We start from the raw sequence: 72,089 nt of genomic DNA on the forward strand, positions 1-72,089 counted from the left end.
GCCTTTGAAAACATTCTAATTTGATGCATAATTAATATAACAACGACTGGAGGCATAGAGGCTTCTGGGACTAATTAGTGACCTGAATCTCCATGGTAGCCTGCGTTCCATTCTTATCAGCGCTGCAGTCTTCGAAATCATCGGTCTCCCACTTATTACTGTGACACAGCCAAGAGGCAAAGATCATCTTTCTATCCCATGTGCAAAAATTCCACGAGTGTGTAATCACTTCCCTCGGGGTCTGCACTTCCCCTGATGGGTCTCATTGAATTAGTCCCTTATGAACTTTTACATTTCCATATGGGCCCACGGAGATCTTAATGCAGGTGAAGAAATAAAGACAGCCAGCAAGAGCTCATGGGGAGCCGGCAGAATAGACAACATTGTCCCGAGGGTTTAGAGCTGAGTTGAGGGAAAATAAGAGCCCCAGCTTTCTTTTCAAATAACTTGCAATGTAATGATGAAATGTATGGAAATAAGCATGAATGGCTGGTGCACAGTCACTCCGTATGTGGCTTCTCTATGTCTCTGCTAATACAAAACTTCCCGTGGCTTTGCCATCTAACAGAGAACTTGTCAGAGATGAGTTCACCCCAGTAACACACAACATGACATTTTAGAAGGACTATCTCATTGTCTTTCTTTCAGCTTCCTTAACATTTGTCAACAACCACCTTATTTCCAGGCTTCTTGCTCAGGCCCAACATAATCCAGACAAAGGTCAGTGAGCTATGGATTATGGTCCCAGTCCTGCCCAGACAGCTCATTTAATTCAGAACCTGTTCTGTCTGTTGGAGTTTCCAATAGCTGAGCTGAATAATTCTCAGAAAGAACAGCCCATAAGTTCTAAAGTACCATTTATCTCGTTGCAGAAAGACTTTCTCAGCCCTAGCCTAGACCACTAAAGCCAACGCAACCTGAGCATTCTCTGGAGGAGTGGTCCATTGCCCACCCCGTGAGGCATCCTTTCAGCAGGATTTGCCACTCCCAGTCACTGCTCCTAGGTCCCCGTGGCTGAGTGTCTTATTATCAGTTTTCATGGAGGCACCTTCATAGTTCTCAACTTTTGTTTATTTGATAAACCCGTGGTACCTTCTATATACCAGGTACTATTTTAAATAGTATTATGCTCAGTCATAACACTGCAAATTGAAAATACTATAAGCCAAAAAGTCCAAAATGTGCTTAAAGAGGTGGGATATAACTCAGTAGCAAAATGTTTGCCTACTATTTCAATCCTCATTAATACAAAGAAAATGATATTTGTAGTGGCATTTCATTTGTATTTTAATAAATAAGGCTTGCCTGAGATCAGAAAAGTAAAACAGTCACACTGGCCGCCTTACAGACCAGACAACAATGACACACACCTTTAGTCCCAGTAGCAACACTATCTTGTCACAGAAACCAGGCGGTAGTGGTGCATTCCCTTAATCCCAGAACGAGAGAGGATTAGAGCTCAGTCTCGGTCTCATTCTGAGATTCCTGGAGGCAGGATGGCCATTTCTGATTGAGGTCGAGGTAAGAGCCAGTGGCCGGCTGCTTTGCTTTTCTGGTCTTCAGGTTGAATCCCAACGTCTGTCACTGAGCTTTTAGTAATCATGCTTCAGATATTCTCTCTCCTTCCCTCTCTCTCTCTCTCTCTCCACCTGCCACCCACATGCAGTGTGTGTGCATGCGTGTGTGTGTGTGTGTGTGTGAACACTTGTGTATATTCATGTAAAGGCTGAAGTAGATTGTCAGAGATGCCTTGGTTTATCATCTCAGTCTTATTCTGTTAAGACACATCTGTTACTGAATCTGGAGCTAGGCTGGCAGCCAGCAAGCCCCAGAAATCTTCTGTCTCTGTTCCCATTCCCACAGCCCTCCAGTTCCAGGAATGCAAGGTCACACCTGACTTTTCACATGGGTGTTAGGGATTTAAACCCAGGTCTGCATGCTTTCATAGCTAGTACGCTATGACCTAGTTAGGCTTTTCAAACTTGCACAGCTAGTACACTTACCCACTGTCCTACTTAGGGTTTCTATGGTTGTGATAAAACACCACAGCTAAAAGAGACTTGGAAGAAGGGGGTTTATTTCCTCTTACAGTTTGTAAACCATCATCCAGGGAAGGAACCTGGATATCGGAACTGAAGTAGAGGTCATGAAGGAATGCTGCTTAATAGCTTGCTCCTCCTGACTTGTTCAGCCTGTTTCCTTATACAGTCTGGGACTCCTTGTCCAGAGATGGCACCACCCATAGTGAGCTGGACCCTCCCACATCAGTCGTCAACCATCAATCAAGAAAATGCCCCACAGCACAGTCTGGTAGGGCAATTTTCTTGGTTGAGGTTTCCTCTTTCCACAAGACTCTAGTTCGTGTCAGGCAGCAAAAGTGACCCCTTGTCAACTTGACTGACACATAAAAATATCACTATTCAACTACCTCCTTCCTTATTTGCCCCCAAGATTACATGTTAATATTAATATCACAATATGAAACATATTCTAAACTTTAAAAGTCCTACAACATTTAAAAATTCAAATGCTTTCAAAGTTCAGTCTTTTTAAAACATTCAAATTCCCTCTAAACCTTTAAAGTTTCTCTAAAATATCTAAGATCTCATAACTGTTGGTTCCGGTAAAATCAAAAAGCAAATTAAATAATTTCTTACTCCAAGGCAGAAGAATAAAGTACAGTCACAATTAAACCAAAGCAAAATCAAACTTCATCATTATAGAAAGCTCAGTGTTTAACATCTGGAACTCACTCGTTATCCTCTGGGCTCCGAAGAGCCGGGCAGCAAGCACCACTTCTCGGGCTCTGCCACCCACAGCACACACAGCTTGTCTCACAGGCTTGGGCCAGCTCCACTCCCTGTCTGTAGCTGTCTTTGGCAGTCATCCCACAGTACTGACAATGCCAAAATGTTGGGGTCTCTTGCTTCAACTGGGCTACGCTTACACCAGTAACTTCTGGGCTCTCTTCAGGAACTCTGACCATGCCATATTGTACAAAGCTTTAACTTCTGTCCATGGTCTCTTCAGTCCTGGAGTTTTTACTGAAACTGAGGCTGCACCTTCACCAGTGGTCTCGCTCAGCGTCAAGACTCAGCTGCTTCCTATGACCCCTTGATGCCAGCATCACCCAGAAAACCCTCACAATTTACCGAGTCTGGGTGCCAGCCTGAGAGACAGCCTCGGGTCCTCTGGACCACAACTTCTGTGTACTGACCCTGAGTAAATTCTCCCAGATTTAGTCCTCAATAAAGCTTGTCTCTTCTTACTCATCACTAATGTCTCAACTCCATCTATCCAGTATTAATTATCCCAGTGATGCAAAGGTCTCTCTCCAGCAGAGCTGGTCTCTTGTTAACCACAATTGACCAGAACCACAGATTCTTAATTCAAAATATCACATAAATCACTCTGCTGGAGTTTTTAAGAGGCTCTGATCTTCACAAACCAGGTCCCCACTGCCTTCTCTGCTCCCAGGTTTATCTTCTTAGTTCCTCCAAGAACTCTGAGCTCTTTAAGCTCTGAGAACTCAGCAATTTTTCCAGACCTGTATTTAAAATCACCCAAATCCTCCCCAAAACACACAGTTGGGTCTAATACAACAATACTCTAGGAACTGGTACCAATTTCTGTCTTAATTAGGCTTTCTACTGCTATGATAAATTATCATGACTAAAAGAAACCTGGAGGGTAAAGGGTTTATTTCATCTTGTTATCCATCATCCAGGGAAGTCAAGTCAGGAACTCAAGTCAGGAACCTGAAAGCAGGAACTGAAGCAGAGGTCATGAAAGCGTGCTACTTATTGGCTTGCTCCTCCTGGCTTGCGCAGCCTTGTTTTCTTGTATAACCCAGGACCATCTGCCCAGGGATGGCACTGCCTACAGTGTGCTGGGTACTGCCTTATCAGTCATCAGTCAAGAAAGCACCCAGAGGCCAATATGCTCAGGCTTTTTTTTCACTCAAGTTCCCATCTTCCCAAGGACTCTAGTTTAGGTCATGTTGACATGAAACTAGCCAATGTAACCACTGAATCTTCTCCCCAGACTTATTATTAAATACTTCTAACTACTGAACCTCACAACTTAGCCTAGATTCCATTAAAAGTGCTCAGAATATGCAAATTAGCCTACAGTTGGGTAAAATCACCTAACACAACCATACTTTGTGATAAAGTACTAGAAATATTACTCACATACAAAGAGGGACATTCCATAGCCATGATGGCATGTAAAAACACAAAACATAGTATCTGAAAAGGTTAGCAACACCACACACTCTATTGTCTTTGCAATTTTACCTCATAATCCTCTGACTAACTTGGATCTATATAGCTGACTTCAGCACTGTAAATGAGGGCCACACTCCAAATTGCTATGCTAGGAAAAAAAATCAAAATTCAAAATTGTGTGCTTCATTGGCAACGTGCCTTCTGTACAAGCACAAGGGCCTGAATTTGGATTCCCCGGTAGCCATATGAAGGCTAGGTGAGGTGATGTGTGTGTAATATCAGTTCTAGAGGTGTAGTATGGAGACAGAAAGATCTAGAACTTGCTGGACAGTTGTCCTAGATGAAATGCCAAGCCTGAAGTTTGATAAGAGAGACCTTGTTTCAAAAATAAGGTGAAGAGTGCCATCAATCTCTGCCCTTCACACAAATGTTCACACGCACAAGGCATAAACATGACTCTCTCCTCCTCTGTCTCTGTCTCTCTGTCTCTGTCTCTCTCTCTCTCATACACACACACACATACAAACCCACACACACACACACTTTTTAACTCAAAATTTGAAGTGTTTTCTGGAGTAGATATTGCTTTCACACCATCATAAAGTTAAAAAACATCTTAAGTCATGCCACTGTAAATTGGGGAGTGTTTAATTACACATCTTTGTCCTTACTGTCACTCTATGTGGTATTGTTATTATCTTTGTTTTACAGATGAGAAAATCATGATACAGAAGATTAAATAAGTGACCAGGATTCCATAACCGGTAAGTGATGGAGTATGATTTGAGCTCAGGCACCATGGCTCTTCAGTCTTTGTTCTTTCTTCAATGTGTCAACCCAAACTTCTCTGTACTGTATCCCTCAGTTGTATAGTGGTATCAGCTATCATCATCTGGAAATTCTCTCAGAGATTCTGAGTTAAAACACATACAAATGGGGCTGAAGAGATGGTTCAACAGTTAAAGCATTTACTCTGCATGATAGATGACCAGAGCTCCTATCCTAGAGCCCACATAACTTCCCGGTGTTCACAGCAGCCCACATATATAATTCCAGCCTCGGGGATAGAAGCAGAGGATCCCTAGGGCAAGCTAGCTAGGGAGAGAAGCCCTATAGATGAGCTTGAGGTTTGAGACCTTTTCTCAAAGAATAAGGTGGAAAAGCAATAAGGAAGATTCCCAATCTCAACTTCAGACCTGCATACATGTATACACACATGTGGAAACATATACCCAATGCACACCATACACATACAAATGAAAAGAAAAATGTAAATATTATATACAGATGCTTAAAAAATACTATTTTATTGCAAACATTACAAATTTGTTATTGTAAACAATGTACTATATCTTACATCTTCTCGTAACCCTAGGGACACTCCTACTTAAAGAATCATAGGTCTATTTTTTTTTGCAATAGAAAAAAAATGTTACTTCATTGAAATGTGACACATTCATTTATCTGAATAAGCATAATGGTATGTTTCAAAGATGGTAAGTAGTGGATTTGTGTGTGTCTGCATAAATATACATGCATATGTATCTATGTTCAACTATGTGTATAAATGATAATTTGGAGGCCAAGTGACAACTTCAGGTGTTATTCCTCAGGCACCATTCACATTTTTTGAAACAGAACCCCTTATTGGTCTGAGGCTAAACCTCATTAAATAGAATAGACTGGATGGTCAGCAATCTCTAGGGGTCTTCCTGTCTCTGCCTTCCAGACATAAGGATTACAAATGAATGCACTCCACCATGCCTGGTATTTTAAAAAATATATATTTCTTTTACTTTTTGAACTGATATTATAATTGTACCATTTCCCCTTTCTCTTTCCTCCCTCTGAACTCTAAAATAGAACCCTCCTCTGCTCTTTCAAATTCATAGCCTCTTTTTCATTAATTGTTGCTACATATATAATAAAACATATAATATGTTCCTAAATACATAACTACAAACTTCTCAGTATTTATAATGTTTGTCTGTGTATATTTTCAGGGCTGACTGATGTGGGATTCCCTGCTGCATGCTATGAATATGTTTATTAGCATGGGTTATTATAGAAGCTGTTTCAGCCAATGGTTTAAAAGAGTAAAGTCAGGCAGGAAATCCAAACAGAGATCTAGAGAGAAAGTAGGCAGAGTCAGAGAAATGCTTACAGCTGACCATTTGGCATTGGTTAACAAATTGGTGTGTTCTTCCCTGGGTAAGATTATTTCTCATGCTCTCAGCATTCTTTAGTTGCCTCTAGTTCTTTGTGTAGGCTTGAGGCCGCTTGGGCTCTTCCCACCCTCTATATGTTATAATGTCTACTGTTGTCTTTGTTTGGCTCATGTTTAAGCAGTCATGTTGATGAGATTTTATGAGCGTAGCTTTAGACGTCATTAGGAGACTCAATTTCACAGCAAACTCCCCGATTCTCTGACTCTCACAATCTTCCCATCACCACTTCCAAAATGATCTCTGAGCCTTAGGTATAGGAGTTGTGTTTTAAATGTAGCAGTTGGGACTGAGCCCCAGAACTCTGCAGTTTGATTGGCTGTGGTTTTCTGTTAATAGTCTCCCTTCATTGCAAAGAGAAATTTCCTTGGTGAGGGATGAGGACTACACTTTCCTGTGGGGACAAGGACAAATATGTAGAACGTAGTTAGGTGTTATACTGGTTTAGTAAAATGACAGCTGTAGTTTCTCCTCCGAGACCCACGGCTTCACTAGCCCTGGGCAGTTGCCTAGGTTTCTAGCACCAGGCATGGTTTCCCTCTTCTTAAGTAGGTCTTCAGTCCAATTAGATAGTTGTTGGTTACCAACATGCAGAGCCAAGAAACCACAGACGTATAAGAATGGGATCTTCTTTGCAAAATACTATACATTTGGAAATTTGCTAAAAGATTGAGTGTCAAGTTTTTTCATCACACACACACACATGCAGTAAAAATTACGTTAATTAGGTAGAATGTAGCTAACATTTTATAATTCATACATATATCAAACTACCCCCAAGGGTACCATGAATGTATAAAGCTTCATTTGTGTTTATTTTCCAATAACAATGAAAGGCAGGGGCAAAGTTGTCTGCCAAGGAAGCTGTGTTTCGGGTTGAAACACTTGACGCCCTTGAAACCTCTGTGGAACAGCTAAGGACAAAACATTTTTTCCTACATGATAGTCCTTCAAATGTGCTGGGACAGCAACCAAGTCTTCTCTTACATCTCTTCTCCAGGAAAAATGAAACAAGCTTCTATGATCAATGCCCTTGGATGAACTTTCACATCCTCCTCCATAGCTTGACTTCCAGGGGTGCCCAGACTGTACTGCATCTCAGGTTTGGGGCTGTCCACAGGGACTTCGGTGGGCAGCATTCCCTTCTTGATATGGGTCCTCAAAGAGGGGAAGTGTAGCAGATTGTGTCTTCCAAAGACACATGAAATGGATATCATCCATCTGCCTTTTGAGGTTCCTGTCGTGTGCCCATGAAATGACAGAGTTCAATTCTCCCTCCCTTGGGACTAGCAGGGCTTGTGCCTCTCTTGTAGTTGATAGAATACGAGGAGTACGTATTATTTTAGAAGGCTAGGTACTAGAAGGGATATGCTTGATTGCAGGAGTGCTAAGCCATCACACAAAGTGTCTGCTACCTCGGGGCCACTGTGCAGAAAGTAGGAAGCTCTGAGGCCACATGCAAAGACAAAGATGTGCTTGGCCAGTTCCACTCCATTCTGAGACTCCTCTGTTCCATTGTCAACACTGTCCAGTTTGACAAAAGATCACCTAGCCAGCCACTCCTCAACCTCCAAGTCCCAGAAACAATGACAGGTAATATTCTGATTGTTGCTAATGAAGTGATTGTTGTTTGCAGTCACTAATGATTGGCAGTTTGTGAGTCATCCGTCAACCAAGTGGGTCTTAGCATTAATACTTAGTCTAAAGGGGATAAGGTCTGCTAGATCTCTGGCAGAGAATTCTAGCATTGCTTTTCTCTATCTACTTGGAGAGTAGAGTTAGCATCCATCTTATCCAGAGTTCTTGAGAGAAACGGGACTAGCGGTCAAAGAGAGACAAACCAAAGCAAGAAACTGAAAACCAACCCAATGTTTTAAACTTAAATCTTTTAGTGTTATTCCGTATGCTTTCCATAAAACAGCATAGCAGAAAGAGAGATTTGCATGGATTGAACTGCGTTTCCCTCATCCCTCACAATTCATGGGGAAGCCTTGACGAAGAATGAGACTATAGTGATGAGACCTTTAGGAGGTAACTGGGGTTAATGGGGTCATAAGGATGAAGTAACGTCTAGCAGTATTGTAGCCTTGTGAAAAGAGAAAGACTCTTTCCCCATCCGCTCTCTGTGTGTTTTGTTACGACACAGTGGAGTCACCATGTCAGGACACAAGAGAGCAGAGCCTTCCCCAACCAGGGGGGACACCCTGATAATGGATGATCAGCCTCCAAAATGTACAAAATGCATTTATGGAGTTATAGTGTACAAAATGTACTTATGTAGTTAAAGATCATTTAAGTGGTTATTATATATATATTATGCGTGTGTAGAAATAAAATATATACATGTATAATAATGTGCATCTTAAGATGAATGAACTTTAAGCAGGACCATGTTAGAGTCTAAAATCTTTAATGACAAAAAATTAAATTAGCATCTCTTATGTGAACTTATCAATACTGTTTTTAAGAAGTAATTGTTTTATCATACAATCAATCAGGATAGAACTGGCTGTATAATTAAAATTAATTATAAATATAATCGCAGAAGCTTAGGCAAGGCTTTAAAGTTCATCCAGCTAAGATTAACATATCGAGGCCTGTTTTATAACCTTGTCCAAGTTGGTATGGCAACATGGCCAGCCTGACTCCCCACAGATGACCCCAATTTGAAACGCTCGATATATTATGTCACTGGAGACTGGTAAGGGTGCAGTGAAGTAGACGTGGGTGCATTTTTTCACAGGCTTGTAAGCTGATACAACCTTTGTAGAAGGAGATTTTATTTCATTGCCCAGGGTACCACCAAGGTTTATGTCCCTCAATCTACGCACAACAACTCAACATAATAACTCAACTGTGCTCTGATGCTGCTTGCAACAATATTCACCATATGGGAAAATGTGCAATGGTGGGTTAGAGTAATGGGATATGTGTTATTCACACATTGCTAGTCTATAAGGCATCACTGTGTAGATTATAACATAGGGATAGAAAGAGAATATATACGTCTCTTCAAAGATCCAAACAGCAATAACAGACTGTGGCATGTTCTTTTATCCACAGGTACCATACTTCTACTTGACAAAAGAATAACCCCAAATCAGTTGGGAAAATATGGCCACTGGAGGAGAGTCAGATGGTCGTGAAGTCATGAAACACCACTACACAGCTCCAGTTGCTACAGAAACCTGCCTGCTGGTAACCTCCATCTACTCTGCACCAGGTCTGGAAAGTGAGGTAATCAGAACAAAAACTCCCGAAACTATGTTACATGTGCAAAATATTATGATCTTAGTAGTTCTCAAATAATAAAGTGCAGCCATCATGGCCCCTCACCGCCATGCTTAATATCCCACATATATCAAATGATTCTGAAATGGTCCCCATTCCAGCCCTCCGGGTGGAAGGTTCTCATTTGCTCTTCTTCATCTGGAATACAGCTTTGTGGTTTAGCCCTGGAAACACTGTCCAGTGCTTCTCACTACTTGAGTCTAAAATTGCCCCATAATTGAAGGCAAATGATTCTTTTTCTCTCTTTTCTTGCCATTTTTTTTCTGGATTTTGTTTTTCACTGTGGACTGATATTTTTCCTTGAGTTATAACAGGTGGAAGCCAAATGCACATATTGCCAAGTCAAATGCGGTCAGAACCAGCCAGGGTGGGAGGTGGGAAAAGCTTGATCTTTGGGATGACAACTATGTCATAGGATATTATCAGAATGATTCACATATATTTTGTATGGAAGCTGGAGCTGGAGGCAGTCAGTGGGGAGCAGAGCGAGGCTGCTTGTTCAGCCCTCCGCTTCTTGGGGACTGTGGGCTTAGTTCATGTTTGAAGGTCTTGATGCTTTGGACCATGACTCAACATGGGTGTATACTTTGGGTCCTTGAGCTCTCAGTTCTGGCCCTGCATCTATTTCAAAGCTATCTGTTAACAGATTTCTGATCATTTACTACGGAGAGTCTAAACTGTTAGTGTAACAGCACACATTTAAGATAGCATATGCCATCAAATATGAGCCTTGTCAGTGGGACCAGGGTTTATCCCTAGTGCTTGAACTAGCTTTTTGGAGCCTATTCCCTATGAAGGGATATCGTACTTAGCCTAGATATGGGGGAGGGGAGGACTTCGGTCCTGCCTCAAAGAGATGTGCCAGACTTTGTTGATTCCCCAAGGGAAGGTAGGGGGAGCAGGAGCAGGGTAGGGAGAGGGAACTTGGATTGGTATGCAAATAAAAAAAGATTATTTTAAAAAATAAATAAAAAGGGAAAAAAACATATGAGCCTTGCTTTAGCAATTGCTTGTATCTAGAAACCCTAAAGGTATCCATTAGCTAAACTCTAAGAGAGATTTCTGGGGTGAAGCTATTCTTTCACATCTCATTAAATTACACAAATGTAAAAAAAAATTTACACAAATGTATGGATTTGTCAAAATTTAGCACATATACAATTGACTGAAATTTCATTTTTCCAACAAAAAATATGCTCCAAACAGTGAATTCTAGTTAACATGCATGCTGAATCTCTCAAAGAGAATTGTGCATACACTTTAAATTTATATTGAAATATATAAAAAAATAAGATGGACTAGTCACAGGTAGAATACTGAATAACACATGACCCAACATTTACAGTAAAATCTAAGTTGTAGTTGAATGAGGTGTGTTTCTGAGCCTGCTCACATAGGCTCCCAGGAGCTGATTTGGCATGGATCTTTCCTAAGTCATTTTGGAAGTTTGTAATTATTGACGGTGGGAACACGCATACCAAAGGAATCAGTGAACACAGTGAGAGTTATGTTTTTGTCCACGCTGCTGAACACAGCTGGGTGGGTGGGCAATTCGCCATAAACCTCTTTCCACTTCCCTGTATGTTTGCAAATTTTTATAATAAAATATTAGCAAAAATATTATTCTGGGTTTTTCCTTGTTGCTGATAAAAAAAAATAGAGTTCCCTTCAGATTATAGAGTTTGACTCTAACTGAGATTTAGTATGCCCACCCCCCCACACACAGCAGCAGCTGGAGGGAAAATATTTGTCACAATATTATGTTTTCAAAGAATCATAGAGGCAAAGAGGCTAGCAGAATGGGCAGTCCACTGGGGCAAAAACAGACAGTGGGTGAGTTACCAGAAGTCCCCCTCCAAGGGGGAACTGAGGCTGTGCCTGAGAAGTAGCCTACTGTATGTGGAAGATAAGGAAACTCCAAGGAGCGTTGCCCAACTCTGCAGGCTAGCTTCAGAACGATGTCTAGATGGGTCCCTGGTGTGTTGCTGGTTTTCTCCTGAGGTCGGTTTTGACTTGGCATCCTGAAAGCGTAAGCATTAATGACTTACACCTTCTGTAGCCTCAAAGTTCACAGGAGCCAATCACAGTAGAAGATGGGACTTAAAAATCACAGCAGCAGAGTGATAGGATTGGCTTCTACCCTAGGGACTATATAGCCTATGTAGTCACAAGTTCTTGGACTCTATAATAGAGCCAAGTATGGTCCCATCTCATAGGAACCCATGTAAACCGCAGTCAGCCAAAGACTCAGTGCAGGGGAGAAGGCACACACAAAATCCTACCACTAACCTAGGAGCTACTGGCATTCAATTGCTGCTGCTGAGGAAGAGTAAATTTTCTTCGGTGATATTTATTGGTTACGCATGACCCGGGAAAATCTTTTATCTTCTCTAGTATTCATTTATCCTCTTCTGTAAAAGAAAAGTAGTAAGGCTCATACTTTGGAATTTTCATAAACATCTGTATATGATAAAATCATATAGAATGCACCTTGAAATTACTATAATTATCCTCATCACTATTGTTTGACTGTGTTGCTCCAGTCTACTACAGTAGGGCAGTATGAAATCTCCATATCTAGCATGCACCAGAATAAATTATTAATAGGCAAAAATAAAAACTAGATTTCACTTGGGTTGCATGTTTGCTTCTTTCTCAAAGTTTTCTATTTGTATTGTGTTGTTCTTTCAGTTTCTGCAATGTACCATATCTATTCCAGAAATTACCAAAAGAACTGAACTAAAAACATGAATGTTTTCCCTTCTGAGATGATTTCCTGGGACTTGATTTTCCAGGGTAGAAGAAGGATACAAGAGACAATAGTGGGAAATGATCCCCTAAATTGAGTGAGGAAAAGCTGAATGCATTTAAACTCTTTCATCCTTTGACTAGGTGAAAGTCCAGAGCTAGATAGGGAAGGGTGATTGTGGGCACATTTGTGTATTTAGAGGTGTTGACCGAAGTTTCTGTCCTGCCCAGTCTCTCAATCATTCAGTCCCAAAGAAATACACAGAGGTCTACATTAATAATAAACTGGTTGGCCTAGGAGCTCAGGCTTCTTATTAATTAATTCTTACATCTTACATTAACCCATTATTCTTGTCTATGTTAGCCATGTGGCTTGGTACCTTCTTCATTGAGACAGTCACATCTTGCTTGCTCTGTGTCTGGCTCTCTCTGTGTCTGGGTGATGACTGCAGACTGAAACTTCCCTCTTCCCAGAATTCTCGTTGCCCTACCTATACTTCCTGCCTGGCTACTGGCCAATCAGTGCTTATTTAAAATACAAGTGACAGGGTACAGACCATTGTCCCACAGCATACAGGCATGTGTATTTTAGGACCTTTAATGGAACACAAGTCAAGGAACCATGATTTCTAAGGGAAGACCTGTTACCATGGAAATCAAATCTGCCAAGTTGCTGGTTCTGTACTATCCAATAAGATATTACACCTCTGTGTTTACTCTGTTGTTATTTTTATTTTTTCCAGTTAGTGGAAAATGAAGATTGTATAAATGGGAATGAGAATGGGAGGATGGGTAAAGGGACCTGTCTTTCCTTGCTTTGGAAGTTCGGGGTGCCAGTCTCTGCTTTGTCAGTTTCAGCAGATGGAACAAGAAAGTTGTTGAGTTTTTCTTCTCATTGCTTTTCTGATGATATGTTTTCTGTTCTTCCTTAACATTCTACCTTAGAAAGAAGTTGAGAGTTCTTGTTACTCTTAGTTTGTCTCCAAAGTCAAGCTCCCTGATGTTGTATGACCCAGTTGCTGAGGGGAGCTATATACAGTCCACCTTCTATAGGACATCTGACCCCCTCTAAAACATACCCCTCCATTTTCTGTTAATTCATCGAAAATAACCCTTCACTCAAGTCAGTTCAGCAAATACTTTTTCTGTGTGAAGCCATGGATATTGGGAATGAAAACTCTGAGTCCCAGGGAACTCACAGTCTGGTGAGAAAGACACAAAAACACTCAACAAGGCAGACAGAAGAAACACAAGGAGGTTTGCTAGGGAAAGCTTAAAGGTGAGATCAAGTCTTTCTGGTTAGAAGAATTGTGGTTGCCATGGAGAGCTGATGTGGGATTTTCCTCTATATACTGTGGATATGTTTAATTGCCATTGTTTAATAAAGAAGCTGTTTTGGCCTATGGCAGGGCAAAATATAGCAAGCTGGGAAATCCAAGCAGAGATAGAGGAGGAAAGAAGGTGGACTCAGAGAGACACCATGTAGCTGCCAACGGAGAAAGATGCAGAAAGGGGTTAATTGAAGATATACAAGCTAGGTAGGAATATGCCTAAGCTGTTGGCCAAGCAATTCTGTGTGATTATTTTGGTCTGGGCAGCTGGGAAACCAAAATGCAGTCTCCCTTTACAGAGACCTAATTTCTGCATAGGATCCTGAGTAAAGAATAAAAACTTGAGGAGTGAAGTGTGGAAAGAAGACAGAAAATGGAAGCAAGTGGTTCCCCTCAGATGAAAAGCATGAGCCAAGTCTTTGAAGCATAGATAAATTGTACTTTTCAAATGCACCTGCCATCACTGGCTCTGGGAATTCTCAGGCTCTTAGCTAGAGCATGTCACCTGGTGCACCATTAGCATAGAGACAGCTGGCCCCACACCGCAGCTCCTGATTCAGGAAGCCAAGGTTAAGACCCAAGAATCTGTATTTCTTACATATTCTATGGACCATATTTTCAAGACAAATGAGCTTAAAATTGTACATGGAACTCAAACAATGGAGGCTGCTATTATATATCCTTAGAAATCTGAAGAGTAAATTGTAACTTGGAGGGACCGGTGGTGGGCAGGAGGGGGGTTGGTCTGAATTTGTTTCAACTATGGAACTGAGAATTGCACATCTCTCTGGGATCTTCTCCTTGGTCTACAGAAGAAATTAAAGACAGAGGTGACCTCACAGAAGTACAATTAATTTCCCTTTGTGACAAGTTGAGAATAAAAGGATACTTTAGTTTCTTCTTAAGAAACTGTGGAATTTGAGCAAGAAAAGTTAGAAGGGTGCAGTAACACATACCTACAATCCTAGTACTGGTAAGCATGAGACAAAAAGACCACAGCCTAGGCTACTGAGATCCTAGGAGGGAGCGTGGGAGAAAGAGAGAGTGAGAGACCCACTGATGTCATATGATACGGTAATGGGTTCTATGCTGAGGTTGTGTATTAGGAAATTGACTTAGAGACTATACTCATTGCTGTATGAGAGATGATAGATAGATAGATAGATAGATAGATAGATAGATAGATAGATAGATAGATAGATGATAGAGAGAGATAGAGATAGATAATAGATAGAGAGATAGATGATAGATAATAGAGAGATAGAGATAGAAAGTAGATAGAGAGATAGATGATAGATAGATAGATAGATAATAGAGAGAGATAGAGATAGATAATAGAGAGATAGAGATAGAAAATAGAGAGATAGATGATAGATAGAAAGATAGATAGATAGATAGATAGATAGATAGATAGATAGATAGATGAGACGAGGTCATGCCATATAATATTCAGAATAAATTTTAAGGTTTTTATTACCCACAATGTATTTATTGCCTATATCAACAGTCTTAAAAAAGAAACTGTGGAATTTGAGACTCTGCAGAAGAAAAAATAGGTTTAAGAAGAATGGAGGGAAGCATGACTCTGGCAATTGAGATGAACTTCAGGTACCCAGGGAACAAATGTATAGAAATCACCAATTGGTCCCTAGACACACTGGCTCAAACTCTGCGCAGGGGCTGAAGGTAAAATTTGGTGTGCAAAGAAAGTACAGCTAAGAACAGAACCTAAGGGGAAGCAAGAAGGTAAAGTAGACTGTTGACGTGGACCACAGGAAGGCAGAGGTGAGGTAGAGTTCCGTCCGAGTGAAGTCTGGGAAGCCAGACTTCAGAGAGAAGTGTGATCCTCCAGAGGATGCAGACTGATAACTTAGACAAATGGAGCACCTACTATCTTTAGCAAATCACTGTCGCTACAATAAAGCACCCGAGAAGAAATAGTTCATCATGTTTATTTTACTCACAGTTCTATAAGTGCAAGAACATAGCATGGACCTCAGGTGATGATGACCTTTGACCTCCCTCATGACATAAGTAGGGTACCATACGGTGAGACGCCCAGTGTCCCAGCTCAGTGCTCTCTTCCTCTTCTTACGAAGCCACAAAGGCCATGTGGAAGCCCTAGTCTCCCAACCTGATTTCATCCTAATTATCGTCCAAAGACCCCGACTCCAAACACCATTAACACGTGAATTTATGGAATGAGTTTCTAACACAGGGTTTTTGGAGAACGTATTCACACTGTAGTATCCATTTTTCTCTATGTTGAAGGAAGAGCCGTAATTAAAAGAGAAATGGAGCCATGGAGCTGGCAGGTGGCCTAGAGCTCAGTGTGGCTTAGGGAAATGCCTAGTATATGTTATTACGTCTATAAAGAAAAAGACAAGGGTACTATGGAGGGAATGCTAGGCAAGATGCCCAGTCTCTATGGAAGTGGCACTTGACTGGGACCTGAATGACAAGGTAGACCGAAGAAAGCAGAGACAGGTATCTGCACCATGGTTCCACCAAGAGACATGATGGGGAGAGAGCTTGGAAAGCGTGAGTTGAGACTGGTAAGGCTGGCCAGTGCTCTTACTCAAAACCTTGTTAAAAATCCCTCTAGCTAGGCCTAGTGGTACAGACGTGTAATCCTAGCTATTCAGGAAATTGAGACAAAAATATTACAAGTTCAAGGCCAACTTGGGTAACTTAGCAAGACCCTGTCCTCAAATAAAAAGTTGAAAAAAGAGGAGAAGGTGCTGGGAATATATATCTGAACAGCAGAGAATTTGCACAACTGCTTAAGGCCCTAGGTTCACTTGCTATTATAGCCAAAACATAAAAAACTAAAATCCTCATAGAATGGTCTGTTTTGTGGAGTCACAAACTATGCAAATCGCTCAGCCGTTTTGCTCCACATCAGTGCCAACTTGTTATCGTGCAAAACCAAAGAGTTGGAGCTGGCAATTTACCTCCTCTACCAAATGCTGTGGTTGGAATTCGATGTCATCCCAGCATACCCTGGAAGGACTGAGGCCTGCCATGATCGAGGATAGACATTGTATGTATATGCTTCTGTGCCTGGGGTTCAGAAAGCAATTTCCAGGGAGGATTTCTAAAGCTGTTTTAAGCATTATTTATTATTGGATTCATTCCAAACACATAACAGAATTTCCTAAGGAAAGCTCACAGCCGCAATACCTTCATTGTCCCCCATATCTGTCACTTCTGGGGTCTTCGGGGCACATAAAGGTACGTAAGGCCTGAGATTCTGCTCTCATTAAGTCCACTGCAAAATTGATCCTGCTGGAGGGAAATACTTGGCAGTCTCTTTTTTTGTGTTATTAAAGCATTTTCATACAGCCAGGCTCACAGCTTTACTTGGTGGCATAGGTTTAATAAATCAATAAAGTGTTCGGGAGTCAAACAGACCAAAATCCAAGTCTTACCCCTTTCACTTGCCATCTATGTGACCTTAGGCTAATAGTTTAACCTCTCTGGGGCTCTTTTCTGTGGTGACAATGACAATATCTACATAGCTATGGAGACGACATGAGTTATATATACGAAGCACTTTCATCGCCCTCCCAACTGTTCAAACTGGGGTCCCTACAAAACACAACAGAAAGTCAGCAAATCTTGAGGAACTAGTTAGACCCTCCTGGTTCAGCTCCTGAATGTGGCTGCTACACCTTCCAAACTGCCAGCCTCCTCGACTGCTTACAGAACCCTGTCATGTGTGGGGTTACTCCCATCTCCGCTGTGATCACCGCCCTTGCAGACGCTGACATGCAGTGCTATTTTATAAGCCGTCTGTGCAGCTGCAGGCTGCCCAAGGCCAGAAAATCACCCAAGGCTCGCCCCTTTTCTGAGTGGCAGATTGCTACACCTTCACCTCAGCTCGGCTATCGCTTCAGACCTTTTCACACTCCAGGGGTGTCAGGGTTTAAGGTCAGATCTCAGTGCTTCAAGAACCACCTTTGTTTGCCTTCCATCCCACCTGGCAGCTCCGCAAGGCTCCAAGGGCTAATGTTTCAGGAAAGCCCTGAGGATACAGCTCTAGATTCCCAGGGCTGCATTAAAGACTTGAACATAGGTGCCAAGCTGGGTGGATGACTGCAGCCCAGTCAGGGGTGGAAAGAAGCGGAGTTGCGCTCGCTGTACAAGTGTTTCCATTCAGCCTGGGTCTCTGGCTCAGAAGCTGACAACTCTGGCCTCTGGAACAACCTGGCAAATGGAAAACTGAAGGGATTTTTCAGGTTCCATGCTTGTATCCATACTTTAAATACCAACTGCTTGCCCATGCACAGAGGGGACTCCCAGTTGTTTCAGAACCCAACTGCAGGGCAAGAGGGAACCCTTTCTCTGCAGAGCTGGGAAGTCGGCTGGAGCTGACTTACTGAATCCCAGGAAAGAGGCGACTGGTAAGGGAAAGAGATGGTACAGTCTCAGAAAGAGGGAGGCCCAAGGTCATTTTCAAAGTGGCCAAATCTTGTACACATGATACAGCTAGGAGTCTGGGAACAGTGGGACCATTTGCTCAGAGACACCTCATCAGTGACTTCACTATTGTACAAACATTAGAGAGTATACCGGATCTAAATGGTAGCGCCTGGTACATGCCTCGGCTTTCTGGTATGTTCCACTGTATAGTTAATCCATTATTGATTGAAAAGTCCTTATTGCAAAATACAATTTTTAGAAGTGAACCCATGTCATTGATTTTATCTGATGCATGAATGAGAGAAACAGTAAAATGTTAGAGCTGCTTCTGAAGAAAATTCGAAAGTTTGATTATCATCAGCTCAATCAAGAAAAGTTAGGACAAGATCACAGATCAAAATCTAAACTGACTAATGTTGTCCAGGGTCATATACCATTAACTTTGAGGCTTCTTTTCCCACAGGACAGAAATTATTCATATCTCTACAGGACAAGGAAATCTACAAGCTGTCCCCTATCCCTTGCATAACTGTAAACTAGGCAAGGCAGCAGAAAGCCCACCAAAGGAGCAAGCAGGCACCGACTAAAGGAACACCCAGGTCTCACATGCTTAGGGCCAACACTGAGTAATTTTTCTCCAGCCTGCTCCAACCCCTGGTTGGCTGGTTCAGGTCCTTCCTTGTCCCTTTGCCCAGCTGCGACAATTCAAGGACCTCTTTAGCCTGTTTCTCTCTAGTAATCTGTAATCCAGATCACATTAATAGCTAACTTGGGAACCCTGCATGGCAACCTTGCCTTCATCCCATGGGATGCAAGTGTGGGAATCTGAGGATACTCTGTTGGCTTGTGAATCACAATGCTGCACTGGTGCTAAGCAGCAGAAACTTCAAAGGCTCCACGATGGGCTGGTCCTCTTCTGCAGATTGTCTAGTCTGGGATTTGGGCTGAGGGGGAAACAGTTTGAACTGTAAAGCCAGAGCTGGACAAAACTGGCCACTGAAAGCCACAGCGAAACGCACGCCGCAGAACACTTATGTGTCTTTGCTTTTGAAAACTTGGTCTTAATATGGAAACAACGGCACTGACTGGCAGTCTCATTAACTTGTGTGTCACGGTTCCCTGTGTGTCTGTTCTGAACCTCTGCTCCCAAATGGCATACAGGCACATACAATGTGCGCACGGGCACATACAGTGTGTGTAACTCCCATCCTTCTGAAGCTTGTCTAGAAAATGGCTGACTCTCCCTTCCATATTTCATACTTTTCGAAGTTCTCATGGAAGACACTCTCAGTTCTTAAACCTTTAGGTGCTCTCCAAGACCCCATGCAGCCTTGGGGCTCTAGCACCCGCCATTCCAGCCTGCGTGACTCTGTAACCTCCTAAGTGCTATCCCCCCAACCCCGTATCTATTCTCTTCTATACACCAGAAGGCATTTTAAACTCGTAAGTCAGATCATCTCCCCACGGTGTAAGCACCCCCCCACACACACTGCACTTTTTCCCTCCTGTAACTCAATCTCTTCTTCTCCACTGTCAGTTTCCTTGGATTCCTGAGCCTGAACCAAATTTCTTCCTGACTTAGGGCCTTTGACTGTGCTATTTCATGCCCCGTTTCTCTCAAGATGCTCCTTTATCCTTCAACTGTCATTTCAAATGTGTCATCTACCACTTCCAAATCACAATGTTTCTCTCACGGCCCCAATTGGGAAATTAAACATACAGAATCATTTTGTAGGACCCCTAATAGTGGGAGTGGAGGTATCTCTAGGTTTTTTGCCTGCTCTTGGGTCCCTTTTCCTCCTACTGGGTTGTCTTGCCCAGCCTTGATTGATTCGAGGTTTTATGCCCAGTCTTGTTGCATCTTGTTATGCTGTGTTTGGTTGATATCCCTGGGAGGCCTGCTCTTTTCTGAAAGGAAGTGGAGGAGGAGTAGATCTGGTGTGTGACTAGGAGGGGTGGAGGGAAGGAGGCTGTGGTCAGGATATAGTGTATGAGAGACCAATTTTAAAAAGTGCAGACGTAAACTTACTAAGTTTAGAAGTTTTGAGTAATCTTTGGGGCAGCCACTCCCATCTCTCTCGCTAGTGACGTCTCCCAGAGCCTAGCATGGTACTGGCCCTAAAGACTTATGGGCTAAATCCCACCACATGCAAATTAGGGGCCAGGATGTTTCTGAGTGGAGAGGCTAGAAGCTTCCTGCTGAGATGTGGCAGCTGAGATGAAGCAAACTCTCCTTGAAGGTGGTTGGGGTGGTGGTGGTGGGGCAGACGTGCAAATCTTGCGTGGCAGATTCCCTGTCTCTGGAAAGATACTCAGGAAACCTGAGCTTACTTCTGCCTGCTCTACCCCGGTTTAGGAGAAAGTGACTTTGTTCCTCCTCCACAAAGATCCTTCCAGGTGAACTCAAGAATTTATCATCCTTGCATTTTTCTGTCTGTTTCTACCCTTTAATTCCATATATATAATGAGAGTTCTGGAATAGATCTCTGAATTCCCTTCAGGGCCCGTATTTGATGGTTTTAAGTGGAAATGGGTTCCACCTGGAATCAAGGCATGCTCGGGTCAAGCCTTTAAAAACAACCTACTCAAGCTTAGCTGGGCCATCACCAGGAGGCTGCAGGGGCTCCTTCCCAGTGGGCGGCCCAGGTAATGAGGCTCTCACTCACCTGCCTGATGAGTAAGAAACAGCAAGAGGATTATGAAGCCCTTATCCAGTCTCCTCCAGGCCAAGCCCTGGAGGGTCCCTGGTGTGGAGTTCTCTCTGGAATGTCTCCGCTATGATCAATGATACTATTAAAGGGCATTTTAAAACTGGGCAAAGAGAAATGTTCTCCGCACGAGTTTTAAAGCGCATGCTTGAGACGATGGGTTGTTAAGCACACTCACCTGGGGAACCTGTTCAAAGTGTCACCTCTGGCTCTCTTCCAGACCTCTGCCTTGGGAATCTGGGCAGCCCCTGAGAATCCATCTTGACAGGCTCCCAGTGATCCTGGTGCAGATCGGAGGTGAGAAGCAACACGTGCTGGCACGAAGGAGCCTGCACTCTGCAGGGACAGGGCTTAGCCGGATGCCAGAGCCTTCCCTTCACTAGCTCCTTGAGGCCGCGAGAGACATCGGAGAATCTGCACAGGCTCTTCACCTGTCGGCCTCCAGCCTCTGAGATCAACATGCAGCCAGGCATTGGATGGGCCCGACGACAACATGCCAAACAGCTGTATACAACTCAGATGGGATACACAGACACAACTTCCAGAAGGAAACCTTGGACTTTAAATCAGTGAGCATTTGAATGCATTGGCTCAGGCTGTCCATCTTCCAGAAAGTGAAAGGTAAGTTTGACTGTCCCCTGCTCCCCTATTGGGTTGTGCAAAGAATTTAAGGAACAGCAAGTTTAATTCCGCATAGAAGCATGCATTCTTCTGATCTGCTGAGAATTCCCTGCCATGCCACTCCCATAGCCTAGGGGGCATGGCAGGAATCTCAAAGTTTTTAAGTCACAAACCATCAAAACCAAAACTTTGCAGTGCATTTCTCTTTAACGTTGGCCAGTTTGACACACACATAGAGATTCTTCAAAGTCACTTGTTCCAAGAGTATCCCACTTCTTCTCACTGTCCATAGGACCATCAATCTCCTGAGAAACTTACCCTAAGAGGAAGAGGATAGATAAATGGGACAGAATTCACACACAGCAATATGGATCCAAGAGACTGATCTACCTGAGTACAACTCTCTCACCACACAGGGATCCCATGCTCTAGGGCTCACTCACCTGTGGAGACCCATCTATGGCAGATAGGGCGTGTCCACAGAACACCTGTAGGGTCACGTGTCCACCGAGGACCTGTGAAGCAGAGATCGGGGCTTTGGGATTCTGTCCTCATGCTATGCCTCCTCTCTGTATTGCAGTTGTGAGTCCTGTGAACTAAAGCATGAAAGGTGGAGATGAAAGAGAGTAACGAGAAGAGGGGAAGGAAGCAGCTCATCCTTCCCATCGTGGCCCTTTGCACACAGCAAGACCTTGGGAAACAGCCAGCTGCGTGTGTCCAGCATCTTTATTAACTCACAAAGCAAAGTTTTTGGGCACTAGGCCCAGGCAGCTCTGGAGACTCAAAACTGCAAGAGTCCAATAGAAAGGTACCAATGGTCTTAAATCACATGGATGTCAGCACCCCGGGTCATAGGATACACCTACCCAAGCTTCAAGAACAAGTTAGTGAGTATCTTTCACTTCAGGGAGGTAGCAAGAAAGACAGCTACTGAGATGACTTATGGCCATTGAGGAAGGAAGGACTCTTCTAGAGTCAGCACGTTCTAGTCCCCAAGGAAACTGTTGAGAGCAATAAAGACAATGGTTGAAGTCAAGAAGAGGTGAGCAGATTCTCTTCACTTGGGCTGTAGATGTGTTGTTGAAAAGGCAATCTTGAAATCCACTCAATGAGTCCCAGAAACCCTTGCTACACATACGTGAGCCAAAATAACTAGAATTCTAGAGTCAGAAGAAACCTAAATGTGGAAACCCAAGAGTATGGTGCCCAAAGGAAGAGGACTTGGTTATACTAGACTGGGGAGGCAGAGCCCATAAATGCCACCAGCTCTGGTTAGTCCCACTGCTGTTAACCATGCATGGACTCCAGGCCAAGTTTGCCCAAGATAATGACTTTTCAATATAAGTCTGAAATTGGGAGTTTTATGAGAAATTTAACTATTCTTAGAGGTTGGCAACTATCTCAGTATTATTTAAACACTGTTTAGGCAGAGAAAACCCTTCTAGGGGAGAGAAAGATCACACCTATGAGCATGCACCTCGTGGATTCTGATAGCTCAGCTTTTTCATAACCAATCACACCATAATTAATATTAACTAATTGCTGCCCTCATTTACCTGCACAGCTGATGAAGTCATGTTTAGAGGTAACTCCTCCAATCCTGCATAGCTCTACAACTGAGCAAGCAAAGATCCAATACAAGGTCTCCCTGCTGTCAGAGGCTTTGAGACCTTCAGTTGCAGAAACACACGACTGACGACCTCAAACATGTCCTTTGCAGGGGGTGACCCGATGACAGTGACAACTGTGTTTCAATGGCTTAGTGTTTGTAGGAAGACGAACCCTGGAACAAGAGCAGAAATTACCGTCTTGCCCAAGGACCATAGCAGGAGATTAATAATAGAAATATTCTTCCATTCTGTATGGTGTAAAGAAAAATCCCTTAGTACTCAAAAATGGTTTGTGAATCCATAGCATTAGCAACATCTAGGGGCACACTAGAAAGGCAGGGGCTTGGAGCTGGGAAAGTCGCTCATAGGATAAGAGTTCTTGCACAAGCATGAGGACCTGAGTTCAATACCCGGTACCTACATAAAAAGCTAAGAATGCCCACAAATAACCCGTGGTGGGGCAGAGGCATGAGAATGACTAGGATTTGCCAGTCACCCTTGTAATTGAAACAGCATGGTCAATCTCCTGGTAGGGCCTCTTCCCCTTTACTCTTTAATCCCTTACTGGGCATGGCATACAGTTATCTGAGCCCTGTCAACCCAATTTACAAGAACAAACAAGACCCTCCCCTAAAACCTTTATGTTATACGGTAGCCTGGGGCCTCCAGGCCTGTGGCACACCCTTGGGACTGTGTGAAAAGTCAGAACAGCCACAGCAAGCTTCCCAGACATGCTTATGATGTGAGGATAAAAGCGATGCTTCCACTTGCAAAGTATATTCATCAGACGGGCAGAAAACGGTGGGTGTGGGCGCGTTGATTCTAAACCTTATTTGCCTTCAATGAGAGGACTAGGTTCTCAGCTGAGTGGGAGCCTCAGGGCAGAAACCCTCAGCAAACACTGTGGCGGCTATCTGAGCCTAGGGGCTGGCCTCGTTCTCCTGCTCTTACTGTGGCTGGACTATCAGGCAGGACTTCTAGACTTCTGCATTGCAGCTCTTCCACCCTGTGACTCTCACGCTTATTAATTTCTTGTCAGTCACCCTTGTAATTGAAACAGCATGGTCAATCTCCTGGTAGGACCTCTTCCCCTTTACTCTTTAATCCCTTACTGGGCATGGCATACAGTTATCCGAGCCCTGTCAACCCAATTTACAATTTACAATTTGGTTCTGCGTCTGTCAGGATCTATCTCCTTTGTTGCTTTTGACTCTTCTTCGTTGTAGAAGCACAGGAAAGATCATCACTATTTCTGCCATTTTACCCCAGAAGCCCTTCCTGAGACTGTTTCATGGTGCATAAGTCTTGCAGAAAATGAGACACACTCATCTTCTGCCATCTCTGGGTACCAGGAGGAGAAAGACAACAGTATTGCCCTATCAATATATGCACATGATTGCCACCCAACATCCCTTCCCATCTATCTTGCTTATAGGGTGGCTCTGCCTGCCCCAAAGACAGCCACATTCCTTAAGCACATAGGTCACCTTCAAGTCCCTCCCCCAGCGTCACCTGCTTCTTGGAGACCCTAATCAGTTAAGGAAAAATTAAGTCAAACTTCCCAGTGCCTTCTCCTCCCAAAGCCCCTCACCGCACACACGTGCAGCCAGAAAGCCCATTCTGGCTCTAACCCATCACAGACCTTTCCATTCCAGGGAAACTGTGATGTTGCCATGGAAACAACCAGTGAGGTGTTTCTCTGGCTCAGTCCCAGACAGAGGACCCACAGCCCACACTGCAAAGTATTCACTGCTTGGTATGCAAGGAGCCCCCTAACATCCCTCTTCAACCCGGGGCTGCCTTCCTGCCTCAGTGGGACTGTTAGAGACGGAGTGTATGTTTGTGTATACATACATATATGCATGTTTGTGTGTGAGAGACAGGTCTGAATTTTTTCTCTTTAGCCCAACCCCTCCCGGCACACAAAAGACACATTCTTGAAAAGGAAAAAAAAAATGTATTTTCCCCCCTGCATTCCAGCTGCCTGAGCTAAGCGGAGGAATGAATGGTTTGGGGAAAGTCTCACACAGGAATAAATTTACAAGGGACAGCTGAGTGGATAAATTCGGTCTCCTGAGAGTGGCATTACGAGGCCTTTGGCAGGAGGCTGGCTCCTTATGCGGAACAGTCTAAAAAGGAAAGCAGAGTAAGGGGGGAGCTCTCAAAAGCACCCAAAATACCACTTTTGGGGTTCCTTGGAGTTCTCTTTGGCTGCTAGTGTGTAAAGACAGGAGGAGGCCCATTAACAAAAGCAAATAAACCTTTTCTAGATGACTGCCCGCACCCCACCCGGGTTTGCCTAGGTGCCTTGGTCATTACGATGAGTACTTTAAGATACCCTTGTTTCCTAATGTCACCTGATGCCCACATACTCCAGAACAAAAGCGGTTTCAACCCAGTGGTGAGTTGGCAAACTGCTCGTGCAGTCTTTATTGGTGTCTCCTTCAGATGAAGAGTAAAGTGGTCAAGACAGATCGGACAGCCTAAGGTTGGGCACAGAACCAAGCGCCACTGCTTGGGAACACACTGCAGAAAGAGGAGACAGCGCTGCCCAGGAAGTGCTACCAGGGCTGGAAGAGAAGATTCTAGCTCAGGACATGCGGGATCGGTTTCTCTTGGTTCCCATGTTTTTTTCTTGCAGTGACTGACAGCACAGTTAAGACAGAGTACTTTGGGGCCACTGTCCCACCCCACCCCAGTGTTCAACTCTCGTTTCTTCCTCCTGCCTCTTCCTCACTCACGGCAGAGCCACCAGTAGCTGGAATTAGAAGAATCCTTTTGCTTATTTGAAGTTCTGAAACTCATTAACCCGTATCCTCGTTATTTCTCTAGAAACCAAATTTTAGTACTTCTGCAGCTGGTAAAGACCCTGTTGGTCTTCATGACAGCTTTTCCCAGGCTCTTTAACCCCAGCCTGGGACTTGAAGTCCAGCCAGACAGCTCCTCTGGGAGAAGTGAGCTGTCGTTTGTGGGCCACCAAACATGTCCACATCTCAGGCTATGTGCTGTGCTGAGTTAGTTACACTGACCCTTTGCCACCAATGTTCATACTTCTGAAGTCATCATGGATAACTGAGTAGCAAGGCTTTCCAATTTCATCCCATGTGGAGACGAAGACACCGGTGAGGAGACAGCTTCCTGCTGCTGAGAGGTTCAAGTCCTGTTAACTTGCTAGTTACCAGGTACTCACTGCATTGCCGGCCTACTATTTTTACCAAGTAATTCCCTGTGCTGGGCACTTACTCATATTTTATATGGTAATCAAACACAGGGGAAGAACTAAATAATTTGCCCAAAGGAAAATATTCGATCTACTAATACTCAACCATGCTTTGGGGACATTGGCCTCTCAGAGCCTCGGTTTCCTCATTTTAAAAGCAGATAATATGTGGTCTTCAAATTGCTGTGAAGATTCAGTGAAATGGGATTTGCAAAGTTCTCAACTCAAAACCTGCCAATCACGAGCTGTGGGACTGTCCTACTTGAAGGGGCGGAAAAGAGCCTCTCTCTGTAGCCCATCCTCATCAGCAAGTCTCAAGAGCAGCTTCCCACCCTTCCGCCTTACTCAGAACATGGTTTGCAAGAAAGCAAGTGACTAAGATGGTTGCTCGTGTCCTCCAGACCCTACCCCGAGGATGTCCCTCCAGGAACCACTCAGCCCTCTAGACACTGAGACTGTCCCTCCAGGAGCCACTCAGCCCTCTAGACACTGAGACTGTCCCTGAGACTGTCCCTCCGGGAACCACTCAGCCCTCTAGACACTGAGACTGTCCCTCCGGGAACCACTCAGCCCTCTAGACACTGAGACTGTCCCTCCGGGAGCCACTCAGCCATCTAGACACTGAGACTGTCCCTCCAGGAGCCACTCAGCCCTCTAGACACTGAGACTGTCCCTCCAGGAACCATTCAGCCCTCTAGACACTGAGACTGTCCCTCCAGGAACCACTCAGCCCTCTAGACACTGAGACTGTCCCTCCAGGAACCACTCAGCCCTCTAGACACTGAGACTGTCCCTCCAGGAGCCACTCAGCCCTCTAGACACTGAGACTGTCCCTCCAGGAACCACTCAGCTGTAATCCTGACACATTTTCTTCCAGGTGACAGGATGTTCCAGCTCTCTGTTCCTCATCTCTCATCTAGTTAGCATCCTTAAAAGCCAAAAAGTTACAATGGATTCAAGAAAGAAAGAAAAAAAAGGACATGAAATCCAAGTTTGCCTGTTTAAAATTTACCTCTTTGAGCTTCTGTCCTTGAAAGGCCACTTTCTCGGCCTCCGTTTATTCTCCTATAAAACAGACAGATAATAGTTTCAGCAATGCTGGGTGAGAAACTGAAAAAAAAACTAGGATGTATGTAATTCCTAAAATACTCACTGTTGCTGATATTATCTCCCTATGGATATAAGCAGGTGTGTCATGATTACCTAACTGCATAAGTGTAAAGTGTGACAAGGTGTGTAGGGGAGACCCAGCCAATCACCTTGCTTGTAGGGCGGGGTCCCCCAAGGATATTTTTTACTTATAAAGATTGCAGGTGTGCTTCCCCCTTTCCCCTTCTGCTTTCCTGTTCTCCGCTGGAACTTCAGTTCTGTGAGTCTTTCCCTAATTAAAGCTAAATATTTTATAATAATTTCCGTCTGCCGTTCATTTACGCCGCTACAAAGGTGGCCTCCCATTTTATCAGACATCACACGCACTACTTCTGCCACTGTGCAAAAAATGTACAGAGTTTGGCCCCACTTAAACTTGGCAATATTTACAACCCATGACCAGATTCCACAACCTGCAGGAGAATGTGATCCGAATTGCCTGCAATACTTCAGTTTTAGAGTAACAGGCTGGGGTACCTGATAGATGGACTAGCGTTAGGCATCCTCCCTCCCTCAGGCAAATAGCAATCCTGACAGTCCTTTTGGAGAGGGACCAGCATGAGTCATTAGGTGGAAGAGAAAGTGAGTGGGGGCTAGCTGCTCTTGGCATTCCCTGGCTGTACCATGCCCTACCAACATGCGTTTTATAAGCACTTATTGGTGAATGGAGAATAACTACTTCAGTGAGCCTAAATTAAATGTGTATTCGAGAGAATTAAGCAATCCTGCAAAGAGAATTCAGTAATATTTTCTATTGTGTGTGTTATTTCTTTAGAAACATCAGGGCTCCTTTCCATCCAGGAAATTTTGGCTTTCAGAAGTACTCGAAATTGAAGCAAGAGATTAATCCAAGGAGAAAATGATGACCTTTCTGAAGGGCGTGGGTAATGCCCACAGAATAATGATGGCTAGAAATCCCATTTCAAAGTGAGCCAAAGGAAAAGGACGTCACTGGGAGGCTCTGATCCAGCTAGCAGAGTGATCACTGGCATGTCTAGGAGCCCACAACTGTGCAAGGGGACCTCTCTTTTGCTTCTATGGACAATTGTCTGGGGCAGTTATTGTTTTTATTACTTACAGAAGGGGAAACTGGTGTGCGTTCAGAAAGACTAAACAATGTGCCCCGCGTTGCAAAGCTGGCCTCTGGCGAGATTAAGATGCCAAGCAGATTGGAGTGGCTCGCTCAAGCCTCAAGACAAAACTGACCCGAGCTACTCTAGTAACATCAGTCTATAGCGGCTATCCTTGTTTTCAGGGTGTGGTAGGAAGTGGTGTGTGCCCTTCCATACCCCCCCCCCCTTATTTCTCCTTTCATTACACACAAAAGTTAGCTGGACATGTTTCACTCGGAATAAGGACACACTTTCCAGTTCCTCTGCGGCTGCTTGTAGCCAGATACCCAAATATTGGTCCATGGGATAGGCACTGAAGCAAAGTGTTCAGTTTCTAGGAAATGTTCTAAAAGAGAAAACTTGTTTCTTCCTTCCTCTCCTTTTCTAGTTGGCTGGAATGCATATGTGACCACACACACACATACACAATGAGTCACCTTTATGAACTACAAGAAGGAGATATTGAGGATGACAGAGGTGTCCTATAGGAATGTACTCACTGATGAGTTGTGATGCCTTCATCACAACCTTGGTCTCCTTCTCCAACACTTTACACGAGAGACAAACCTTTACTTAAACACTGTGATCTGAGAGTTTCTGTTGCTCCTTTGGATAGAATTCTGTCTACTGCCCAAGGCACCTCTACTCTTTGTCCTCACCTCTCCTACTTTCATGCATCTTCAACTTTCTCTCACACCCAAATGGATTCAGTTTGCACATGTATCAGATTAATGACAGATCCCCAAACATCAGGAGGACCATCCACAACCTCAGAGAAGGCAAGTGCGGGCTGAAGTTGGAACCACCACTCTAGAATCAATGTTCTCAGACCCAACTTCCAGAGAGGGTGCAGCTCAACCCCAGTTCCCCCTGCCCAGTCCTCCTCCCTGTCCATCTATGAAGCAAGACCTACGTCTTGCCAACAATATCGCCTTTCCAAGAAAGAAAGTCCAAGTCACCCTGCTCCCCTGGCTCCTCTCCTGCCATCCTTCTCATAAGGTCCGATGTACGTGATGTGGCGCTCAGGGAACATGCAGTCCCACCCAAAAGTGTGAGATTCCAGGAAGGGCCAAGCCAGACTGCCCTGGACTCTCCCCTCCTGTGTGTCATCTTTGCTTATCTTCCAGGACAAGTCTGACTGAGCCTGGCTGCAAAGAGAAGTGACTCTTGCTCTTCCCATGGAAATGTTTTAGTGAATCCCACAGTAGATGGAACCTAAGAGTCCCTTGATCATTGCATCCTGGAGCTGGGGAAAGCAGAGGTTAGAATGTCAAAAAAAAAAAAAAAATGATGATGATCTTAAAACTGAAGAAAGCCAGGCAACCAAGGCCAGGCAGATTGCTATTAAATGACAAAGACAACTGGAAACCACAACAGGAGTTAGGCAGCTCTTCTAACATGCCCAGCACTGGCAAAGTCACGTGCATTAGGTTATTGCATTCCCCAGCACCTGTGAGATAGTCTCAAAGACACAATTCTGCTCGCTTTGTAAGCTGCTGTGTGCTGAGTCAGGATTCAAGTCCAAGGTTGTTTGTTGCTTGAACCCGGACTGTGCTCATTTACAGGACTGTGTTACCAACTCACTACTTGCCAAAGCAAGACAGTGTCAGTGTCTCTCACACAACTAAGCCAATCTAGCCCCTTTGGAACCCCAGACAGGTCATTGGTCTCATTCACATGGTGCTGCCTTGGGAGCTCCCAGGGGGCCTTGATGCTTGCAGGATGGGAATCTAACATCTGAATCTCGAAAGTTTTCAGAAGAAAACTGAGCATCACTTTTATCCACGGGCACCAAACTGAGCAACCACTTCCAAGGTTCACACTAAGGCTCAGTGTAGTCCCTCTCTGGTTTACTCAGTCACTCAAGTATTTATTGAATCAAATAAAAGTATACCTAGTTCAGAGATAAAATATTAAGAAGAATTTCAAACTGGACTTCATGGAGGACGTGTGTAATCCCAGCTAAGCCCGAAGAACTTGTTATTGAGAGGTTGAGACAGGAGAATTACCATAAATATAAAGCCAGTCTAGGCTAAACAATAAGCATCTGTTGAGAGAGAGAGAGAAAGAGAGAAAGAGAGAGAGAGAGAGAGAGAGAGAGAGAGAGAGAGAGAGAGAGAGAGAGAAAGGGAAAGGGAGAATAGAAGGAGGATTTTAATAGGAGAGAAACAATATGCAAATTATTTCACAAATATTTTTTGGTAAAAAGTGTGTTAAGTGCCACAAAGGTAAAGTACCCAGTACCATAGTAGGGGATCAAGGAGGCTTGTCCAGAGAGGACATGAAATGAGAGGGGTTTCCAAGATGCTAGGAAGCTTTGGAAATTCAAGAAACTGAAAAAAGAAATCAGAAGACTGAAGACATGACTATGAATTGGACTGTTCAAACCTGGTAGATTGGACTTGATCCTAAGAATAATGAGACATCACTGAGAAATTTTACATAATGTGATTTGTGCTGATAAGTAGACACTTTCGATGCTAAAGGCAGATTCCATCACACTGCAGGCAGAGGCCCCAAGGAGGCTTTCCCAGTTGCCCCATGAAGAGACACCAGGAGGCTGAGAAGAAAGAAACGTGAGTAGAATTCAGGGGGTGGGTAGAAGAGACATGAACTGCATGTGTGAACACAGAGCTCAAAGTGCTCTTTTGTGGAAAATTACCAAAAGTTTGGCTTATCTAGACTCATCTGGAGACATGAGTTTGACCACTGGCACGCCCTTTGCTCGGCTTCCTAATTAGCTACAGATGTCAACAAGAACCCACCACCACAGTGGTGAATATTGTGTTGCCATGGATCCCCAGCCAGGACACTGTGAACAACAACAAACCCTCGCTCCCCAAGCTTGCTTCTTGTTAGGTGTTTAGTCACAAGAAAAGAAACTAGGGCAAGTTTCGTGATCAAAGAATATGTCAAGGGGTGCAAGGCGGAGGCGCAGTCTGCACCGTGGCATAGCTAGGGCATCACTGCGCTGGCAGCAGGTACTACCCAGGCAGGCATGGTGGGCTCCTGGAGGGCCTGTGTTCCCTGGACAAACTCAGGATCCACTGTAAAGTTACATAGCTGCCGTGACTGGACAGGATGGACAAATTGATGCTGACAGGTTGCAGAAGTCTAACACAGTCTGGCATTGCGGGAAGATATAAACTTTTTCATCTGGAGACTTGTCACCTTACGGTTTCAATGTTGGACAAAGATATGTCTGTCACAATGGGAGTCAGCAAACTTAAAGAGCTCTGGGCTGTGCTGAGCAGTTGGTGACAACACTTCATGAGTTTCCATGGTGATAGGAGGGAAACAGTGGGTCCTCAGAAACTGCAGAAGAGCTTTCGACAATGGGATTCAGGTTGAGCCTCTAAACTGTGAATTCCATTGCAAAGCAACACAGCCAGTGGGAAGATCACCTTTGAGGACCTCATGGCCTTCTGTTCAAACCAAGGACTCTCACAGATAGCACTGAAAGTTGGGATCCTGGTCAACAAGGAAGGTTGCATTTCTCATATGATGATTTCATTCAGTGTTTCATAACCATCTAAGTCAAAGCAAGCTGTCTGAATAAACTCAACATTCCAACTGGAGCCGGCCCTTGCTTCCTCCCAGCCTTCGGTGCTGTGTGTAGAGTTCCACCAACACTCCACAACAACTATTGAACATGACTTTATATACAACCGAAGCTTCATTTTTAATTTTTGATAATAAATTCTTGAAGCTTAATAATGTAAGAAGAAATCTGTTGTACCACTCAGAATCTCCTTGAGCCATTGTCAACCAGGCCTTATTTTCCTGCCAACTCTCTTATATATAAACTTAAGTATGCATAATTTTTAAAGAATATTAGATATTTGCTCATGACATATGGAATCTTTTCATCAGACTTAGCTGTTATCCTTTCTTTCCTTAAGGAATGTGCCTAAAAGTTTTGTGTAGGGTGTTCTTATATAAGCGACACCGATCCACAAGGGTACAAAACAAACCAATGCACACTGTAATCCACTTACTAGAAAGAAAGTATAAGCTTTAGAACTGGGAACAGAGATATTGAATGGCTGTTGTCTGACTCTTTAAAAACTCATGGATAATTTGAGTGGCAAAAATACTGTCACCATGCCTGTCTTTGTTACCTATCCAAACTTTTGTTAATTATGCTTTAAAGTCTTGTATATTATAATCTCTAAATTATCAGGAAAATACTAAAGGTAGATAAAAATAAATAAACTATTTTGACTAGTGGAGTTCTAGATGTCTTTAATTATCTTTATATATTTCCATATCTCACAAATTTTTGTAATATGCATGCTTCCATTTTAAAACCAGATGCCAGGGGTGGAGAGACAGCCTAGCAATAAGAGCACGAACTGCTCTTACAGAGGATCCAAGTTCCCAGTAGGATAGCTTAACTGCTACCTCTGACATGCACAGTCACACGCACGCAGATGCACATATCCCAACACAAGTGTTTATGCACACATATAATTAAAAAGTAATAAAAAGAAGTAAAACAACAAAAAAGAGGATGTCAAGTATAATGTGGCTACATTTAGCCAAAATGGGAAGTATTGCTCAAAGAACTTCACCTGTCAGCGTGGAAGACAAGCTCTAGGTGTGTGGTACAACATTGGTTTATGGTTGCCAATACTGAATGGTACAAGTAAAACTTTGTCAGGAGAGGAAATCTCATGTCAAGTGGCCTTCAATAAGTATGTTAACCATGGTATGGCAAGTCTATGATCCCAACTTAGCAAGTAATGGCAGGAAGCCTGGGGTTCCAGGCCAACTTGAGATACATAGGGATGCCATGTTTCAAAAGTTAAATTGTATCTAACTTCTTTTCATTTTAATGCTTTCTAGAGATTCTAGTCTTCCTGAAGATGAGCTAATGGGTGAGACCACTTCCCTTTTGATTTCAGTCTATTTTTCCCTCCGGGCATTGACTGCAGAAGATTAGAAGAACTTGATGTTCTCTGCTTCGTCTAAATAGATATGTTTGCATTATAATAATGTCTTAGTTAGGGTTTCTATTGCTGTGCTGAAACATTATCACCAAAAATAACTTGCAGGAGAAATGGTCTTTTTCACTCACACTTGCAGGTAGCAGTTCATTACCCAGGGAAGTCAGGGCAGAAACTCATGCAGGGCTGGAACCTGGAGGCAGGAACTGGCACAAAGGCCATGGACTAGTGCTGTTTACTGACTTAGGCTCCTGGCTTACTCAGCATGCTTTGTTATCGCAGCTAGAGCTGCCTGCCCAGGATTAAGACCACCCCCAGTGAGCTGAGCCCTCCATATCATTCATCAATGGGGAAAATGTACCACAGGATTGCCCACTGGCCAATTTGGTGAGGGTGTTTTCTCAATTGAGGTGCCAGCTCCCCAAATGACTCCAGCTTGTGTCACCTTGACATGAAATGACCCAGAACAAATATAATGACTCAGGTTGTGCAGCGTCCATGGATAGAACAACGTACGACGGGGTTCGGTAAAAGCCAATTCAATAAGTTAGTGAGAATGGGAGTCAGACGAGAGGAAAACGGCACACACCGGGTCTAGAGTCAGCATCTCTACTTCCCCTTTCAATTTTATGCTTATCTATCTCAGTATACATTTATCTCACAATCCACTCACCTTAATTCCCATCTCAGTTCCACCAGAAAAAGTGTCAGAAACTTGAAACCAAAATGCCTAGCTTCAATCCAGTCCCAAGACCAAAATAATGCGCAAAGAAGTAGCGCCACTAGGGTAAAGCTACTAGGAATTGGGTCAATATTTAAGAAAAAAACCCTTGTGGTATTATTTTTGTTGTATGTAACCTTGGAGAATGATACTCTTCCAATAAGCTAGAAGTTGACTTCAGGGTCATAAAAATAGATGTTTTGATGCCAAGAGAGCTGGGCAAGGCAAGGGGAAGCAAGATAGCCAATTTAAAAAGTGGTGGAACAAAAATTAAACAGTCAAGACAAGAGACCGATGAGCAGGAGGACCAGTGACATGTGACTCAAGGCAAGCTTGTTTGGAGTCCAGAGCATGAGAAACCCACAGGAATTCTCATGCTGCATAAGAGAAGTCTCTGTGGCTCCAGAGCCTGGGTTTTAACAGTTGGACATCAGCCTTGGTATTTTTTTACATTCCATCGATGAAACATCATACTTTATCATAGTTTATCCTAGATTAGAGTGTGATTCTGTAATATATGTGCCCAACCAACTTCATACCTCATGAGGTGTGACAAATTATAACTTTGGGATAGAGATGTGTTCTTCAGGCAAGAAGGCACATTGTACCTCATTCGATTGCCTATATCAGTGAGGTTGGGAAATCCACATCCAGTCATTGAGTCACACAGCTTTACCCAGCCCCTGATCTAACAGAAAATGCTTCTTCTGAGCTCCCTAGCTGCAAATTCTCTTCTTGTTTCTTTGATTCCATCCTTCACAGGAGTCCAGAGCCACAGCCACTCCCAGAAGCAGTTCTTTAATGCCTAATTCTTCCTAACTGTTTTGTCTGACTGATGTCCCCATTTAAACCTTCCCACTTATGACAAAGTGTGTCAATGCAGAAGGACCAAGAATGAGGGTGGGCACTCATTGTATTAGCTGCATAACATCTCTGAACCAAGCTCTGTCCTCATTCACTGATCTAATCACCAAGAATGGCTAATGGGCTCTGACATGCCGCCTCCAACCCTGATTTAACATAGAATAGGACATCAAACCAAACTGCCTCTGCATCTAGATCCAGTCCACATATCACTGTGCATTCATGTGGATCTTTGTGCAGTAAAAAAAAAAGAATTATAGATTTTATGACTATTTTTATCCCATCATATCTGACCATTCTAGGTACATGTTGGCGCTTGAGAAAGCGGATAGGCGGGATACAAACAAAACAATCCCCTAGAGTGTCAGGCAACAAGAAACGTGATGTTTGGGGACCAGTTCAGTCTGTTTGTGTCTTCATCTCAACTAAAACTCTTCCGTTCCCACATGCCCCGAGGATGAGGCTGTCCAGCCCCCTGTGGGGCCGGCTTAGCTATTTTCATGGTTGCTAAGTAACGTCAATCGTGCTTCACGCCTGGTGAGCTCATGGTTGTGCTGTGGGTGATCTGGATTAGGTTTATAATAACCAGAACGGAGAGAGGAGGGGGAAAGGTGTGTGCGCAAATAGTGCACATGAGAAGTGACAGTGTGATGAAGGATGACGCTAACAGGGGACCTGGAGCCATGAGAAGCAGCAATCACACCATTTTCAGCATCCTGCCTATGCCAGGTAATAAGGCAGACACTCTGGCATCTGTGTGCTCATTTAACTCGGAATGGCACACGCTAAGGAGAGGCAGCCACGTGACAACGGATGCCTGTCATCTTGCGCACTGTTGAGTTCACCTCACGCAGGGCCTAGTGCAATGTGAGGTCTGAGAAGCTGTTACTGAAGGCATGAGTCACCATGTTGAAGAGCAAGAAAGAACCACAGTTCTCTCATCTGCACACAAGGCCCACTGGAGAAATTCTTACAGAAAAACCCTCCCACCTATCCCTCATACACATCACTCGTGTTTTAGAAGGGACAGGATCATCAGGCCCACGCAGAAGAGCTGAACATGGAGGAAGGTGGGGCTGTTTCAACTCTCCTCTCCCCACTCTGCAGGACACCAATCAAAAAAGAGGTGAGAACCATGTCTGACTGTAGAGATCCACCATTCAAATGTTTCCAAACTTCTATGTGCTAAGACCTCAACAGTGGTCTCAGTAGGATCCTAGGGTTTGCCCTGTGTATTTCTCCTCTGGTTTTCATCCCAGATGACTCTGAGAACACAGTAGCATTCCTCATGAAGGAACATCCTTCCCAGCTGCCTCCCAGCTACTAGCTCCTCCCACAGGCTCACCACCACCACCACACATGTTCACCCAGTCTTGGTCTCCAAGTCCTTTCTTTGCCTACTGCTCCTACCAGGCCTTTACACATTCCTCACACAGTCAAGCAGACTCAACCTTGTCAAGAAAGCATAGAATCTAGAGTCAGGAATGGCAGCACTCACCTATAATCTCAGCACTCAGGAGGATGAGAAAGAAAAACGTTCACTTCTAGGTCATGCTAGGGTACATGAGTTCCAGATTAGCTTGGGCTATCCACCAAGGCCCCGTCTCAAACAAACAAAACAAACCTAGAAATCACAGTGGGAAATGCACCAGTCAACAGTGCTCACTCAAGGAACTCTCTGACCCTATGAATTTTAAGAAAACTGTCTTCTTGAAAGAACTATACTCAACTTCATATGGAAAAAACAAAAATCCCAGGATAGCCAAAACAATCCTGTATAATAAAGGAACTTCCAGAGGCATCACCATCCCTGACATCAAGCTCTATTATAGAGCTACAGTAATGAAAACAGCTTGGTATTGGCATAAAAACAGACAGGTTGACCAATAGAATTGAATTGAAGACCCAGATATTAATACACATACCTATGAACACCTGATTTTTGACAAAGAACCTAAAATGATACAATGGAAAAATGAAAGCATCTTCAACAAATGGTGCTGGCATAACTGAATGCTGACATGTAGAAGAATGCAAATAGATCCACATCTATCCCCATGCACAAAACTCAAGTCCAGATAAATTAAAAAGCTCAATATAAATCCGACCACACTGAACCTGATAGAAGATAAAGTGGGAAGTGGCCTTCAATGCATGGGCACAGAAGACCACTTCCTAAATATAACACCAGTAGCCGGGCGGTGGTGGCGCACGCCTTTAATCCTAGCACTCGGGAGGCAGAGGCAGGCAGATCTCTGGGAGTTCGAGGCCAGTCTGGTCTACAAGAGCTAGTTCCGGGACAGGCACCAAAAGCTACAGAGAAACCCTGTCTCAAAAAAACAAATATATGCCGGGCGGTGGTGGCGCACGCCTTTAATCCCAGCACTTGGGAGGCAGAGGCAGGCGGATCTCTGTGAGTTCGAGACCAGCCTGGTCTACAAGAGCTAGTTCCAAGACAGGCTCCAAAACCACAGAGAAACCCTGTCTCGGAAAAAAAAAAAAAAAAAAAAAAACAAATATATATATATATATATATATATATATATATATATATATATATATATAACACCAGCAGCAAAATACTGAGAGCAACAATAAATAAATGGGACCTGAAACTGCAAAGCTTCTGTAAGCAAAGGACACGGTCAATAAGACAAAAAGGCAACCTACTGATTGGGAAAAGATCTTCACCAACCCCACATCAGACAGAGGGCTAATCTCCAAAATATATAAAGAACTCAAGAAATTAGACATCAAAATTCAATTTAAAAATGAGATACAGATCTAAACAGAGAATTCTCAACAGAAGAATCTCAAATGGGCAAAGGACACTTAAGGAAATGTCAATATCCTTAGTCATCAGGGAAATGCAAATCAAAACAACTCTGAGATTCCATCTCATACCAGTCAGAATGGCTAAGATAAAAACCACCAATGACAGCTTATGCTGGAGAGGATGCAGAGTAAGGGGAACACTCCTCCATTGCTGGTAGGAATGCAAACTTGTACAACCACTCTGGAAATCAGTATGGTGGTTTCTCAGAAAACTGGGAATCAACCTACCTCAGAACCCAGCAATACCAACCTTGGGCATATACCCAAAAGATGCTCAATCATACCACAAGGACATTTGTTCAACTATGTTCATAGCAGCATTATTTGTAATAGTCAGAACCTGGAAACAACTGAAATGCCCCTCAGCTGAAGAATGGATAAATAAAATGTGGCAATTTACACAATGGAGTACTACTCTATAGTAAAAAAAAAATGACATCTTGAAATTTGCATGCAAATGGATGGAACTAGAAAAAAAAGACCATCCTGAGTGAGGTAACCCAGGCCCAGAAAGACTAACATGGTATGTACTATGTACTCACTCATAAGTGGATTCTAACTGTAAAGCAAAAGAAAACGAGCCTATAGTCTATAACCCTAGAGAAGCTAAGTAACAAGGTGAACCCTAAGAGGAAGGGAATAAGATCTCCTGACAAAATTGGGAGCATAGGGTTAGGGGGAGGGAAGGCAAAGGGGGAAAAGGGGGTTGGAGGAAAACTTGAGGTAATGGAATAGTCGAGATGGGGGAAGGACAGAGACGGAGAGCAAGGAAAGAGATATCTTGATTGGGGGAGCCATTATGGGGTTAGCAAGAAACCTAGCACTAGAGAAATTCACAGGAATTCACAGGAATGACCCCAGCGAAGACCCTAAGTTAGTGGAAAGGGTGTCCGAACTGGCCTTGCCCCATAGTCAGATAGATGACTATCTTAAATTTTATCATAGCACCTTCATCCAGCAATGGATGGAAACAGGCAGAGACCCACAGTGGAGCACTGGGTTGAGCTCCCAAAGTTCAAAGAATGGGAGAAGTGAGGATGTGATCAAAGAGGTTAAGATCATTACGGGAACACCCACTGAAACAGCTTACCTGAGCTAATGGGAGCTCACCAACTCTGGCCAGACAGGGAAGGAACCATCATATGACCAAACTAGTCCATACGAATGAGACACCAGGATTTATCCCTACTGCTTGTACTGGCTTTTTGGAACCCATTCTCTTTGTATGGATACCTTGCTCAACCTAGATGTAGTAGGGAGGGCCTTGGTCTTTCCTCAAAGGGATGGAATGGGGAGGAGGAGGAGGGAATGGGAGGAGGGGAGGGAGTGGGAACTGGGATTGATATGTAAAATGAAAAAAAAGATAGTTTCTTTTTTAAAAAGAATAAAATAAGAAAGAAAGAAAACTGTCTTAACTAAGCATAATCCAAGGAAACTGACCACTCATGAAGAGGAGCCACACTGAGAAGCTGCCACTGATTGCCAGCCATGCAGAGCAAGTGCCGTCTTACACTTTCTCTAAAAAGAGCCCGCATAGGCTTCCTCTTCCCCAGACCTTGCAAGTCCTCTTTGTGCTTCAGAAATACCAGGGTGGTGGTCCCGGGCTCACCCTGTGCCTCCCATCATTATCTTAAGTTTTGTTTATCTCCCACCTGAGATCTTTTGGCTTAGAGAAGTATCTCCACCTTTACTGACTGAGACAGTAACCATGACCTTCATGAAAACTGCTCCAGGAAAGTTGAGTTACAAGAGTACTCTGTAGACCATGTACATACTATTTATATTCTTCACATGTCCTGAGTTTACCTCCATTTTCAGATATATGACTTGATGGCATTCTCTCTCACTGCAAGACATGCATTTTCTGTGTTAATGATATCCTTGGATGAACAAATTTTTGTTTGGTTCGTTGCAAGTGCTATAGCTTTTATCTACAACACCATACCCATGGACAAATGCCTTAAATCTTGATTGCATTCTATTTATTTGCTTTCTTGTTGCCTGTGCTTTTGGTATCATACTTCCAAGCATCAAAGCCAAGTGTGAAGTCATGAAGTTCTTGACTTTTATGTCCTTCTAAGAGTTTATAGTTTTAGCTGGCACATGAAAGTCTTCGATGCATTTTAAGTTATACTTTGTATGTAGTGTGAGGTAAGGGTCTAGTTGCATTCTTTTTATATACATATCTAGTCTTCCCAGCCACACTTGTTGACATGACTGTCCTTTTCCCACTGAGTGGTCTTGGCACCCTTGCTTAAAGTCATTGACCACATCAAATAGTTTCTTTCTGGTCTCTCTCTTCTGTTTCCTTATAGGCGGTGCCTATGCCAGTTGCACACTGTTTTCATTAATGTAGCTTTGTAGTGAGTTTTGGACTAAAGATGCATGAGTCTTCCAACTCATTCCTTTCCAAGATTATTTTAGTTATTCCAGAATGCTTTACAATTCCATATGAATTTTAAGATGGCTCCTTCAATTTCGCCTAAATAATCATAGGCCTTTTTCTAGCAATTGTATTGGATAAGTAGGTCATTTTGAGTAATTCCCAGGAGCTTTGAGAACATTTCCCTAAAACTGTATGTGCTATTCAGCTTCCTATAGCTGTGAATAAAATGTACATGTAAAAGGATGGAAGACTGACTGACCGCCTTATAGCTTCAGCTGTCTTGGTCCATGGCTATGTGGTCCCGCCACTGTGGTTCTATGTCAACTCTGTGCATCCCAGCAAGGAGGGTATGGCAAAGCAAAGCTGTTCATCTGTGGCAGTCAAGAAGCAGAGAGGGTGAAACAGAGAGAGGTTAGGGACAAGATATAGTTCCCAAAGTCACACTGCCAAAGATCTACTCTCTTAAACTGGGACTTCCTGTGTGTCTATCACGTCCCAATAATCCACTGATGAAGGCAGAACCTTTATGATCCAAACACTCCCAAAAGCCCACCCAGTAGCAACCAAGACTCTAGCACATGACCTTTGAGTATCATTTTAGATACAAGATTCTTTATTTAACTAAATGACACAGTTCTGATCATGAGAACTATGACTCCAAACTTTTCTATCTCACTAAACCATTGGAAGGTACTAAAGCAAAAACAAAAAGTGGAATATTTGTTTTTCTAACTGTATATGTTAATGGGGGGAAATGAGGAATCACTATCTAAAAATCTCCCTCCCAGCACTAAAAGTCTCTAGTGCATTGCTGAGAATTGACAGGGAAAACAGAAGAGGTCACTGATTCATGTTGTGTTGGGAAGGCACAGATACTCTTTTTGGAGAACAGTTTTATCCTGACCATACCCTGACTGCTGGCCTCATCAGAGCAGGTATTACCTTTCCTTCCCTGATAATTCCAGCCATTGCTGTGATTTATACATGAGTGCTCAGAAGTCAACATAAGGTAGATTGACAGTCCTTGGCATGGTTTTTTTTTTTTGTTATGCTTGGTTTTGTGGTTTTGTTTGTTTTTAATTTTTGTTTATTTGTTGTCTTTTGTGAGATAGGATCTCTCACAATCCTGGATGGCCTGGCCTGGAACTCACTCTGTAGACTAGGCTCGCCTGGAACTTAGAGAGATCCACCTGCCTCTCCCTCCCAAGTGCAGGGATTAAAGGCGTGCACCACTATGCCCAGCTCATTACTTGACATATAAGAGAGAGATTATAATTATTTGTATCCACCATTTATCAAGTGCTTTCTACATGTCCAGTGCCAAGTTGTGCACTCATTTTTTTCAATGTTGGGGACAGGTCAGGGCATTCCAGAAAAGAAATGGGTATCTTCTTCAGTTCTGAAGTGAATAGAAGACCTTAGAGAAGCAGCCCCAGTGGGGACCAGTGTCCTTCAGATTACAGTAAATAGCACTCTAAGTGCACACAATATGAACACACTTCTGTATTAGAAGGGTGTTGCCAATTTACATTTGCTTTGAGTTTAGCTTCTCCATAGTAACAATCTCCAAACCATAACAATGGAGCCTTTCTCATCTGAAGTTGGCAGAACTAAAATCACCCAAGCAGAGGGCATGGGTATCTCAGCAAACTCCCCCACCAGAAAAGTCATTGCTGGATCCTGGAGTCAGGACTAGAAACCTTTCTTTGCAGTGGCTCAGACCTTGATCTAAGCCATCCAAGAAGAGTGGAAATTGCTGGGGGACGGGGGTATTGATGAGTCAATTATCACCCTACATAGTCTGTGGTGACGGTGGGGTTGCCCACATGAGCTGTGTGATGCCAGGTGTTGCTGCTGCACTGAGTGACATGCCAGAGTGACAGACACTGGGACTGTGCTGAGTTGCTGCCACAGCAACCAACCACTAAGGTTAAACAGTGGTTTCCTTTGAAATGAGTTGGCATCGCACTGACCGAATAATTGACTGGCTGACTAAGTTTTTACTTCTCCATGAAGTTTTGGTTCCCGTGTGACCTTCCTACTAGGAAGAGGATGACTACTCTGGACAGTGTGCTCTGGCAAGCCATGAAACCCGAGCTTCTTGAGATTGCTATTAGCTTTTTTTTTTTTTTTTTTTTTTTTTTTTAATCAGGTCTCTATTCCATGGGCCACCTGCTCCTGTCTGACTTCCCTATTCCTAGTCAGCAATTTGGGACACAGTCTGCCAGGCCTCTGTTGTGACCCCTTCAGTCCTGAGAACACTGTGTGTTCCATTCATTTGGTCTGATCCCCATACAAATCAGATCGCTTGGCTCACATCTGATCACAGACTATTCACAGCCAAGGCCAAAAGGCCAAATATGTGCAAAGAGCACCAGAGTGGCTATCCAGTTCACCACCGCAAAAGACGTTAAAGTGGGTGTGCCAGTCACACAGGTCCCCAGTGTCATTCTCAATAACTGAACAAATATTTACATACTACGGGTCTAATTTGAACTGCTTATTTGTCCCAGTGGTGTGCGTCATAATTCTTCAGTGGCTTCTTCCTGCCAAGAGTATGAAGTGTAAACTCCTTCCTTCAGCCATAAAGGACCTCCAGTGTGTTCTGTGCCTGTCCTCACAAGTCCAGCTGGCTGTGTTCCTCACTATCCTTCATGTGTCTTTATATCTCCCCTTGTTCCACTGACTTAGTACCTTACCCCAGCTTCATGCCTTACTCCTACCACCTTCCCACTATTGCCGTGTTCTAGGGTAGTTCTCTATGGAATCTAAAAAGATTTTTGCCAACCATGCCAACCACCCCAAGTATGAGTTATCAATGCCATGTTTTGTGTTGTTTCTAAGATTCTTTTTTCTAAATGATAATTACAGATAGCATGCCCCAAATCTATATGTATACATTTCAATCCTTATTATCTCTAAATATAACTTTACTTGGAAATATATCATTGATGACTTAGTTAATGAGGTCACACTGGGTTGAGTGGGCCCCTAATCCAACAAGCTGGAATAACACCATGGCCCCAGCGGCAAGCAAGCCACCTACCTTAGCAGGCTCCTCTCTGCCTTTACCTCTTCAGGTCTGCCTCTCTGCACAGGACATGAACCATTCTCTCTCTCTCTCTCTCTCTCTCTCTCTCTCTCTCTCTCTCTCTCTCTCTCTCTCTTTCCTGTACCCTACCATATGTATGCTCACCATAATCGTGCCCAACTGCCAGTGTTTTCTCTTCAAGGCCCAGGGCAGGCCATCCAGGGAGACATGTGGGCCTCCTTCTCTTGCTCAATCTTAATGGCGCTGAACAGGGTCACAGTTTTGGTTTTTGAGGGGGGTATTTTTTGGGTTTTTTTGTTTGTTTGTTTGTTGTCCTTGCCACCTGGGACAAGTTATGATCTTTTGAAGAAGTCATGTCATCGTGTTTTCTCATATTTCTTATGATTCTGTGATATGATTTACATATCTATTGGTTTGTTTATCTCTTATTTATTTATGGATCTTCCTATTGAGCCTACTCATTTTATTGGCTTCTTTTAGATAGGTTTTCATGCAATATGTTTTGATCATATTCTTTCCCTTCCTCCAATTCCTCCAAGATCTTCTCTACTTTCCTACCTGCCCAACTTCATGCTCTTTATCTCTTTACAATAAATCCACAAAATCAAAAAGAGTAGAGGGAGGAGGAGGAGAAAGAAAGAAAGAAAGAGAAATAACAGTCTCCCCCACAGAATAATCATAAAGCACACAGAAAGCATGGGATCTTATGTGAGTCATCAGCTTCTCAGCTGGCCCTTCTGCCATTTGCACTGTGGGGCTACCAAGCACAACTGCTTCCCAGGGCTGTCTCTTGCCCCAGGGTTGTGGCAGATTAAATTCAGGGTCTCTGTCATGTGTTTGTTGAACATCCCTAGTTTCTCAGAGTATCTCAGCTTCAAATAATAGGTTGTTTTCAAGATGATGTCCTGTCCCTTCTCTCTAAGCCATAAAGAGTGACACAATTGGATTCCTGTCCACTGCTGGTCAATCCCTCCACCAAACCAATTCACAAAAACCCACAACTTGTTTCCAGGGTTACTGAGGCTGTGGGTGTCTCATGTCTCCCAGTGGCTTCCCCCAGGACCATCAGGCTGACTTTTGGGAGAGTGTTCTACTCCGCCTCCTATTTTAAGGAGTCATGACTTCCATGAGAGGTTTGATTTTTTTCTTCTTAGTTTTCACTTATCCTTTATTGTCTTTCTGAATTTCTAACACTCTTCTCCTCTTCTGCTCTTTGGAGTAGAGTCCATATCTTAAGATTGTTTTCTTTTACTGGGTCAAATAGAGGCAGCTTCCCAACTGGCAGTTTACTCTTGCATCCATTTTTATGTTTCTGATGTGGGACCATGGTCTATATTCTGTCAATTATATTTTAAATAAATACTGATTGATCAGTAGCCAGGCAGAAAGTATAGGCAGGACAACTAGACAGGAAGTAGAGGTGGGTCAATGAGAACAGGAGAATTCTGGGAAGAAGGAAGCTCTTTCTGCAGTTGTAAGCCCACCACAGAAGAAGCAAGATGTAACTGCCCCGCTGAAAAAGGTACCAAGCCATGTGACTAACATATACTAGAATAATGGGCTAATATAAGTTATAAGAGTTAATAAGAAGCCTGAGATAATGGGCCAATCAATTTATAGTTAATGTAGACCTCTGTGTGATTTCTTTGGGACTTAACGATTGTGGGAACTGGGCAGGACAGAAACATCAGTCAACATGTTTCTCTTTTCTTTATCTGTATCCTAGGGTATAGAAGAAGGTTGCTAGACAATTGAATTGAACGGTTGGCAGTCATCTCCACTCCAGTGGCTCCACTCTGCCTTGCTACCAGCTTTTTATCCTGAACTATGTCCACCTAGACTTTTGATACTTTTCCTACTTCTCCATTCCCTGGGATTTGAAGAGTTTAGAAACTCAGAGACAATCCTTCCTAGAGGCTCCAAAGACCAGCAGTACCCATAGATATGAGACTTTCTGCTCTTGGGAATGGGCCAGCATGGAGACACTGAGACACCCCAGCTGTTTTTTTGGGCTCTTTCTATCTCTAGAAACATCTGCTTCTTAAAAATAAGTGTTGAGTTTCACAACCATCTGTTCTTCTCAGCACTCCAAAAGTTGAGCAAACTCTAGTGCCCGCACACGTGGCATGGCCTTGCATCTCTCTGAAGAGGGCGGGGGGAGGGGAGGCAGGAGAGGAACAATCAAGCAGCTATTATCCATTTAGTTCTGAAACTAAGAAAGAGTCTAAGAAGAGACCTCTGTTGCTGTTGACATTCCCTTAAAGAGACTTTTATGAGAGAAGTTTCAAATAAAGTACACTAACCAGTACTGAATAGGCCGAATAATGATAGTGAGGATGATGTGTTATCATTTCTTCTACATGCTCACACACATAGCCAAAAATATCAAAGGTACTTCATGTCAACAGACTCCTTTGGGCTAATATTTCTAGTGTAAAGTGACGCAAATTGTTTATAGTATTTAGCTGGGTGATTCACCTTTCTTTCCCTTCTGAAAGATTTAACCAAATAATACAAGGTTTACACCACAGCCCAGTCATTATACATCCAGGCTCTGAACATCATTCTGACAAAGTGGCAGCCTAGATAGTGGGGAAAGTTTGTTTTGTTTGTTTGTTTGTTTGTTTGTTTGTTTAACAAGTCCACATCTAACGAAGGGATAATATTCAAAATCTATGAAGAATTCCAAAAAATAAATATCAAGAAAGTATTCTGTTCCAGGGGATACAATATCATCTTTTGGCTTCCCAGTTCACCAAGTACACATGAAGTATACTAATATACATGGAAAAAAAAATCCACACTCAAGAAATAAAATAAATCTTAATGTGAAAAAAGAAAATAAATAACCCAGTTCAAAATGGGGTACAGACCTAAAGAGAGAATTCTCAAAATAGAAAACTTAAATAGCTGAGAAATAAAAAATATTTAGCATCCTTAGCCATCAGGAAAAGGAAATTAAAATACTTTGAGATTTCATCTTACAACTATCAGAATGGTTAAGTGTCGAGGACTGGACTCAATAAAAATACTTTTTACCAGGGTAGGGGCATGTTAACTAAAGAAATGTAAGTAAAGAATATGAAGATGGATAAAAGTAATAAGACAGAAAACATAGAAAGTATCAGGAGGGCATTCCAGTGACTGAAATCCTGAAATTCACCCGTGTTTGTTTATTTTTCCACAGCTTTTATATTCAGCGTAAAGAGGGTGGGGAGAAGGTAACGAAAGACTTTATTAACATGATACAAAAGGATAATTCACACAGTCAATGGCTTTATCACTCTGAGACATCAAATCATTTGCATTCTGTCCTCTAGGTAGCAAGGGGCTCTAAGTCACTTACACTGAAAACCGCCTTTCCCTAGACAATAGAAGGAGCAGAAGTACATTTGCACATTCTGACCACCCTTCAGGATGGCACTGAGCTATCTTAATTTTTCAAAAAGAGCCAGGCAACCACCTCCTGAGTTAGGAGGTGCAGTTCTGCCTGTCAGTATCCAAACTCTCTGACTGTCAGACAAGGTGGAAATGGGTCTGCAGTCTTCAGCCTCCAGAGTTAAGATCAATAACACATCCACATTCAGAAGGCCTACCTCAGCCCTATGCAGGTTCCGCAGCTGTCAGTCCAGAGTCAGTGAACTCCCACTAGCTCAGGTCAGCTGTTTTTGTGGGTTTCCCTATGATAGTCTTGACTCCTATGCTCATATTTTCCCTTATCCCTGTCTTCTATTTGGCTCCAGGAGCTTGGCCCAGTGCTTAGCTGTAGATCTGTGAATCTACTTCCATCAGTTACTGGATGAAGGTTCTATAATGACAATTAAGGTAGTCATCAATCTGATTACAGAGAAAGGTTAGTTCAGGCACCCTCTCTACCACCGCTTAGAGTCTTAGCTGGGGTCATCCTCTTGGATTCTTGGAGATTTCCCTAGTGTTAGGTTTCTTGCTAATCCCATAATGGTTCCCTCTATCGAGATAATCTCTCCTTGTTCTCCCTCTCTGTCCTTCCTCCAATTTGACCATCCTGTTTTCTCATGCTCTCCTTCTCTGGCCCCTTCCACTCTCACCCCCACCGCGTTCCCAATTTACTCAGGATTTTTTTTCTCTTTCCCCTTCCCAGGGGGATCCATGTATGTCTCTTTTAGGATACGCCTTGTTACCTAGCTTCTCTGGGATTATGGACTGTAGGCTGATTATCCTTTGCTTTATGTCTAATATCCACTTATAAGTGAGTACCTACCATGTTTGTCTTTCTGGGTCTGGGTTACCTCACTCAGGGCAGGTTTTTCTAGTTCCATCCATTTGCCTGCAAATTTGTGAGGCTTGGGAAGATTTTGGGGCACTGGCAGTGGAATCAAGATTTACACCTAGTGCATAAACTGGCTTTTTGGAGCCATTTCCCTATGGAGGAATACAGGGGGCAGGGCCTTGGTCCTGTGATATGCCAGACTTTGTTGACTCCTCATGGGAGACCTTACCATCTCTGAGGAGTTGATGGAAGGGGGTTGGGGGGAGTGGGAAGAGAGGAGGAAGGGGAAACTAGGCTTAGTATGAAAAAGAAAAAGATTGTTTTAGACAAAAGAGAAATGGATTTGAAAGGACAATCCAATACACGAAAATTGCCATAACAAAACAAAACAAAAGATCAATAACACAAATGATGGCTCATGCTGGTGAGGATGTAGAGCAAGGGAAACACTCACCCATTGCTAGTTGGAGTGCAAACTTGTACAGCCACTATGGTAATCACTGTAGTAGTTCCTCAGGAAGAATTGCTCTACCTCAAGATCCAGTTATACCACTCTTGGGCATTTACCTAAAGAACCCTTTATCTCATCACAAGGACACTTGTGGTAGGGCCATGTTCATTGTTGCTCTATTCATAATAGCCATAATTGGAAACAATCTAGATGCCTTTCAACAAATGAATAAATAAATAAAATGTGGTACATTTACACAATGGGGTATTTTTTCTCAGTTGTTTTTTGTTTGTTTGTTTGTTTGTTTTTAAATGAAATCATGAAATTTACAGGTAAATGGATAGAACCAGAAAAAAATCCTCCTGAGTAAGGTAACCCAGACTTAGAAAAGCAAATGCTGGGTGTATTCACTTATATGTGGATAGTAGCCGTGGATATGTGGATATCAGCTGTTAAGTCAACGCTGCTGTATAAATGATCCGTGCCTTGCTCAGTCATCATCAGAGCAATTTCCTTCTGCAGCAGATGAGAATGAATAAGGAGGCCCAAAGCACGACAATACCCAGAGAATGAGAGAACTTGGGCCACTCAGCCCTAAACAGGATGTCTCAGTCAAATCTCTCCCCTTGGGGCTCAGGGAACCTTGCAGAGGAGGAGGCAGCTATAGTGTAAGGGAACAGGGGGACTGGAGGTCACCAAGGAAGCAAGGCCATCTAAGCACAACAGGACCGAAGTGGCCGAGAAAGGAGGCAGCGTGCACAGGGCCTGCACAGCTCTGCACCAGGTGAGGCCTTAGAGCTGAAAGGAGAAGTGGACTCAAGCCCCCATCCCTAACCCAGAAGTTATTCCCTGTTGATAACCACTTACAAATGAAAATTTTGTTTTTTCCAAAGGAGTCTCACCAGGGAAACAAGCTGTTATTAAGGGAAGGCTGTAAGCCCATCAATGGACAGCCAACAAAAAATAAACTTAATGGCATCTTTGCCAATTCCAAGTCAGGGCTTTCTTTTTTTTTTTAATTTTTTTTCTCTCCTTTCTCTCTCACTTTCTCTTTTATCCTACAGGTTCATATATTATGGCTCCTGGGTTTTGTGTTTTTATGGGATTCCAAAGAAGTACATGAACAAATGGATCTGTTTCTTGTGCATTTTCTTGGGCTCTTTTCCTTTGCTTGTTTGTTTGTTTTGTCCTTTTACAGTGTGTGTGCTTTGTTTTATTTTATTAGATTTTATATTATCCCTCAGTAGACTTTTTTTTTCTAATAAGAGACAGAAAGGGCATAGATCCAGATGAGAAGGAAAGTGGGGAGGAACTGGAAAGAATAGAAGGAGGGAAACCATACTCAGAATATAATATATGAAAAAAACTATTTTTGATAAAAGAACAAAATAATTTTTTAAAAAGAAAAATATTCCTCAATCATGTTCTAAAAGAATTCTTGAGAGTTCTCTTCCCAGGAGATGCCACAAGTGCTTTGCCACAGCCTCCTCTGGGTGCTTACAAGGAAGGGAGACCAAGCAAAAAGGCAAGAAACCTAAAGCGCCCCTTTTGCAGTGCCCAGGCACCATACTGCTGGAGCAGTTTGCCTCGTGTTCTTCTGGGAAGAGGCTAGAAGCCCTCCCCACCCATAAATTCTAGCAAAGAGAAGCTGCTGATGAGAAAGGAAGAGAAGTAAGGGGGGCAAGTGCCCCCCTGCATCTGCCACTAGCTTGGTATCTAGTAACAAGCAGCAGCATCTGTCACAGAAGCAGACAGGTCTCCTTCCATTTCTGGCCATAAGCCAAGCTACCCGTCACTGAAGGAGCGATGGGAGCAAATACTGTGTGCCCTGGAAAGTTCTAAACTGGTCAGGAGCAGAGGTCAGCTCCCACTGAGAGTGAGAGAGAGAGAGGTGGGAAACTTAATATCCCAGATTCCTGTCTCCATGTCGTCCGCTGTGACAGAAGGAAAGGTAGAAGGAAAGCCCATGTCCAAATCCCAGGGGCACTGGTGACCCAAAACTGAGACGACAGCAGAAGGTCTAAGAACCAACAGCCCCACCACGCCACGGAGAACACAAGCCTGATAACAGGTGAGGAGCAAGCTGCAGGTGGAAGGCAAATGGAAACAGGGAGGCTTCCAACAGCACCGGTGTGTAGGACCTGCTGAAAGAACCCCCAGATTCCATACTAAATCCAAGGAAGCAGCAGCTACTGCTGAAGACTGAAGGCTGTGACACACTTGTCTTAGAGTTTCTATTGCTATGAAGAGATTCTTCATCTTTCCTGCTCTCCACACCTCTTCATTCATCTTGACTGCACTGGGAGCTGTGGTGCATCACGTAATACACTTTCTTCCAGTTAGATTTACTAGTAAGTGTTCATTGCAATGAGTCATTGGTCTGGTTCAACTCCATCATCACTAGAGCCTCAGTGAAACTCCTCTTGGACATCCCAAGGCCACCCCCAGTCATGGAGATCTTGCAGGTATCATTCTACAGGACCAGTCCCTTCACGAGCTCTAGTAGGTCCCAGATGGGGTAGATGTTAGGATGAGCAAACTTCAGGCCCAGCTTTGGCCCTGGGTGGTAGCTGAGCTCCATCACAGCAATTCTTAAAAAGGAAAGCATTTCATTGGAACTGGGTTATAGTTTCAGAGGTTTAGTCCATTATTGGAATCATAAGAAACATGGTGGCATATAGGCAGACATGGTTATAGAGGAGCTGAGAGTTCTACATCTTGATCTGCAGACAACAGGAAGTGAACCGTTCTACATTGGGTGTATCTTGAACATATATGAGACCTCAAAGCCCACCTCCATGGTGACACACTTCCTCCAACAAGGCCACACCTCCTAATAGTGCCCCTCCCTATAGGCCAAGCATTCAAATGTGAGTCTGTGGGGGCCATACCTATTCAAACCACCACAACACTGAAGGCAAATATAGCAGCAATAAAATGCAAAACACAGTTTAGCGTTGTTACAGTGGCATACTGGGTAGCACTCTGAATCCAGTGATCTGAACTTAAATATCAGTGGAACTTGCTTCTCTCCATTTGGGCTGGAGGTCGAAATGCTAGAAATGAAAACCACCGAATCAGAAAAGAGAGCTGGTGAAACAGCTCGGGAAAAGTGGCTGTGGCACCAAGTGAATACTCAGGAGAATGAAGATGAGAAAGCTTCAAGTATTGGTGTTAAAAGCAGAAGTTCCCAAGGCCAATGATGTCATGCAAGGTTTATTTGAACAAAAATAAATAAATAAAATGAAACTCAAGAAGAATCAAGCAGCTTCAAGAGCAGAGGATGTTCTGAGATTTCCACCAACCGTTACCTGATGACATACACAGGAAGACAGGCGAGGCATGGAAAGAGACATTGAGTACAGTTTGATGGGCTAATTGGCCACAGGGAATTTTGAAATGTTCTCCATCAGACATTGTCGATGTCTGTATTGGTTCGGTCCCTAGAGCCCCATGTAGATCCCCGAGTCCAAATCCATGTATTTTATTTTACACACACACCCTTTTACCTAGTCTCTAAGTATGAATTTAAGCTAAACTTAGGGTATTTGGCATCACTCTAGGTCACCATTGTCCTGGGTTATGATTCTGACCACCACCCACTGATTCATGTCTTCACAATCATAAATTTCAGTAAGTTTCTATCTTCCTAGCCAAAGGCAGCTTATTTAGCACTGAGCAGATGCCTGCATGTGGATATTTAAAACCCCGAGAGAGTATAGCACACCAGACTATTAGAACTATTAAGAAGGCAATGCAAAAACCTTTTAAAAATAGTCCTTGGCCAGGTCCTTCCTGAACTTTAGCCAGGTTCCCCATACCTAAACCAAATGAAACCAAGTGATCAAAGATTGAGCAAGATAATTAATTTATCCATTTAAATCCAAAACCTATATAACAGTTTTCTTATACTTAACTCTCTGCATTATTGTTAATTATTAACAACCGCACAAGCCTCTCCCTGATCAGCCAGTACATAATCTAGTTCCCCACACAGGGAGCTTAGAACAGGGAGTTAAAACAAGTATTTAAAGGGGTCCAGGAACCTGCCTACAGCATTATTCTACAAAGGAGGCAGGCACAAGCAAAGGAAAAGTGAAAGAAACAATCTCACCATGTCGGAGAATCTTATTGATGAGAAAAACTGCACACCGAGGATACCGTCTATTTTGAACAAAATGTTTCCCTAGCCAGCTTTACTTTCAAGTCTCCAGAAGGTGTACAGCTGTAGGAACCCAGCGGGAGTCCCTATGTTGTTTATATATGGACCCCAAGTCCAGGGCCCTGGGGCTTCACTGCAGGATGGGGTTACAAGGAACTCTCTCAGTGTTAGCCCATACAACAGCAGCATCGAGTTGCCTCTGATCTCATTCCCAGAAAGCTGGTCTTGTTGAAGGTTATACAAGGTCTGGTTGTCACCACTTGATAGGCCATAAAGTGCTTCCTTTGCCAGGTGAATACATGTCTTGGCACAGGCCATTAAATCCCTGGAGTATTTGGTCGTCTTGGAGTTTAGAGGAACGGGGCATATGTAAAGTTCTATTACAAAGGGCAGGAACTTTCTAGTGATTCTTTTACCCACGGAAATGAGCGACAGCACCTTTGGTTAAGGCAATGCAGTTTTGCTAGCTCTAACTGACTCTTAGCACACACGAGAATCAGAGTGAGGAGCAATGGCAGCTCTGTGCAGCCTAATATCCCGTGTCATCCTTCCTCTAGTGAAACGGTTTCACTGTTGCTGGGCATGTCTCTAGAGGCCTCTTACAAGGAAAACACATTTTCCAGGAACCTTCTAACTACTGTTACAACATTGACATTTCTGCTTTGGAAGCTTCTAGATAACCAGGGAGCAGCCTAGTATGCAGGGGCAATCCTAGATCACTGAGGACAGCAACTGAATGAAATCCCCTGCAAATATTTGAACAAGCCATCAATCAGGAAAAAAGAACGTTCCGCTTTAACGTCTGATCACCTTCCCGGAATTTTGAGCTTGAGAGATCAAATATTGGCCATAACTACTTGAGGAATTTGAAGACAGTCACAACATTAGTGTTTCCCATAGTTTGAAACATTTTGTCTATTAATTAAACTGTCAATAATGGAAGACAAAAAGAGTCAGGAGAGACAGCAGGTGGCTGTCCCAGCTTAACACCGAGTGTATAGGTGTATCATGCTCTCCTAACACAGGACAGCAGAGACAACTGAATTTGGGTGTTTTTTAAGGGATTCATTTAAAGTGCATATCTAAGGAAGGTGATTGTAAAAGCCACACAGCCACAGGGAAAAATGCTTTTTAATAGAGAGAATTCAGTTTTCTGAAATAATCAAAAGTTTGTTTGTTTTTTTCATAAAGTCACCATGGTGGCACACACCCGTAATCCCTGTGTTCAAGAGACTGAAGGAGGAAGATGGTGAGTTCAGGCCAGCCTGGGCTACAAGGCAAAATGGTGTCTCAACAACCAAGGGTAGAGTGTTTACCTAGAATATGTCAATCCCTGCCTCTGGGAAGAAATAAAGCCCAGTAATCTATTTAAGAGGTCATCAATTCTCCAACAAAGCCAAACTCTAAATTTATAGTTATAATTTATAGTTTTGCTTACCAAAAAATATCTTACACTCTTCATATAAGGGAGTTGCTTCTGTTTTGAATTGTGACATATTACTTAGCTATCCGAAATACCTAAAAATCCTAACTTTTAGTGATAATCTAGCAAAAAGCAACTTTTACCTGTTTTATATCAGCATCTGATAGATGTGTACAATTTCATACTTTTAGAGGCCTACATTCTTTAATACGATCTTTTCAAGTCTTCTGATGGACCTTGAACTGCATAAAAGCAGGAAAGCCCTCTAGAAATATATCACCAAATATTAAACTGTAAGAGCAGAATTATGTTTGGTACTGAGTGACTAGCAAAGATAAAAGAGCTGCTACAAGGAGTTTAGTCAGCCATTGGTCCTGCAGAGAGTGGACCAGTGAGAGAAGGCAGTCAGTCCTTCCTTCACAGCACTTAGCACTGCCCCTAATGTCCTCAGTTCCCCTACTAGTCTGCATGTTCAGGTGATCCACATCATGCCGTCACTTGTGATATCTGAATTGTTTTAGCTGTGGTGTTCCATAAAAGAAGAAACACCATCTACCCTGGTTGCCATTCTATCTGTAACCTAATAAGACGTCCACTCCACAAATCTACTGTTTCTTCCTCAGCTAACCTTTCGTTTCCTTGCTTGCCTTTCCAGTTACGCGAGACCTGCTGATTTTCTCTGTTAAAGCAGTGAACAGTTGTTTTCTCTCAGAACAACTTCTAGTAACTTGCCCTTATCAATAGGGAGAATCCAGAAAGTTTCCATTACTCAGAACCACAAGAATCCTGTCTTCAGGCTATACTACACCACACACAATCATTCAGCATGGTTAATGGACAAAATGACAAACATTTTTTTTTTCATAAAGATCTACAATTTAACCCAACAGAACTCCAAAACCTTGTATTATTAGAAGAGATTCTTGGAACTATGGCAGGCTCATTACAAAGTTCCATCTTCGTCCACTCACTCTATGTACTCATTCTTGACCATTGGCCTTGAGTAGTCCACTAAACCAAGTTAGCTGCTGAAAGCATTCAGGAAATGTCACACCAATGTACCCTGACTTAGTACACTGGTTAGTAAAAATCAAGTGCCCTCGAAAAGAGCAAAATGCAAAGCCTCTGTGTTCCCCTCCATTTCCATAGATCCTTCTAAGGGACTTAGCTGCTGTCAATCCTTTGAAGGCTAGCATATCACAGGCGATAAGAGATCACCACACCTCAGCAAACGAGAGCCCTAGGCCAAACACTCAACATCGAGGGCTCCAACATACCAGGTCTGGCCACTTACCCCAAAGAAAGCAAATAGAAGTAATGACAGGAACAATTTTTTGATAAAAATGGACTTTTGGAGAAGATGGATCTTTTCAGCCCATCTTCAGGGTATTGCCATGTGTTTTAGAACAATTTAGGGCAAGGAGTGAGAGATATAATAACTAAGCAGGTTGGGTCAAAGTGTGGTCTGGTTTATTTTCTCAGTCCTGGTTCTGCAAAGAGGCTGCACGAGTCGATATTGGTTGAGAACAGAATGTATTCTCATCACTGGGCTGTCTGCAAGGCTCTGCTATCCAGGGTGGCTCCGGAGCTAGTGCAATTACTGGAGACCTTGAGGAACTCTTTGTGGGTCTGGAGAACGTCAGTGCAGAAGCTGACGGTGGACGTCCTGTTGCTCTTATCTGCGGTCCGTCAGCCTTGCAGGGGAGTGCAGTAAGTTATGCACCACTCGAATGTAAACAACACCTCCTGAGGGATTAGCACGTACACGTGTAGGTAGATGTTAGGATCAGGCTGTGCCCTGCTCTAGGTTACAACGTCACATATAAAACAATGCCTTGCCCAGAGAGACTCCATTTTTACAAAGGCACTTTTGACTCTATTTTGGATACAGAGGATAACTGCGCACCCAAATGGATACACAAATAGGACCATCTGCACAGCACCACTCACGCAGCGTTGGCTGAGAAATAAGTTATTCTTGGGAGTAGAAAAATGCTACTCTACAAATGTGTTGGGGTTACTAAAGACTGCAAGGGCATAGGCACATACTAAAATTATATCAGAACCAGCCCAAGAAGTTATAAGGTGTACCAGAAAAATAAAAGGATATAACACCCTGGACTGGGTGTCCTATCGAGATGGACACTTAGCACTGCCATAGTAGTGGGCCTCACTTACCTGTCATCTAACCACTTGGTATGTACATCAAGTACACCAACAGGCAGAGAGCTCCCAGCTCTCCAAGATCCCCTAGCTGCCCCTTGGTTTGGGGCTTTGCTCAGACCCAGCTATTGATTTGACTTTCTTAATTACCTCCTGCCCATCTTCTTATTCACCTGTCTGGACAATCCATTAGTCTTTCCGATTCTTTCTCAAGAATCCAGCCTTGTCCCTTTACCTCTCCAGCAACTTTAATTTCAGTTCTGTACATATGTATGGGTTTTAATTATGTGTGTGTGTGCTGGTGCCCAAGATTGTCCTAGAGCTGGCGTTACAGATTAGGAGCCACCTGATGTGGCTGCTAGGAACTGAACTGGGATCCTCGGTAAAAGCAGCTAGTGCCCTTAACCACTGACTGCATCTCTCCAGCCCCTAGAGCTTTTATTTTAAACCTGCAACCCACAGTGGCCTGACTTGCGGCCATCATGGCTTTTCCATCTTCTTCACCAACCCCCTTCCTGGGTTCATTATCTTAACAATACAGAGTCTCTTCCACACCATCAGTTCCCCAATTGTAGCTTCTCCGTCCTCCTTGAAACCCTTTGCCTCTTTAACACTGTACAGCCAATTCTCTAGCCTATATATGCAGAGATAAATGCACTGTCTTACCTGAAATGCAGGATCTCTGGGAGCTAGGTGAGTAATTACGATTAGAGTCAAAGAGCAAGTGCTTGCCTCGGCCAAGACTGTCAGGGGAAGCAGGCTTAGCTGGTGAACTGCCCTGAGTAAAACCGTTGTACCTTGTAAATTTGCTGCCATTCAATGAAACCTGACATCCAAGAAAGAAAAAGATTGCTGGTCTAAATTTCTGACACAGTGTGCTCACAATGACAGAGGTAAATTATAGTATGGCCAAACTGGAGGCAACAGATAAAATATGGAGACAGAGATGTCAGGCTTTTGTACTGTTTCGAGTAATCCTATTGTCCAATTGAAGAGTCTATACAAAGGCAGTTTCCAGTTACTTTTATATCCACACAGAACTATTGTGATTAACTGTTCTAAAGGCTCATGCATTCTTCTGAAAATGATCCACCTTTTCAACTTCTAGCCATTTTAATCAATTCAGAAAGTTAATTGAATCGAGGGACTCTTCCCCTTGTCCGGTTGAACTACCTAATTATTGCTCTAAATCTGATTTTCAGCCTAACCATCACCACCTGCCAAACAACAGCAAGCACAAGAATGAAGCCTAGCTAAGACCAATCAATGGGAGCTGGGCACAAAGCCTAAGTCTTTTCCTTCTTTTCTGTAAGAAGCTTCCAGTGGTAGGGCAGGCATTTGTACAAACAGTCTATGTTTTTTTGTTTTGTTTTGTTTTTAATCAAAGTACAAAGTTCAGGATGTGGCCCACTAATTGTTCTAAGTGTAAAATTTTGACTGGGGTATAAAGGTGATTAAAGGAGCAGACCCCCCCCCCCACCTCATAGTTCACCCTCCATAAGCAGCTGCTCTGCTTCTCGTTTTAGTCTTTGAAAGCCCTTTGTGTGTTGATGGTGAAAATGCATCCTAATGTTTGTGTGAGGTATGTGAGGACTCCGTTTTCATAGACTCTACAAATAAAAACATTTATCCAAACCATATTTCCTTCAGTGTGGTCACTAATTCTAGATTTCTTGTTACAGGGGTCACTCTTGTCTCAAAGAAAGAGGTTGAGGAAAGGGAATTCTCATATATGAATGGCATTAGCTGCAGTTCCAAGTGGAAGACTGTTCAAATTGGCCCCAGTTTCACTTCCCATCTGACCAGACTACTTTCAGGTCCCAGAAGGTTGTAAGCCCTTTCACAGTTTAAGCTGACTTTTGGAACCATCCCATGGTTATGCAAATTCTCATATTAGTGATCCTTGTCAGGTCCCTGGGACTCAAAGTCCTCCCCATTACATCGCCAGGACCTTGCTCTGGATGTCGTCACTGAGGCCGCTTGTACCTTAAGGACTCTGCCAAAAGAATTCAGGTGAGAGGCATCTAACAGGGCTTAGAGGAGAAGTGATTTTGTGACATATTAGTCTAAGGTACCCTCAAAGGATGAAAGTGGACAATATCCAGAGGGGTCATTTTCCTCATCTACATTGTAGGAAGGTTTTATCCTATTTTAAGGTCTTTGGGTCAAAGAGTTTTCCTGACAGATATCTCCCTGTCTGGCCCTCTGTCCTTCATCAGAAGGCTCTCCTGCCATCCAGGAATCTTGGAATGTCTAGAATTCCTGGAGTCTGGTTCAGCCAGGGATGCCATGAGGAAGAGTTACTACTGGGGTCTTATCCTCTGAATGGTAATTAGAGTCACACAATTGCACTCTGGTTTTACAAACTGATCATGAAAAAGGAACTCGGCATCAATGTCCGCTGCCCTGCTCACATCTGACTGGATACGTAACAAAAACTTCTAAATGCTACTTGGGAAGAAAAAATGCTCAACCACTCCACTCCATCAGATAATTCCACACCCAGGGTCATTCAGACGACCCTGATTAAGCTCAGTGGGTCACAACACAAAAAGACTCGAGAAAGGGATGGGTAGGGAAGGGGGATTTGACAGAGCTGAGGAAAACACAAGAGAGAATGGGGATTGGGTAATCAGACTGTGTTCTATTCGTTTTCAAGTTGTCAAAGTTCAAATTGATTTCATAAGAACATAATTTCAAAGTTGCTCAAACTCAGTTTAAAACATAAATCTACAGAGCTACAGAATCCTAGGGAGACTCTGCCCATCATCCCTAGTGACTACAAGAAAATACAGAATCCAGTGCCTGGTTACCTGATGGTCTGCAGGCAGGGCTGTTGGAGCTCTGCTTAGCATCCTGCCAACTATGCCAAAATGTAAAAGGGAAAATTCCAATTATGTCAAATAGAGTTTGTATGAGCAAAGAACAAACCACGATCTGAGATTCAGACAGCTCCCAGACCCAGAGGCTGGTTCTGAAAACTCCAGCCAACAACATGATCTTGTTACTGAAACTCCCAGCTATAAGGTCTGGCCCTAGGTCCAGATGGATTAAGAGAAAATGACATAATATACATATATTCATATACATATATATATATATATATATGAATTTATTTGCAGTTTGGCAGAAACTAGAGAGGGGGACTTCTCAGTCTGTCTCAGTCTTGCCCATTGAGTGTTACAACTTAGAGAAGAGATAAAACAAAGCCCAGGAAGTATGCATGCAGATCATTGCTGGGGACTCCAGTTACAGGCACTGGTGAGTGTCTTTCTCCTGGCTTCACGGCTCTGGGGCTGGCCATTTTCATCCCCTTAATGGTGTTTCCTGCAGGAATCCTGGTCCCTACCCTACCAAACACACACTCAACCTATGACAACCTTTATAGAAACCCACTTGTAAGGCATAGAAAGCACCTTCATTAAACACTGCTTAGATATCAAGCAATCGTTTGGTTACAGCTTAGATAGTTTGTCTAGCAATCAAAATCCAGTGATTGTGATTAAACTCTCTGCTGGCCTGGGCTGTAGGGCTCAGTGTCCATGTCCAGTCCAAACCCATGGCCTTACACAAATTTTCTTTAACATTTGAAGGAAGCCTAAACAACAGCTGCTCAGAAAAGAAGCCCTACTGGTGACTTAAAACTGATTCCATATGACCCATGTCTAAATGACAAAACCAAGCTAGAGGAAGATAGGCATCACAACATCAGGAGGACTTAAGATGTTAGACAGAGTAGCACAAGCAGACAAGACCTGTGAATATGTGTGCCATCTTCCACTTTCCCCCAAGACTCTACTGAAGGGGGTTCCTCCAGTTTGTAGCACAATCACGTCTCAGCGTGGTCACACTAAATGTCCTTCACTCTGTAGAAACTTCTCGTTGGAATAAATAGGAACTTTGATGAAGAAAGTTTCTAATTCCATCTAATTTTGTCTTCAGATTAAAAGTCGTAAACTAAATTCACTTACAATGGGTTATTTCCGAAATGGCGCTCTGAACACTCCACATGGTTCATACTCTCCTTTTCTGCTCTTTTTACTCTGTTTTTCTAGAATGTCTGCTACCCCCATCTCCACCTTCATCCAACTGCCAGGAACCACCTTCTTAATTCTATCCAGGCCTTGTTTCTTCCATATAAAGCCTTCCTGAACCTCTCCTCATTCTTATTCTCTAAGACAGGTGTAACCATGATTTGCTATGTTCGTATGGTACATGTGTGTAGACCAGTGAGTATTTAACCCACCGGAAATACAGTTACCTATCAACCACCTGTTTCCTTACAAAACTGTAGGTTCCTGAAATCAGAAGTCGTATTTGATTATCTATGGATTCCAAGCATACCAGTAACAAACAGACTAGGTCAGAAGACAACAATAGCAGGTAAAGATGAGTGAAGGCCTGGAGAATTAGGGCAATTCCTTGAATACAGAGCAAGTTACTGGAGGGGTCCTCTCTAAGGGGCAAGTGGTTTGGCACTGGTGACCTGCCTAGATTTAAGCTCCCCGTGCCCTCCACTGGGTGTTCTTATAAGGGAGTAGAAAGTATGTGTTCTATGGTGTCTGCTTTCTGGGTATGTGACTGCGACAAAATTCAATGCTCTCAGACTCAGCTGTCTCCTCACTAAAGTGCAGAGAACAATAAGCCAAACCTTTGAGATTACTTGGCAAACTATCATCAGTAACACATAAAAGGCATATACTAGGTGCCTGGCACTGAGGAAGGATCCAGAACCAGTCAAAGTTATCACGACTATTTATAAATGCCTATCAGGGAGCCGCTGGAAGCTTTGAAGCCATGTAATAACATTTTTGCACTTGACAAAGGTTGCTCTGGCAGCTGTGTGGAGGATGAATTGAGCAAAGGAAGAAAGAAGGGTGAGGAGATTATTTGTTGCCGAAGGGTAGATAAGAGATGGGAGGACTCAAGCAGAAGCAACAGCCGAAAAGCAGAAAGCTGTTTCTGTGCATCCTTTGACTTCCATCCATGCTCTGCAAGCCACACTTGTGGAGCCTCTCCACAGCAATCTCCAGGAACCTGCACGAGAGCTCTGCTCCAGGGATGGCTGCCAAAGCAATTAAGCATGCAACCACACATTAAGATGGAAGGTGGACTGGAGGAGAAGAAAACCATTGCACCTTCCTCGGGGGTCCCGGAAAGCCCTGATGTGTCACAACGCCCCCAGAAACTTCTGCAGCTCAAGTGTCCAAATGAGACGTTAAAATGAAAATGAAACCCCATACGATGAATGTATGTTCAAAGACCCACACTCATGCTGTCGAGACGGGTGCCAGACAGAGCGCAGGAAAGCTGGGAAATCTCTCCCAGACCCACACACCAGCGCTCCCAGGTACAGGGAGGCAGACAGGCGTGAGAGGCAGGGGAGGAGAGGAGAGCTGTTCTTCACAGATCTTTCTCTCTATCCTGACCTCACGTGCTCATTCTGGATTGGAAACACATGCACTGGCAGGCAAGGCAGGAACCAGAAATCAGCAACACACAAAAAGATTGCCTTGCACAGACACTTTCTCTCCAGATCTCATCCTCCTCCCCTTCACTTCGTTATTGGCAGTGGGGCTTGCCAAGGAGGGACTGGCTCTTCTGTCCCATAAATAATAATACAAGTTCAGACTGCATGCATGGTTTGTGTCTCTATTTCTGACATTCTGAACACACCTGAAGTTGTAACAGTCAAGGGAGAGATTTCCAGTAGCACATAAAACCTACTTTGAGAAACGCAGGAGGCTCCCCTTTATTCTAGGACTGTCAAAATGCTTCACAATTTATGTTTTAAATTAATGCCATGTGGTGGTAGCACCACTTCAACCCCTGTATTCCTATCTTGGAAGGACATTTACTTTCAAAGGCATGTACCTTATAATAAGCTCTGCAAAAAAAAAAAAAAAAACAAAACTGTCTTTAGGGTAGGCCCAGGGCCCTCGCATGCTATATAGCAAGAGGTTCAAGAACATCCAAATTTTACATGGTGATAGATCAAATCTGTGTACACATGTGTATCCTTCCAGGAAGAGAGCCCATCGACAGTTGCCAATTTCTCAACAAGCTCCGTCACCAAAATGTTTAGAGTCACCGAACTAACTGGTAACCAGATTCGTGAGCTGCACTTTCATCCGAAGTTTAAATCATTTTTACTGTTTCATTCATACAGCAATCAGTTCATACTTAAACATCAGTGATGAAAATCTGAGAGACTAACTCAATACAGAGAACAGGAGTTGGCTATACTTGTGGGTCTGCCTCTAGCTGGGTGACTTTGGACTTTCATCTTCGGCTTCATTGTCTATATGCACTGATTGTAATAGCCCTTAAGTATTTTTGAGACGATCAAGTGAGATCATCTATGTTCTGACTTAGCACAGCAAAAGGGATGTAGAGTACAATAAAAGTCTTTTTAGTTAACAAGGTAGCTACTGATATTATCATCTTTCTCATTACCACCATCATTAGAAGAAACTCACTGCCATACTGAAATATAAATATATATTCATATGTGTGTGTGTTTCTGTGTGTGTGCGCGTGCGCGCGCGCGTGCACGCGCATGCGTGTGTGTTTCTCCCAGTTGCAGTGGCTGAGACAAGGAGATTTCAAGTTCAAGACCAGTTGAAACACCAAGAAAATTCTTTCCCATTTCCTTCAGTACATTTTTTTTTTTTATCTTTCTATAGGACATAAGTCTACTTCCCATAGTTTCCAGTCGTGGGTCTTCACTGACGCCTGGTCAACAGAACAAGAGGTAGAGTTAAATGCAGTCTGTCCCATCCTCCCTGACAACATCTCAGAAAACACTTAGGCTCCAAGATGATGCATTGCAGGATCACTCATTACAGAGGAAGAACAGAGGCAGAGGCCTTTGTATCCAACACAACATGACGAGTCCTATCTGGGATGTCCTCATAAAGAATTTTAATCGATATGACATTCTTTAGACCCATAAGTGCGTAGTTTAGACACTAGTGAGAAAATCCAGTGTCTAGATACATTTAGCTTTTACCCCAAATATTTTTGTCTGTCGTTCCAATTACTACCAAATTTTCAGTAACATAGTGTTTCTAAAAAAATTCTTCCAGCCCCTTGGCTCACACAACTGTGATAAATGAAGCCACTTAGACATGTCAGGGTATTGCACACCAGATTATACACTCCCGAGCAGAGCTAATTTCTGTTCCTGAAGGCTTCACGTGAGCAAAGACAGTGAGTCTTCTTCTCCCTAGAGTTCACAGCAGCCACCACAGATCTGGTTCTGATAGAAACTCAATTGTGCATGAAAGCATGGCTGAATGAATGCATGAGTGAATAAATGAACTAATCAACTTAAAGCAGTGATAATTTATGCTAACTTTATCATGCCCATTTATTAATCCATAGAGTTATACATAATTTAAGTTGTAAAAGATTGTCTTGTGGTACACATTTGAGAACAGATTTTTTTCTTATTTTCCCACTCCCCAAATAATTTATTTGATTGAATAAATACCCCTATAATCTTATAAATTTTTCATTTTTCATCTGTCTTTATATTCTTTCAGTTGTCTAGATCCTTCTCTTCTTGACATTTCTTCTTTTCCCCAGTCATTTGGAGTTGGAGAGGCCTTAGGTTAAGACCCTTGCCCAGCTATCCATTGTGTTCCCATAGCACTCCTTCTCTGGGGAAACCCACAGGTCCGGAGTCAGAAGCTCCATTCCCACCTCTTAGAAGCCAGAAGTTTAAAGGAATGTATAATACAGATGCTCTTCAATAAAGTAAAGGTTGCCTCCTGATAAACAATCATAAGTTGAAAGAAAAAAGCCCAGCATGTAGCTAGCACACCATATATGCATCATTCTGTAGCCTGACATATCTTGAACCATGCTCAGGCCATCACAATAGCCTATGGTTGGAAAAAAATCTATTTCCCAGCAAGGCACTGAATATCGTGTAGTGCAGTAGCCTACTGAAGACAGATGCTGAACATGGAAAATGGGTGAAAGTGGAGTGGCAGGGTGGTATATTGCTTTTACGTAACTGAGAAAACGCCTGCCCAAAACACTTTAGCAAGGAAAGATTCATTTTTGTTCATGGTTTTAGAAAGCTCATTTCATCGTAGGAAGTGTATGAGTCAGGGTTCTCTAAAGGAAGATCACTAACTGATGTGTGTGTGTGCTCGTGCACACATGCGCATGTGTGTGTGTGTGTGTTTGTGTGTGTGTGTGTGTGATATCTGTGTGTGCTGGTTTGAATGAAAATGGTTCCCATAGGCTCATAAAGGTGTCATTATTGGAGAGGATTAGGAAGTGTGGCCTTGTTGGAGGAAAGTGTGCCATTGGAGGTAGGCTCTGAGATTTCAGAAGCTCAAGCCAGACCTTTCTCTCTTTCTGCTGCCCGCCAATCGGAATGTAGAACTTCTGGCTGCCTCTCTAGCACCATGTCTGTCTATATTCCACCATGCCTGTCTATATTCCACCATGCTTCCTGCCATGATGACAATATGGATCAAACCTCTGAACTTGTAATCAAACCCCAGTGAAATATTTTTCTTCATAAAAGCTACTGTGATCGTAGTGTTTCTTCACAGCAATAGAGCCCTATTGTGTCTATGTGTGTATTAAAATTTACTAGAATGTCTTACAGGCTGTGCTTCAGTTGTCCAGCAATGGCTGTCTCCCAATAAAAAGGCCAACAATCTGGTAGTTGTTAGTCAACAAGAGCGGATGTTTCAGCTGTCTAAATCTAGTGCTAGAGTCGCAGGGGATTCCTACGGAGCTGCTGGCCTTCAGTATACAATGGAATCCCAAAGAAGTAGGTTTAAGCTCCCTTCTTCCATGTCCTTTTGTACGGGCTGCCACCAGAAGGCATTTCCTCCACATCCAACAATCCAATCAAGAAAAGCCCTCACAGAAGTGCCAACTGCTCCAGATGTAAGTCAAGGTGACAGCCAAGGTTAAGCATCCCAGCAAGGATGGCATGCAGAGAAGTCCATGCCATGGTGGCCAGGAAGCAAAGAAAGGAGGATGCAGGCACTCAGTTAGCTTTCTCTTGCCCCCCCCCCCGCCCCTTTGCTCCATTCTGGATCCCAGACCACAGGTCAGTACCATGCATATTCAAGGATGCCTTTCCTCTCGGTTAATCCTCTCCAGAAGCTCTCAAACACATCAGAGCTATGTCTCATCATCTCCTGGGTGATTCAAATCCTGCCAAGTTGACAGGATTAATCATCACATGGGATCACAACACAAAGCAGAGATTTTACTGAATATGCATGGTTCTTCTACCATCCCATTTGAAAATCAGAAGTAAACAAACCGTTAAGCTGGAACTGGGGAGACGTTTTATAGCACCGAGCTCAATTCCTCCTTCTAGTCCATAGCATTTTAACGACTAGGAGCATGGGACTAGATGGTAGTGGAAATAAAAGCTGATTGGGACTAAATCCTATGTTTCAGAAAGAAGAATTTGGTTCTCTGACCATAGTGATGTCTAAGACAATATATATGAATCACATCCTGTTTCCTTCACTGTGGTCAGGGAATAAATGAATGTCTACAAGTCATCCATTACTGGTACATACCATAGGCCCTGCCCACCATGAAATAATGAGAAGCAAATACTTCTGACATCTGAAAATAGGAATTTGGAACAATTTGAAAATGATAATGGTGACAACATAAGCAGCTAGCAGAAAAAAAATAGTGCACAACCAAAAAGCTACGTGAAATTCAACTTTGGTTGCAAGCAAACTAAAACTAAACCTTCGGTGAGATATTTTTCTTAATCACTACAGTGTGTGATGATCCAAAGGGAGGACAGCATGCTTCACTGCCTGTCATGGAATCAAGTTTTCCCCGTGGGGTGAGGAGAAGAAAAAGCAGACCAGTAGACCTTTCCAGAGAGCAGCTGGGCAGTCAGCCGACAGAACTTCAGGATACACGCTTGTAACATAGAATCCTGAGTATGTACTTCCCTCAAACTTTAGGTTCTTTCTCATGGCTCCCTGTGCCTCTCATGGGTACTTGTCATCATATATCCACAGTTGTACATAAAATTATCAGTTTTGATTCTTTGATTAATGTCTGACACCCCACTAAACTAAAGTTTAATGAAGGCAGGTCATGGACTTAGTATATATTAAGTACTCCATTGTTTGAAATAATGTGTATGGTATATATTAATAAAAATCTGTATATAAAGACACACAGAAAAAAACTGAAGTAAAATTTTCACTATCAATATTTTGACAATGGTATAACTAGGACTAAAAGATCACGAATGATTTTTTTCTTGCATGTCTTCTGGATTGAATATGCAATGTTATAGAAACATAGCTTGCAAAATCAATGTGGTGAGTGGTATATATTTATAGATAGCATTTCTTGAGCATTTGTTAAATATACATCTGGTGTATATAGCCTTTATTATGTTGAGGTATGTTATTTTTATTCTTAGTTTATTCAGAGATTTTTATTATAAAGTAATATTGTCAAATTCCCTTTATACATCTATTGAGAAGAGGTGACCATGTGATTTCTGTCTTTGATTTATTGTGATCCATTATATTTACTACTTTGCATATTGAACCTTTCCTATTTCCCTGAAATAAAACACAATTGGTTATGGGGAACAATCATTTTGAAGTTGAATTGAATTTTCCAGAATTTTATTGAACATTTTTACATCCATGCTCATCAAGAAAATTTGCTATATTCATCAGTGGTATAGAATAGAGGATCCAAAATTAAACACAGACATCTATAGGCTCCTATTTTTTTTACAAAGATGCTAAAACCATACATTTTAGAACATTCAGCATTTTCAACAAATGATACTAAGAAAACTAGATAACTGCATTTAGAAAAATGAAATAATAACCCCTACCTGTCGCCCTGCCCCAAATCAATTCAGAATAAATTAAAGATCTTACTATCAGACCTGAAACTGAAATTTTTAGAGGAAATAATAAAGGAAACACATCTGTATATAAACTTGGGCAAGGGTTTTTTTTAAAGAATTCCAATAGTTCAATAGTTTAGGAAGTAACACCAAGAATTGACAAATGGAATTGCATAAAATTAAAATACTCCAACACAACAAAGAAAATAATAAATTCCTTTTCAAATATAACGAAGAGACAGCCTACAACATGGAAGAAAATTATCAGATAGAAGATTCATTTCTAGAATATATTTTAAAAAAACCTCTCTTATCCTATGAATTGATAATGTGCCTCCTGGAAACCAATGGTTGCCACATAAGAAGTCCACTCTCAGGTATGGGAAACCTCCACTAGAGTTGTTGATAAGGTGTGTCTCAGAGGTCCCTCAAACAGCACAGGTTATTGTCATTGCCTAGTTGCCCACCAGAACTTAATGGTAAGACCCTGTTGTTAAAGTCATGGCATGCTTGAGTCACAGGACATGGAGAAACCAAATTAGTACTGACCAGGAAGCTTCTTCCCTGATGCCCAGCTTTCATAGTACTAGAAGGTACTGTGGGAGCTACCTCGGGAGAAAAGTTACCAACAGTCTTATCCTCCTGTGAATCCTGTAAGCTACACTAATAACAGCCATGGCCAGACATGCTCATGGGCGCAATACTGGTACAGATGCTTCCAGGCAACCAACCACTTTCTAGTTGGATTTCAGTCCTACTTAACAGGAAGAAAGACATATCTGATAGTGTATCTGATAGTGTAAATCTACACCTATGGCTGGGAACTTCATATGTCCCAGGGTGCACCTCTACTATCACTTTCCTCAATAGACATACCATCAAACTACCCTCTAAATTCATAAATCTACACTCACAGATCAGTGAAGTTAATAGCCATCATCAGAAAGGTTTCTTTGCACAGTAGACAAGAATCAGTGCAGAAACTCACTACTGGTTAATATGCAGAAAAATAATGTCCGTGGCATGCTCATCCATAATGGGACATCTATATTATAACATCTCCCCTCTCCTAAAGGAACTGGGACCATCCTGGAAGAGTGGGTAGGAAGATTACAAAAGTTAGAGGTTTCTGGGTGGTAGGGGCGCACACATTTAATCCCAGCACTTGGAAGACAGAGGCAGTTAGACCTCTCTGAGTTTGAGACAAGCCTGGTCTACAAGAGCTAGTTCCAGAAGAGGCTCCAAAGCTACAGAGAAACCCTGTCTGAAAAAACAAAACAAACTAACTAAAAACAAACAAACAAACAAAAAAAGGAATTAGAGGTCACGGAAGCTAAGGCAAACAATGTCTTCCGGAAATGTTGTAGCTGAACTCACAAACTCAGAGCAACTGTGGTTGTTTGTGCAAGTCCTGTACATTGTCAAGCCAGACTACATTTCAGCACAGAGCTGAGGATGGGATAGAAACAGCTGATAGCTTCTGGAGGAGGGAGAGTCCGTATGGCCCCTGGGAAGTCAACTGCTCCAATGTGTGGACCAACACCCACGTGAGCATACAGGTAGTACAAACTACACTCAGTACATTGAGAGATAGGAATAGGCAGATGATCAATAGATAGATGATAGATGATAGATAGATAGATAGATAGATAGATAGATAGATAGATAGATAGATAGATAGATGGGATAGACAGAGACAGAGAATATGAATTTGAGTATTGGGGAATTGGATCAGAAGGAGCTAGGGGAGGTGTGACAGTAAATATACCATATGCATGTGTGAAAGTCTCAAAGAATTCATAAAAATATTACATTTCAAAAACAAATACTTTAGACAAAACTCCAAAATGTAAATATCAAAAATCCAGCAAATAGCCCAATAAGTAAGTAATGAAATAAACAGTTCCCAAAAGATGAAGTCCAGATGGTCAATAAACACGAAAAAATGTTAAACATCTCTAGCAATCAGGGACATGCAGATTAAAATTATATTGAGATTTAATCTCACCCTAGTCAGAATGGCACTCATTAAGAAAACAACCAGCAACAAATGCTGTCAAGAATGGACTGGGGTGAGCCAACACAGACTGCAGAACACAAGGGAGCAGGGACTTTGAAAAGGGGAGGGAAGTATGAATAAATGCATCAGAATTCCAGGGAAATTGGTCCTGGAATGCGTCCTGGGAAGACTTAGGTGAGCACTGACAAAGCCGGGGAAATTTCAGTGGAATGCGCTTGGGAGCCAGGCAGCAGTAGTTCGAAGAAGAGGACTGTGTCGGACAGACTGTGAGTGCGGGCTGCTATTCAATTTTAAACTAACTAAAGAAAGAGGTTTGTGTGGATCTGGGCCTAAAGGAGGACAAAGGAAAGGCAGGGATCTTGAGTTAAAATGACAGGGCAAGGGGCTGAAGATAAATGAGGAAAGTACCTTTCATTTAAAAAAAAGAAAGGAAGGAGGAAGGAGGGAAGGAAGGAAGGAAGGAAGGAAGGAAGGAAGGAAGGAAGGAAGGAAGAAAGAAAGAAAGAAAGAAAGAAAGAAAGAAAGAAAGAAAGAAAGAGGCCCCAAGAGTCTTAGAAGTGGGCAAAGACACAAGGACACACAAATGGGACTGCGGCACAGAAGGAAGAATCACCAGGATGTCTCCATATGGTGATCAGTGGGAAAGATACTGGTGTGGTCATCAGTACTTCTAACATGATGTTGACTGGAAAGGTCTGGAAGGGCAGTCTGTGTATACCAAGGTCTCTGTACAAGTCCTTCACCTACCTCAATTTTCTAGAATTATTCCTCATTTACCAGGTTATTTCAGTACAGATGAATACTTAAAATTGCTAGCAATGTTAAAGAGTGTGTGTGTGTGTGTGTGTGTGTGTGTGTGTGTGCATTTTCTATGGAGATGGGGAAATGGCTCAGTGGCTAAAGTACTTGCCATGCAATGCAAGCACAAAGACTGGAGTTCACATCTGGAGAACCAACTTCAATTCTGGCCAGGTGTGGTGGACTGTCTGCGATTCCAGCACTTGGGAAGCAGAGACAGGTTATCTCGGGAGCAGACTGACTCTCTACACTATTCAAATTAATGAACTCTGAGCTCAAGGGATAGATCCTGTCTCAATATATAAGACAGGGATTAATCGAGGAGGAGGACACCAGATGTCAACCTCTGGACTCCACATGAGTGGATACACAGTGCGAGTGCTGTAATATATGTAACGTATGTAATATATGCAGTATATCCACACAAGCATGCGCACTAATATATGCACATGCAGAAGAAAACCTCCCTGTTCCTACTCCTCTGACTGTGAGGCATGGGTCGGCAATGTCTTTCTGGTGGTCAATGTCAATTTAAATGCAGCTGATATGCTTTTCATATCTTATCCCCTACTCGGGGATCCATTTCCCCCACTCAGAACACTACCCTCCTCTTTGTATAATGATACAAGGTTGATTTACTCTTTATTTTACATTGTGGCTGTATTGAATGCATAGTCAAGCAAATTAATGTCCTTTTCAAACCAGGCCACCTTGCACCTACATAAATTGCATTTCCTTTTCCTTTGTTTCAAGTAAGAGCTTGACACTTTACACAGATGAATTTCATCTTATTGATTTGGGCCTATTATTCTGGTCTTCTGAGATTATTTTTGAAACACTGTCCAGTCCTGGTCATCTCATATTTAACATTTGTATTAGTCAATTCTATGAAGACGTAAAAGATACATATATCTCTCGTGTTTGTGAGTAAAACAGGAAGTCTTGGACGCCGGAGGTACTCCATTGGGATGGGTCTACCACATTAATCACACGAAAGTACAAGAGAGCATATCCCTGACTAAAATACAACACAAACCTTGCCAAGCTTTCCAGAAGAAAGTTCCAGAAAAACATCTGTCTCAGAGTTCAAGCTTTCCTAATTCTTCAGTCCAAAGTGCTAGAGTCAAACTAGAAAGACCCACACTGGGGTCCCAGCTGTGAGAAAGTTACTTTGTCTGTTTAAGCCCCGATTCTCTTATTTGATGATGGAAGATATCACAGTAAGTATCCTATAGAAGACACTCTCACACCCAACACACACATTAAAACACACACACACACACACACACATTGAGATTCACTGTATCTAAAGAGACCCCACATAATGATGGGTCTGAAGCTCTACAGTGCTTTCAACCTACAGCAATGAAAATAGGCCTATAAGAATCCTACTACTCATAGTGACAGAGAGTTCTGGAATACAAATTCCTTGACTATAGTGTTTTACAGGTGTGGCTTCATTAATTCTGCCCTGAAGCATTCACCTTTTCACAGTGTTCCTTGCTAAGTTCTTCATGGAGTAACTCTACAGCATTCAAAGGTTGACAGTGGATTTCCTGTGACTAGAATATGATTTCCCTAAAACCCAGAAAGAAATTTAATCCAAAATTCAGATGTTGGTATTAAGAGGGTAGAAACTTAGTCTAACTCCAGAGTCTGAAGGTGAAGCCTTTGGATCCCCTGACTGGATACTGTAAGAGAGAAAGAACAGAAGAGACACACGCGCTTCTTGCCTCTTCACCTGGGACACCCTGGGGCACTTGAGGACTCCCTGGTTCCAAGAAATCCCTCAGCAAAGGTAGCCCCTCCAAAATCATGAACCAAAATAAAACTATTTCTTTAATAAAGTTAGCCTGCCTTAAGTACTTCAGTATACTAATGAAAAACAGATTCTATACGATTGATATTTGCTTGCCTCAAGGACCTGGGCAACAGTTTCCTGAGGTAGTCAAGATACTGAGATATGGTCAATGTGTAGTCAGTGTCATCTGTATAACTTCAACCCCCATTTGCTGATAGTTAAGTACTCAGTACACACAACAAATATCCATTTTCTTTCTCTCTCACTTTTCATTAACGACTTCATGCTAACCAGAGCAGGTGAACCTGGTACCTAGTTAGACTGTGAGCACTAAACAATTGGCTCAAACATAGCTAGCTTTGCCACTGGAGAAGCTAGAGATTAGTTTGTGCCTGAATTTCTGGACTTTTGAGTGAATTGTTAATGACAGCTACCAGATACACTTATCAGGGAAAAGCTTAGGATGCTGGTTGGCATTTATTTCATGTGAAGCTGTTTGTCTGTTGTCTTTAGTTAAAACATGAACTCTCTTCCTGTTTTAGGATTTCTGTCCACACATTCTAGCCAGTCCCAAAAGACTGTACTAAGAACTTTTGCTTATAAAGTTTTCTTAATTAATTCCATCCTGAATTAGTATTTTATGATCCCCATACACCACTCA

General features: G+C 42.8%; 1 pseudogene; it reads left to right on the forward strand.

Annotated features, from left to right (window-relative positions):
• The first annotated feature begins 31,210 nt into the window (after nucleotides 1-31,210).
• LOC130872705 (sorcin-like) lies at nucleotides 31,211-32,205 on the forward strand (annotated as a pseudogene).
• Nucleotides 32,206-72,089: the final 39,884 nt, after the last annotated feature.

The sequence above is a fragment of the Chionomys nivalis genome, chromosome 4 (genome assembly GCF_950005125.1).
Source record: "Chionomys nivalis chromosome 4, mChiNiv1.1, whole genome shotgun sequence".
Taxonomy (NCBI): domain Eukaryota; kingdom Metazoa; phylum Chordata; class Mammalia; order Rodentia; family Cricetidae; genus Chionomys; species Chionomys nivalis.